Source organism: Mesocricetus auratus, unplaced genomic scaffold (genome assembly GCF_017639785.1).
Source record: "Mesocricetus auratus isolate SY011 unplaced genomic scaffold, BCM_Maur_2.0 Super-Scaffold_100022, whole genome shotgun sequence".
Taxonomy (NCBI): Eukaryota; Metazoa; Chordata; class Mammalia; order Rodentia; family Cricetidae; genus Mesocricetus; species Mesocricetus auratus.
The window spans coordinates 36,661,162-36,732,361 of record NW_024429203.1 but is presented as its reverse complement, the minus strand read 5'-3'; the positions used below and the strand labels follow the sequence as shown (position 1 = coordinate 36,732,361).

Genomic DNA, 71,200 nt, shown 5'->3' with positions numbered 1-71,200 from the left:
ATCTGAGGGGACACCAACATAAATGATGATATTAATTGGGAGCTGTCTGCTGTCTAAGTTTCAACTGTTTGGATGAAAGAGACACAAGTACTGTTCCTATGGCACTTAGAATTGAGTGGGGATCAGGTATCTTTACAATGATTCTTGGGGCTCCTTCTGGTTTACCTCAGGATCTGCTACCCTCTCTTACTGTTCAGTAATTAAGGACTCACAAGTGGGCTTAGATGCTGAAGAGTCTAGTCTGTTAGGTAAAGGTGTTCAGGAGATTTCATCTATCTCCTTTTTTCCTTCTGTAAGCCAGTTATTATTTCCTTAGTAAATTTGGGGGAAGACCCCTCATAGTCATACCCATTCTATCAAGTTCAGGCTCTCTGAACATTCATTCTTCAGGATGGGAGGGGAGGAATCTGGTGGATGTTGGGAGCTTGCTAGGCTGGGTCTCTGCGGTTCCTAAGAAGTCAGTCTGCAGGAATGAGCAGAAGTCTTGAGGGGGCTGAAAGTGCATGCATGGAATCTGAAGCAGCAAATCCTGGGGCCCAGGAATAGGTGGGTATGCATGGCTAGGTGGAGAGATGGGGAAGCAGCATCCAGGGTCTGTTAGCAGAGGATAGCAGGAACTTCAGCATGGCACACTGGCAGGCCCTGGAGCTTCCCTACCCCTCCACCTATATGGCACTCCCCAGGATCATTCTAGAAATAAGCATCCCAAGGTTTTTCTGAACTACCACATAAAAGAATCTCTTGGAGGTGGGGAATTAATAAGCACACAAGTCTTAAAGACCTGACCCTCACCTGCAGTGATATGCAAATGGTAACCAAACACCCACAGTGCAGTATTCAGAGGCTGGGAGCAAATAGATGCAAATGCATGCAACAATTATGCAAACAAGGGCAGCCCCAGATTAATGGCCCCTATCCTTCAACCAGGCAGCAGCTGTCTCTTTAGGGATAAGCACAGCTGACAGGGCTGAATGAACTCCTGTTAGAAGCATCCTGTGGAAGGGTCAGCTTTCAGGTCAAGAGGGGAGATTGTTTAGACACCTGGCTTGCTGATCCTCGGCTCTGAAAAGTCTGGGTGTGTCTATCATCCTGGCAGGATGTTTTCTGATGGGTCCTGGTCCAAGTTTTAGTTTAAATGCTAGACACTGTTGTATGATACTATTCCTAGAGAGCAATGAACAAACCTACTCACCCAAGGTAGGGAACTGATGACTGCAAAATTCCAATTGGTGCTCCTAGGGAGACAGGAGCAAAAGTCTGCTCACCCAGACAGAAACTAATGCCAGACCCAAGTAAGGATACCACCAAAGTTCATTTGGTGGACCAATGAGTTTATTGGGGGTATTTACAGAAATATGGTTGAGGGCTTACTTACAGGAGCAGAAATGACTCCAAGAAAGTTGCATCACCAAAGTCTACCCCAGCATGGGTGAAGAACTCATGAAAACTGGAAACAATTTGCAGGTAGTTCAACAGATTGGAGAGTGTTTCTTCCAGGTAGATTAAGTTGGTCTGAGCCCCCCTTCTAGGAAGCCCAGTGGTCTTTGCCTCTTCAGACAGGCCGGCTTGTTGGAGGGTGTCTTTTAGCAGTCTTTACTGTTTATATAGACTTGGGGAGGAGGGCAGGGATCTAGTACTTTTGGTCAGTTTCAGGAACTTCCTGAATCTACTGAGTTGTTTACTTCAAGTTTTCCTGCTGAATAGAATATTTCATGGACATCATTATAATGAACTTCCCTCCAAGAGGGAATGTTTTATCCGGGAGGAAACTGCTACACAACAGGCACTGAACTTTGGAGGGATGGTGGTGATGAAAGGGATGGTGAAGGCAATGGAGATAATGAAGAGACAATGGTAGAAATAACAGTTGGAAATACAGATGGTTGTTGACCATAGCCATTTTGTGAAACTCTTTCATTTTGGTCAAACAATGACAATTCCTAAAACCAAAATAATTTTGTTCCTAGAACTAAATGTGTTAATCTAGATTCTTTCTGTTGCCATCCTACTGACTACCACCACCCACCCCCACAGAAGATGTCTGTTGATTACCTGACATTCTTTTTTTTTTCAAATCCCACACTCTTTAACCCACCTTGTTTCCCTAGGTAGCCCTAGCATCAGTCAATGTGGGTCCTACAGTAAAGACTTTCGGTTCCTTTCTCTTTTTCCCTCTTCTGCTCTTCAACTATCCCAGTCTCTAAGCAGAAAGCAGCTCTGGTTTTCTTAGAGTAGAAACCCCTCTGCAGGTCTTCTCCCTGATAAAACCTATGCTGTCACTGAGTTACTCACTCCCTTGTCTGTCTTTCCTTCTCCCCAACCTTACAAGGTCCTTGACTTAAGATGGTTCAATACAGAACTCTCATGGTTACAGTGGTTCAAGTGTGATATACATACTGTTGAAGCCATAGTTCCTGAATTTTGTTTTATTTTTACTTTTGTTCTGTTTTTCAAATCACTAAAGATTGAACATAGGGCTTCATTCATGCTAGGCAATTATTTTATCACTAAGTTATGTGTTCAGCTTCTTTCTTTTTTTCTTTTTCTTTTCTTTTTTTTTTTTTTTTTGAGTCAGGGTCTAGCTAAGTCACCCAGGCTATCTTCTTGCCTCAGTCGCCTAAGTAGGTGACATTACAGGCCTTCACCAACAGACTGGTTGGATTTTACATTTTCATTTCTACTCAGGCTAACCATAGGTAGCACCATATCCTCTTCCACTGTGCCCCTAAACTATGATGGTCCACGCGTTAAATGTAGATTCTTTTTCACCTTAGGTTATTTTCTGTTGGCAGTGCTTGTCCAGGCAGGGTCCCATCGTGAGCTGAAGAATGTGTAGCTAGGGAGATGGTGAGGGTGGAGGTGGAGGTGAGGTTTCTGGTGATGGTGATGATGTGAGCAATGGCAGTGATGGTGACAGCAGAGGCAAGAATGGGTTTGGGCACGGTAACTGGAACACGAACAGTGGCAGTACTGGAGTTAGTAATAGTAACAGGATGGCAGGTAGAGGGCAAGATGCTGTGGATTAATGTGTCAGGGTGAGACAGTGGAGAAGTTCCTACATCTTGTATTATTGCTGAGGCCATTTTTTGGGTTTACTTGAATTTGATCTATGAAATGTTATCCAACTCTGTTTTAGTAACTTGAGGTCAAGATGCCCCAGCTAACTTAGCTTCTGTTAAACTGCTTGCTTGCACAAAAATCTCCCCCTGTATTTGCCAAGCAGGATACCAGGATGTGGTTTTTGTCTTTAAAATCCCCTTACCCTAAACACCTGGCACTAGACTTGGGTTGCAAACACCCAAGTCAAGTGTAGTTCCAGCCAACTGGAATAAAGATTTTCAATTGACTGTAAAGTGTGTCTGAGTGGTACTCTCTAGTGGGCTTCCTGAAACACAAGAAGAGATGACAAGGGTCAGGTTACTTGCTGTCATCATGGGAAGGATGCCAGTGAAGACGGAAGTGTGGGGAAAGTCAGAGGTCTCAAGAGAAGCAGAACTAATAGGGAGACTAACTTCTACAATTGTGGCAGCTGAGAAGTCTCATGATGGGGACATTTGTAGGCTAAAGACCCTAGGATGCTGACTGTGACTTAGTCCAAGCTCAAAGGCCTGAACCATGGAAGCCAATGATGTAATTTATTCTGAGACTCTAATCCTGACAACCAGAGATAATGATGTACGTCCTAGAGTCCAAAGGCTAGGAAGCCTGCAGTTCTGATGTCCAGACAGCATGAAGAGTCTAGTTTCAGCAGTCTAGTTACTACCCAAAGCTAGTTATCACAGTCAGATGACACTGCAGAGGTCAGATGCATCCCAAATGCAATAGCAGAGGACCTCTTCAGGACTGATAGCAGAGGACCTCTTCAGGACTGATAGCAAAGGACCTCTTAAGGATTGATAGCTTCCCATGGTACAGGGGTACTTACTGCCTTTCAGTAAGCCACCTCCTTTCTGAGGAACCTGCATTTCTATGTGACATCCTGCAAAGGGTGCTTCTCCCATAAGTGCTAGATTCCGCCAGAAAAGAGGGCCTGTCTCCCCTCAGCCCTGCCAGGAGTATCTGAGAAGTCACTAGGTCATCCTTGCACTCTACACAGCCTAGAAGAGGGGAAGGGGAGAAACCTAATTGCCTGGGTGACAACTTCACGGTGTGTGTGTGTGTGTGTGTGTGTGTGTGTGTGTGTGTGTGTGTGTAGGAATCTATTGGTATCTGGATCTCAGGGATATTAACTACTTTGGCTGCAGATTTGCTGGGGAAAACGCTTAGGGCAAGTGTATCAGGGATCCTTGTTCACTGCTCCAGAGCCCATGAGCAGGTATGGGGAGAACCATGTCTGCCCCCATACCTTCTTTATTGACACGAATCTCTCCCCTAATACTCTCCCATCCCCACCATCCTCTGTCTTCTTTCTCTGCTGTGACTGTAATCTTAATGACCCAGATGGTGGCTCAATTACTGGGGGTGGTTTGAAGAGAGCAAGATCCTAGGGAAGGGCTATTCTCCCAGGAAAGTGAGCCACTGCCAACAGCCTTGTCCCTGACCACAGGGGCAGCTGCAAGGAGATGCTAGCCACTGACCACAGTCAGGGATCAGTGTGGGTCTGGAGATAAATCCAACACATAACCTGTTTCCCACTATGAGAAACCATCCAAAGGCCTCTCTAATGTCTTTCAAACCTAAGGCCAGCAATGTCCCACAGAAACAAATATGCATACATGCATTTATAAATATTTTAGTTACCATATTTAAAAAGCAAAAAGAGCCAGAAATTGTGGAACAGGCCTATAATCTAAGCCCTTGGAGGACTGAGGCAGACAGAATAGGCCAGCCTGGATCACATTGAAAGACCCTGTCAAAACAAAACTAAAAAGAAACAATTTTATTTAATCAGCATATACGTAACATTATTTCAACAGGTGATCAATAGAAAGTCACCCATGAAATATTGTGTCTTCACAGCCCACACCTGCCATCTTCTGTTTTCTGGCACTTACCCTGATGATACTGCCTGCCCTACAGGCCGGTCTCTCCCAGGAATCCCATAGTAGTTGTGGCCAAAGAGTCTGAGGAGCTTGAGGTTTGTGACCTGAGAGTTTAGTCCTTAGTTCATCCGGTTAGGTTGTTCTAGGACCTCCTGAGGAACCAATGTGCTGGCTCTAGGCCCCTAGCTCACAATGGGATACAGTCCTACAGACGCCTCATCCTACATTCTGTTTAAGCACAGTCCCAAATGTTATCTAAGATGCTCCTTGTCATGGACCATACCCCTCCTGGTTGGCAGGGAAGAGTCCCAGGCCCTATAAGAAGCTAAAAAGGGGAAGTTAGGTGGTAGCAAGAAGAGGGTAAGAAAGAGATCTGAGAGTGGGACCATATGGCAAAGGTATAGATTGGGATGTGGGGGACAGGAAATGACAGAGGACCAGAGGGGAGTCTATGGAGAGGAAAGAGGGAATTGTTAGCCCTGTGAGCAGGCAGGAGCACACACACACACACACACACACACACACACACACACACACACACACACACACAGGAGACAGATGAGGTATGTTTATCTGAGCACATACAGGCAGGACAGAGAAGGGAGAGCTGGGGAGAACATGAGCTGGGAAGTGCCTACTCTGGGTGGCTAGAGATGTGAACTGCAACCTTCTGGAGTTGGCCGAGGGAGCTCAGCCTAAGGTGAGGCCTTTGTGCCAGAGGTCTATGAAGAGAAGAGAGCCAAGGATTTTGAGGTGGAGCCATAGGACTCTTTCTGTGTGCCTCAGGGAGGGCCCAGGTAGCTTCCCTGGAAAGGTCTGCTCAGTCAATGGCTTCTAGATGGAAGTGAGTCAGATGTGGTCCTGCCTGTGGTGCCCACACACTCTGTGCTTGGCATGCTGGGGTCTGAGGGCTGAGCTGAAGCCAGCTTAAAATTCACAGACCCTAAGACCCAATACAAACCTCATGTGAGAACATGGCTGTCCCGCTCTGTGCACGCGGAGCCCTTAACAGACAATGCCCTTGGGCCAAGCAAAAAGCGGCCAGTGCGGACTAGACATCGATCCTCACTTGCTCTCAGTGGCACCGTCCTCCATTCAGTTTCCCAGGACTGAGGGAGTCTGAACACTGGGCACAAGTCAAACTCGAAAGCCACAAGCCGTCAGCTTTGCTCCGTTTCTCCCTCTTCTCCGGGACTAGAGGCCCAGAGCTGCAGAGCTCAGCAAGATGAGGCGCAGGTGGGTCAGCACGCAAGCTGGGCCAAGGGGTCCAGAGCATGAAGGGCCCAGACCCAGCTACAGATCTGCCGTCACTATTAGCTTTTTACGTGGGTGGTGGGGTGTGAACTCAGGTCCTCATGCTTGCACAGCAACGTCTCCCCAGAGCTTGTCTTTGCCTTTTCCAGCTTCTCGATGCAACCTGCTGTCTGTGGCCCAGAGCCATTTTCTTCTACCACCCCAACCTCTTACTGCCATCCTCACACCTCCCCCTTCCTCCCTCCACCGTTTGGTGAGAATTCTTGTGATTACATTCAGGGTTCACTTAAATTACCCAGGACAACCCACCACCCCATTCTAAGATCCTTGACAATTGCGCCTGGGAAGTCTTCTGGGGATAAGGGAACAGTTGGCCTCCTGCTGTGCCTTCTCTCTTCTCCTGCCCACCATCCTGTTAATACCGCCCCACCCAGGTGATCTCATTCTATCTGAGGACAGATGGAGGGGTTTGGTCATGAGGACCTGCCTTTGTACCTGTACCCGATAACCCCTTCCTTCTGATGGCGGTGACACCCCGCTACTAGGAGGGCTTAAGCAGCCTGTCTCCTTTTTTCTACACCTCCAAATAAAGTGGCTTTTCAAGACCTTGCTGCTCCATGAAGCCTTCCCCAGCACAGACAGAGCAGCTGCCTCCCCTCAGGGATTGCTCACTGGTACCTCTGCTGGGCACACCCCAGAGCCTGCTGCATTCTTGTATCTATCAGCCACTGCATGCCGCCGTCTCCATGCTACTTGGTTAGGTCTTTCTCATCCTCCATTCTCCCCACCTCTGCAGCTGTGATTCCTAGTACAGGGTCTGCTCCCCTGGAGAGCAGGGGCCTTGTCTGTGTCCAATCAATCAAATAAATGTTTACAGAACTAGGTCATGCTGAGCCATTCCAGGATTCCCAAGGAAAGGGACAAAAGTGCAAGGTGGCAGCTGAATGTTCTGGCTGCTCGGTCTGAATCAGTGTGGTTGGGGTGCCCTGAGGGCCACAAAGCCATGCTGGCAGCAGGTGGAGTGGCACGACGCTGCTCCTGCAGGGCCACCAAGTGACTTGCTCCCCCTGGTTCAGGCCAACATCATGCCTAGCTCCTCTCTCCCAGCTCATCTTTTCCAATACCAGGCTGAGATGCTTTCTTGTTCTCTACTGTCTTCAGTGTCTGTGGGGCCTCCTCTCCTATTCTCTCGGTATCACGTTGCTCTCTGCTTTCGTCCCTTTTCCTCCGCTCCAGAGCCACCAAACAACAACCCCATGCTGCTCAGTCCAAGCGACTCCACCGGGCCCTGATTGTAACAAGCTCTCTGCCGTTTCTGCGTGGCACCCTTGCCCTCCAGACTCTCAGCTTCATGAGGGCATTCTCTGGTCTTGGCCTGAACCTGACCCACATTTAAGTTTGACTGGAAAGCCGAGGGGGAGCTCAACACCCAGGAGCAGCCCTGGATGGGAGAGATAGGAGCTAGGGATAAATACCCTCAGTTGTTCATTCCTGTGGAGTTCTGGGGCCTGTTCTGCAGTTAGAAACCCATCAGGACCGATTCCCAGCTACCCTCAGTGGTGGCCTGCTCATTAACACACTCTCATCCACCATCCTCCCCTGTCTCACTTCCTTGCTCCTTCATGATTCCTGGGACCATCTCCCAAGTCTATCTGGTCACCCAAATCCTCTGAGTTCTGGGATTACAGGCATGAGCTATGATACCCATCTTCTTCCATAAGCCAAGCTAGGAAAAGAGCACAGGGATTTACTGTTCCTACTTGGTAGTTCTGTCTCCGACTTCAGCAAATCCTTGAGGTTGGGGTTCTGCAATTCAGGCCCTTCCCCATTGTGTACGGTGTGTGGACACCAGTTTGTCCTGGCTTGAAAAAAATCAAATGTGCCCATCTTTTCCTAAGTACACATTTAGTTGTGTCACGAGAGCCTCACGTTCACTATGGTGGGACTATCACACCATAGGAATTGGCAGTGGTTACAACTCTTCCTGTCATGCCACTGAGGCCTTCATTTACCTCCCACCTGCTACCAAGTTTTGGTCTCCAAGCCTCCTTGTGGCCTTCTAACATTTGTTTCAGGTCGCACCTGTGAGGATGTTTCAAGGGCCAGAGCAGAATCATGGGCCTGGGGGAGAGATGGATGTTCTGATGGATTTCCAAGAAATCCTTGTACCTCCCCTCCCCCAATCCAGGTAGTATGACTGGAAAGCAGCACACCTGCTCAAATGCTGGGAAAGAGACAGACTCCTGGACTCAGGGATGAAGTGACTTGTTCCTAGGCTCTAGCACCGTGAATTGGTGGCCCAGTGAGCCTCCTGGCCTCCGACACTGTGGATTGGTGGTCTAGGTAGCCTTGTGGTCTCTGACACTGTGGATTGGTGGTCTAGGCAGCCTTGTGGTCTCTGACACTGTGGATTGGTGGTCTAGGCAGTCTCCTAGGCTCTAGCACCGTGAATTGGTGGCCCAGTGAGCCTCCTGGCCTCCGACACAGTGGATTGGTGGTCTAGGTAGCCTTGTGGTCTCTGACACTGTGGATTGGTGGTCTAGGTAGCCTTGTGGCCTCCGACACTGTGGATTGGTGGTCTAGGTAGCCTTGTGGTCTCTGACACTGTGGATTGGTGGTCTAGGCAGCCTCCTAGGCTCTGGCACTGTGGATAAGTAGCCAAGATTTTTTTCCTCAGGCTCCCGCTGAGCTCCTGAAAGTCTAAGCCACTCAGATGCAGAGAGCCAGGGAGCTTGCAATGCAGCTTCTATAGATAGGAAAATTTTATTGTAAATTTATAATTCTTCACCACTTTCTCTGGGAAGCTGAGTCCCAGCGGCCCTCAGCTCTCTCACTTTGAAGAATGACAAAGCAAAGAGAGGGTGCAGCTGGAGAATAGGGAATTAGGTGGAGGAGATTTCAGATTAACATTTGACAGGCGGCAACATCAACATCAAAAGACTGGAAGCTCCTAGCCCACCTGAGCGTCATTCAACCAAGGGAGCATACTCAAAAACTCCCAGGTAGTTCATATAAACTTGGGAGAGGCAAGTACCATGTAAATGACACGTAAAAGGTTATGCTGCATCACCCCCTACCTCTTCTCTCTCCCTCTCTTGGAGCAGGGCCACAGGCTGGGTCTGGTGTGCTTCCAAGTTTGTCTATATTTCTCCTTTAATAAACTATGGCCTTTCCTGTAAGCATCCATGTGTCTCCAAAGAACTCATTGTAAGAAGGCACGAGAACCTGGCATCTGGGATGGAGAAGGAGGAAGAAAGGAACTGGGAGAGGACAGGGGTGGACAAATGAATACCGCAGCCCAGGGAATCCTAGGGTGCATGATCCCACGGAACTCGCGATGGCACTGGGGAAGTTGTAGGAGCCAGACACTAATCCACACCTGTGATGTCTTAGAAAGCTGGCCATGACAGAATGGCAAGATGTACTGGGACTTTCTGTCAACAAGGCCATCAGCCTATTTCCCCTTCCACCGAGTGCTTGGAAATGAGAGACATTTCTAAGGGTGGATTAATCAAGGCCTGTGGAAATCAGATTCAATTTCTCTACATCTCTTTTTCTCTCTCCAGATTATGGTGCTCCATGGATGGGGCCCAAGAGAGTCCCTAGACCCTCTGAGAAACGTATGACAGCAGCTGCTGGGCCCAGACTTAAGAGTAGGAGGCAGCTGCCAGATGACTGTCCATATTTAATCTGTGAAATGCTTGGAGTCATTCCACAGGCACTCCCTCCCTGATGGTAGATGGCTCATGTTATCATGGGGCTGACCCCATCATGGGCTTCAGGAAGTAACCATGTGCATTTGTCTCAATCTTGGCTAGTGACAACATAACAGACAAAGTTATGTTTTAAATTTTATTACTATGTCTAACAAACCCATAAAATAAAAATGTCTCTAATCTGTAAGCCTCTTGCCCAAGGACAGATAGTTCCTGAAATGCCAGAGGCTCTTGTTTATGGGCGATAACAAGCCACGTGGTTTAACTCCCTAAACAAGTTTGTTTGACTCAACTGCACAGGATGTGCTTAATCACCTGCAAGTGGGAGGAACGTGGGCAGGAAGTGTGTCAGGATATATACCTGTCCCGATTGGATGTAGGTGGGAGTTATGCAGGCAGGAAGTATGTCAGGATATATGCTTGCCCCTGATTGGACCTGATGGGAAACAGTGGCCTCATGGGTATGCCTCTGCAAAAATGTAACTCATTGCCATTTTCTGGGAACCTAGGAATAGACCTGACCAGAGTCCATCATCCTGGCCAGTGTTTATTTAATTAAAGCTTGCTTAAAATTTGGCTCAAAATTGTGGTCTTATTCTCACCCAGTGGGATTAACAATATCACTAGGAGGGTAATCGTCAGGTAAACTAAGATTGCAAACATCACATGACTAGACAAAATGGTAGTGCTCACACAACTGCTAATGCTTCCCAATGATGGATTCTCATGGGATCACCACGCCCTAGGATTCCCTGTGCTGCTGGCATTCACCTATACTTTCCCCATCTTCTAGCTTCTTTCTTCCTTTTACCTTCCCGGATACCTACCAGGATCGCAGAAACAGGTGACCCAGAAAGGATTCCAACTGGGCACTAAGACAACTCTTTCCTGCTTCCTCCTTATACCTGAGGCAACCTCCCCAGAGACCCCTGCATGCTTGGAGGTTCCAGGAATGGGGAAGAAGTGATGTTTGTAAAGTTAATATTGACTCCATTTCCTGCAGGAGCTTACTGCCCAGGCTTTGAATGCCAACACCCTTTGGTGCCCCAGGCTTCCATTTCTCTTCTCCATAATGATAATCCCTAGTGGGACAAGAATTTGACATCTGAGGTCCCATCCCAATGGACATAAAAGTTAAAGAGTGAGACACTATAGCAGGACAGTCAAGAATCCAGACTGAGTGCTGTCCTGTTCCTCTGGCTGAAGGCTAAACTCCCCTCTCTAAGAGCTGTGGCAGTCTCAGCTCTACTAGTTAAGAAAAACTTCTGAGCTATCTTTAGTGGTAACCATTAGAAGCCTTCATACTCCATTAAGTAAAGGCCATACTAGAATTAAAGGGACAAGTATAGTTAATGGAGGTAGACTAGCAAACTGTCAGGCCATTCTTCTAGATAACACAAAGGTAACTATAACTAAATTTGTGACACTAAATCCTGCCTCACTTGGGACCATGGAAACTTTGGGTCTGGCACACTTTTATACTGAGAGCCTCTTCACCCATGCCAGGACCTGAAGTAAATAATTCACACACCCCACCCCACACACACCCCTGGCTAATCCAGAGAGCATCTGACTTACTGATGGGAGCAGTTGTGTTCTAAAAGGACAACATAAGTTAGGATATTCAGTGGTCAGGAAGAAAACAGTACTCGAGGCTTTCCCAACCCCCTTCTCGTTAGTAATCAGGCATCTGTACTGGCCTGTCCTTGGGGTCTGACAGGATATGCCCTCAGCTGCAGTCACTAAGAGCACCACCTGTGCACATTCACTATGTTCCCCTTTAAAAGGGCCCTGCCCACCTCCCATCCTTCTTTTCTTGCCCTCTATCTGTTTCCCTCTCTTCCTCTCCCCTCCCTCTTTCCTTTCTCCTCTCTCCTGCTTCTCCTGTCTCCAGAAGCTGGTCTCCCCCTTCCCTTTCACCTTTTCATGATCCCTTTCCCTACTTAAAAAAAAACCCTCTGCCTGGACCCTGTTGCATGGTATCATTCTCTTGCACGCCACTCTTTTTAAATTACAACACTTCTAACCTAGCACAAAAGGCCAAACTAATGTCTCTAACAAGGATGCTCATTCTGGCGAAAAGAAAAAGAGTCACATTGATTTCAAGTGTTCCTTCATGGTCTTGCATGTTCACGTAGCATCTATAAAGAATGAGGGGTGATTTTTAAGTTACATTTACTTATCTATTTTGTGTATGTGCACACACCACGGCCTGTGTTCAGAATCATGAGGACAACTGATGGAGGTCAGTTCTCTTTCTTCTGTGTTGGTTCCTGAAATTGAACTCAGATTGTAAGGCTTGGCAGCAGATGCCTTTAACCGCTGAGCCATCTTCCCAGCTACAAGAGTGAGGACTGTTAACAGCCAACAGCTCACCCATAAAACCTGAACTAGAGATTCTAGATCTATTAGAAGCTAGCTATTCAGCTCTCCAGACAAGTGGCAGTATTCATTGCAAGGGCTACCAGAGGGACACGGTCCAAGAAAATAGACTCCAGACAAAGAGACAAAAAGACAGTCTTACAGATCCCTAAGAGTTATCACTGTCCCTCCAAAGAAGAGTTACATAAATCCAAACTATACTCCTTGGAGAGTCTCTGGGCTCTAAAACAAGGGACAACCAAAGGGGCTCATGGATCAGTGTAGAGAATTGAACACTACCCCGGTGCCCCAGCTCTCCAGTGGAAAATAATTAAGGGACCACTTGGAGAGAAATGCCATTCTAGAAATGGTAACTCAACTGTTCCTAGAGCAGGGACTGACCCCCCTGGTAAGAGTGTGTCCGGCCTGCACTCTGCATAAATTACAATTCTGGCCATTCTCATCCTCCTCTACATCTTAAAGAACCCAGAGGAGGCACTTCACCAGGCTTTACTTATATGCCTCCTCTTGCCAACGTCGGGTGTCTGTTAGTGTATGTAGACGCCTCAATTCAAAGGCTTTCTCCACTAGGACTCAAAAGTCCATTGAAGTGCCAACCCCCTCCCCCAATATCAGAGGAAATAATCCCATGGTTTTGTCTCTTCTCATTACAGAGCAATAATGAACCATCATTTAAATTACAAGTGACCTAGTCTATACCTAGAACTCTGGGGCTAAAAAAAATTTACTGACAAATTGCTTAGAGGCCACAATTATTAGGCAAACTTTAAAGAACTAACTGAACTATAAAACAGATCCTAGCAAAACTTCCAGGAAACCTCTGGAAAAAAATGCCTTAAACTATTAGCAGTCACCTTCAGGAACATTAGAAATCTCCAAAATCAGACACCAAGTTCAGTTCCTGTGAGTTATTATATGTAAGACCTTCCCTCACACTAGATCTGGTCTTAGATTCTGAGGTCAACCAGATGACTCAATACATAATGAGCCTAGGGCAAGTCTAACAAGCTTTTCATGAACATAGGAACAAGGCTATGCCCAGTCCAGTGGATGGGACCATAAAGATCTAGAAACTCAGTCCTCCTTAAAACTGGGAAAGAAAGACCCATAAAACAGTAGGGTCCTCAGTGGGAGGGACCTGACCAGGTAGTCCTGAGCACGTGATGGCTGTGGAGCTGTGGGGAGCCACAGCTGTGGTCATATCTCCGAGACAAAACCAGTGACTTCAAAATATAAGATCCTACTGAAATGTGTCTGCTCCTGTGAGCCAGTGGGAGATCTCAAATGCTCTCTTCAAAATTGCAAGTTAAGCAACACCTTGAGGTCATTGACTCGGATGTTTTGAAACACTCCTTCTCAGACTCCTCCCACTCCTCGGCATGAGAGCTTGCCTGCCCTGAACAACGTAAACTCATTGAGCCTGCTTTTAATTTTTCTTCCTCATTCTACAAAAACAAGACATCCAGTGGTTTCTATTTTAAACAAGATGGCTGAGTTTACTGATTCCTCTGGTTATTGGCTTTGCCCTAAGATGTAACTGTTCTAAGAATAACTACCTCTCAGAGACCTCCCACTCAGTATGGAGGAAATAGCCCATGCCAGGCCTGGTACTCAGGTTTTAAATACACCTTACAGAATGAAACCATAAATCATGGAGTAGAAGACAGTCCAAGTCCCAAGTATCATATGGGAAGGCTGCTCCCTTAGGATACATCTTTGAGCCAGAGAGCTACATAAATAATCTCAAAAGGGAGAAAATTCTGTTTTTCTCATTTTGATGGAGCAGTCCTGTTCACAGGGATGCTATATGTCTCCCTGTTCAATTTCAGTGTATGCAAAGGCAAAGGAGGACCACACAGGAAACTATAGAGAGTGAGGAGGAGGATTTGAACTGTGATCTAATCTTCTCTGTGTCCTGGGGCAACAGGATGTGTAACTAATCTCTTAGTAACCATGCTGAATCTGTCATGGTAATAATGGTACTGGGAACATTTTGGATGCCTCTGTCAGAACAATGATTTTTTTGTTTTGTTTTGTTTTTGTTTTTGTTTTTTGTTACCATACAGTCATAGCAAGGGCCACTCAAGCTATTCTCTGCAATTCAGTCTTCTGACCTTTGTCACCTGGCTGTGGCTGGACTCCCCATGGTAGCTCGTCTTCTCCTCCAGTGTGCTCAGGCGGTTTCTTTGGAAACCATCCCCTTTTGTTGGCCTTGGGAAGCATGAGACTGCTCTAATCTCTTATCTCACCAGGGTCAGACTACTGCTGTAAGTTTACAGGACACTGAATATGCCTTATGTGGAACAAGACTATTTTCTGCCCTGTCTCAGAGACCACAAGGTTGATGTACCATTGTATCCACCTTCCCAGAATGAATAAAGTACACTAAAGAGTATTTCCCGTCTTCCATGTATATTACTAACTCGGGGTCTTTTCTCAAGACTTTCCTGTTATACCTTCTTTATAGAAAAGGGAGAGTATAGCTCCATGGGTACCAAGCATTTCTGAGCTTAGTCACTACTTCCAGTATTGGGATGATCAGGACTGGTTGAAGTATGTATACCGAGGAGCTTATTCTCACCTATGGGAGCTTTACATGTCAAGAGGTTAGTCCAAAACCTGTCATTTACACTATAAAAGACATGGGAGGCCACTGTTAGTTGCTACTGAGGTACAAGAAAGCCATGGTTCTCTCACAAATGGTCTTGGACAGATGTTTTGGCAGCAGGAGTTTGGGAGAAGCTTAAAAAGCATGTGATTTTGGATTAATAAACAGTTGGGGGAAACCCCTACGAAATTGAAGGAGATGATTTAGGTACACGAAAACCTAAACTGTACTATCTATCAAGAATCAAATCTAGGCTTTGTCGTTGGACCCATGAGGAGCCAAGCATGGATAATAAGAGCCCCATAACTTTGCACTTTTTTTGAGACAGGTTTCTCTGTGTAACCCTGGCTTTCTTGTAACTCCCAGAGATCCCTCACAGAGATCCTGCTGCCTCTTGAGTGCTGGGATCAAGGGTGGACACCACCACTGTCTGGCTCATAGTTTCATTTATTTATTTATTTATTAGTTTTTGATTGTTTGAGACAGGGTTTCTCTGTATTGCTTTGGAGCCTGTCCTGAAACTTGCTCTATAGACCAGGTTGGCCTGGAACTCACAGAGATCTGCCTGCCTCTGCCTCCTGAATGCTGGGATTAAGTTTTTAGGCTTTTAGTCCTTGTATCCTAAACCCAATAACTTGACTTGTGTTTTCTTGAATCCCACAATGACTATGAGCAAAAGTGCTGACATTTTGTAGATACAACCAGTTGCTAACCCAAAAAGACCAGAACTTGAAATGGAGCCTACCTTCCAACCAAGAATATAAAAAGGGATACCCATGAAATTATGTAAGTGTCTATAGAGGATTGATCATCACTCTTCTGCACCCAACAAGTCTCTGGGAGTATAACTCTCATGTAAATTGGGTCAGAAGACTAGGGAATAGAGCAGAGAAGTATGTCAATGCAATACTATGAAAATACCTCTTATACTCTAACAGACTGGAAATTTTGCGGTACCTCACACCTTGTGGTCACTTGCAACAGCTTTCCCACCGTGTACTCGGCCTGTTTGTTTAACCTGCCTTTGAGAAAAGAATGTAACAACCAACCTTACTTGCCTTAGATTTCCCATGTAATCAACTGTTACAAACCTAAACTAATGTGTACCTTTAATCTTAAGTTATGTATTCTTCCATGCCCTGACCCAAGAGTAAAGATGTGTGTTGTGATAATCATTTGATGGAAACAGCACATAGACTGAGAAATGAATAGCCAGCACTGTGGTGGTTTGAAAGAAAATGACCTCCAAAGGGACTGGCAGTGTTAGGTGTGGCCTTGCTGTGTCACTGTGAGGGCAGGCTTTGAGGTCTCTTTTGCCCCAGCTTCACTCAGTATGACAGTTAATACACTTCCTATTGTCTCTGATCAACATATAACCAGCATCATATCTGTCTGCATGCCACCCTGCTCCTGCTATAATGATAATGGACTGAACCTCTGAAACTGTATGTGAGCCAACCCAATTAAATGCTTTCCTTACAAGAGTTGCCATAATCATGGTGCCTCTTCACAACAACAGAAACTTTAACTAAGACAACCATAAATGTTAGAAGTAGCATTTGATATTATTTGATAGTGTTCATTTATTTCTTATCTAGGTCATTTGAGGTCAGTTGGAGCCAGTAATTTAATCCCTTGTAAAACTCTGTTAGCGATTTCTGTAAACTGTCCCTCATTCCTTCCCCCATGTGATGGTTTCTCTGCTGTTCAATAAAAGAATAAGCCTTTTTAATATCAACTCTTTGTGAGGGACAGGCACAGGACAGGGACAGATTCACAAGATGGCCTTCAGACAGGCACAGAGTCAGACTCAGAGACAACAGAGAAGAGAAGACAGAGGGAGTGTGACGCAGCGAATTCAATATGGGCTTACTCTTGGTCAAATGACACCAGGGGAAAGTGTTCTAATTTCTTTCCTTGATTCAACACCATCTTAGCCTGTGAAGAGACACCACGACCAAGGCAACTCTCATGAAAGAAAGAATTTAATTGGAGATTTGCTTACAGTTTGAGAGGGTTAGTCCATGATCACAGTGATGGAGAGTGTGGCAGCCGGCAGCATGATGCCGGAGAAGTAGCTGAGAACTTTACATCCTGATCCACATGCAGAAGAAGGAAAGAGGGAGGGGAGAGGGATGGAGGGAAGGAGAGAGAGAAGACTTGGCAAGCCCATGCCCTGTGACACATTTCCAACAAGATCGCATCTACTCCAATAATGCCATACCTCTAATCCTTCCCAAACAGCTCCATTAAATGGAGACCAAACTCATTCAAGACATCATATACACATTGATGCATTAGTGGTGACTCTGAGCTTATTATTTATGCTTTCCAATAGAAGAGGAGAGTCTAGAAACAATGTAGGAGAAGAGAAACAGCGGACAAATGAAAGCCCTCAGCCTACTTGGGCTTGATTCAGCCAACGGAGCACATTCAAAAGGCCATCATGAACTTACTGGGTGGGTTCTATGTAAATGACCCTCAAAAAGTTATACGGGCTCTGTCTAGGAGCCAGGCACAGGCCAGGTCTCGCATACCTCCAAGTTGCTCTGTATTTCTCCGTTAGACACACCTATCCATTTGTCTCTGCACACTTCAGAAACTGCCCTCTGGACTGAAGTCCCCTGCAACAAGAGGAGGAGCCAGGGAGACCCAGGTGAGGCTGGAGGGGAATACTGGAGAGAAACATCTGAAAAGGATTTCAGGTCCTCCAGAACCTTGTCCCAGGCTGTTGGCTTCTTTTTCAAGTCTTCAAGTGGATGGAATGTAGAGGGAAGGAATGTGATAGCTTGAGAAGAAGGGTGAGGGGCTACTCTGCAAGTTACAGAGGAGAGACAAAGCTTGGTGAGGAGAAAAGCAAGTGAGAGTTTGGGGACCAGAAAGCTCAGTGGGGGAGAAGGTATCCCTTGACTCTGTGCCCCAGGTAAGTGCTTGATTGGGTCAGCATGCCCCAGCTCATGCAGAGCAAGGGTCTTGCTCTCCACTTGTGAGGTAGGAGAAGGATATCCTGGCCTACAAGGAGGGGAAACTGAGATAAGGTAATCAGAGGGACAAATCCAACCCTGATCCCCCTTGAGGATAAACTTGTAGTGCTGAGAAATTGTTCCTTGTGTCCTAGCTGTGCTAAGTGTTGGCCTACAAGGCCACAGGGCCCCCATACTCAGAATGAATCATAGACCAATGTCAGACATATGACGATGAGACCCTCAGACCCAGAACAGTCTCACCTGCCTCACTAGCCTGTGACATGGCCAGGTGTGCCCCTCATCAACGGTCCCTGTCCATTATTGTTCCATGCAGCAGAGACAGAAGTCTGAGAACTAGGGCCTTAACCACTCAGCCAGGCAGAAGACAAGTGGGTCTCATTCCCTCTCTCATCTATCATCTATCTATCTATCTATCTATCTATCTATCTATCTATCTATCTATCCATCCATCTCTCCTCTCCCTCACTCCCTTCATCTCTCTCTCTCTTTCTCTCCCCCTCTCCCTCCTTCCCTCCTAGCTAACTAGCCCACAGCAAACAGCTAAATATAGTCCCTTATTCTTTCACTCCTAAGAACTGTCCATCAACATTAATTTCTCAGCTCAGTCATTCTCCCCATGAGCAGCTGCTGCTCCTGGAATGCTCCAAGCTGAACTCTGGCCCATCTTTGCTGGGGTGGAGAAAACACAGCTTGAAGTGGCAGCCTTTGGGAGTGTGAAACCAGCATAGATAGACTTTGCAACCAGAGACTAGAGTTAAGTTTTGACTTTGTCATTTCCTAGGTGTTCATCTTTAGGCAAGCTGCCAGATCTCTCTGAGCCCTGCTGTCTTGTCTATATGGTGGGGCTAACATTGCATGGCTCACAAGACTGTTAGGATGGTCAGTCATGATTACAGGCATAGAGCTTCTAGCCGAGGCCTGGCACAGGGGCAGAGATAGACAGCTGTTTGTTCCCTTGCCTTTATGGAAAGCCATTCCTGCCTGTTCCACAATAGAACAGAATCTAGAATTAGTGGCTTCATTGAAATCTGAGATCATTTATAACATAGTTTCTGTCCCAGACTATCCTCTTTGACACTATGTAGCTGTCATGTGAGCTTCCTGGGGAGCCAGATACTCCAGCCCCAGCCCCCCATCCACACACATATGAAACCAAGCAAGCTCAGAGATAGTTGATACATGCAGCATACAATGTCAATTCACATACAAGCATACCAGCACACAGGCCAGATACATCCAGCTATTCAAAACCACATGCGCAGACTCATACCTGAAGCACACAAGAATGGATACAAATGAGGCCACTGATACACAAGCTGTGTGGACTCACAAAGACACAAACAGGTGCACAAACACACAGGTAACCTTGTACATACAAGAATACATGGATATTGACTGGTTCTGTGAAGGTACACTGTCCCATCGATCAGTAAAAGTCTGAGGCATGGAGTCATAGATCCGTGGAACACAGAGCCTGAATGCCTGAAGCATACATAGACTCTTAGCTTGGGTCCTGCTCTCTCATCCTGGGCCAGGCTTGGACTCTGGTGTGAGAAGGGGCTTTGGCGCCCTCTGCTGACTACAGTGCTGACTGCAGCCTACATCAGCCTTGGGGAGAAAGAAAGCCTGCAAGCAAATCAAGATGCCCAGGATAGAAAGAGAGAAAACAGAAAGGGAGTGAGGAATGAAGAGAAATGAGAAGAGAATCTGGGAACACTTTGCTCCTAAGGTCACCATGGTTAAGATATATGTACACCTACCAACCCCTCAGGAACTCAAAATGACCTTCTGGAGACTTCCGGGTGGCACATTGGACAGTGTGACAGACACAGGCCTCAGGCTGCAATCCAAACAACAGAGCTATCCCTGGGCCAGGCACCTTTCCACTTCTTCCAGAAAGGCCAAACCCTGGCCAGACTGTGAGTCTCGATGAAACATATGGCAAGGAGCCAGGTAGACCTGGGGATGGCGCCCTCACTGCCCACACTATCTGTGTGGCTGGGTTCCTCACCTGTGTCCTCATCTGTAAACATCAGGAAGCACACGGTTGCCATGACAGTGAAATAACTGTTACATAGTAGTTGGACCACAACTTATTATGGTCATGTTGCCTTGGCCATGGGCTTCACACAAAGTGAAGGGTGGAGTTTTGTCCCAGGCCCTGCAGGTGGCATGACATCCCTGGAGGTGGGTGGTGGGTAGACAGTGTCCGGTGTCTGCAGAAGGCCACAGTGCCACACTGCCAGAGTTCTGCTGGGAGTACCAGTCATGTCTGGCTACCATGCTCCTCTGCAGGGCTGCGCTCTCACCCTCGGTTGAGGTTGCTGCCTGGGCTGCTCTGCTTACCTAAGGCTGCGCATCTGACCCAGACTCCACCAGGGGGTAGCCTCAGATGCACTTCTTCCCCTTGACAGGACCCACAGATTACGTGGAAACGGCCAGTGGTCTGTCCTGAGGACTAATCCAGTCTGTGAAGAAAAGCAGCAAGAAGCAAGATGGAGAAGCCAGCAGGATGTGCTCCCTTAGTCTTTCTTGCTGGGTGATGGGGATCCAGATGATGTCTGACAATGAGGATGCATCCATCCCACAACCCTGTTGTCACTTGCAACAGTCTCCTCTCAATCCCCAAAGCTCCCTTCAGCTTCTCCCACCAGTGTCACCAGTACTGTCTCAGTCACTGTTCTGTTGCTGTGAAGAGACACCATAACCGCGGAACTCTTATAAAAGAAAACATTTAATTGAGGGCTCGCTTACACTTTCAGTGGTTTAGTCCATTATCATCAGAGTGGGGGTCATGGCAGTGTGTATGGTGCTGGAGCAATAGCTGAGAGCTACATCCTGGTCCTGAGAGAGAGAGAGAGAGAGAGAGAGAGAGAGAGAGAGAGAGAGAGAGAGAGAGAGAGAGAGAGAGAGAGAGTAGCCTGGTGTAGGCTTTTGAAAACTCAAAGCCCACCCCCAGTGACACATTTCCTCCAACAAGGCCACACCTCCTAATCCTTCTAATCCTCCTCAAATGGTTCTACCCCCTGATTACTAAGTAATCAGATATATGAGCCTGTGGGGGCCACTCTAGTTCAAACTGCCACCTGTACCTTTGTTCTCACTGGAGCTGGTTAACCCTCACCACTAGCTACACAGCCCAAAGCCATGGCACCCTGATCTAGACTATCCTTCCTCTCCTTCTAGACCTCTCTGAGACTGGGGAGGAAACAGGAGCCACAGGCTGTCTTGTTTTTGGTAGAGGGTCCCTCCATGTTCTCTGTGACTTGCAGCCTTCACATAGGGCCCATGAGCGAGGCTCCATAGTGAGAACATCGCTGTCAGCTCCAGTCAACAATTTCACAAAGCACTCTCTTTCCACCAGTCATCTGTCCCCTATTTCCTCTTCCCTGGTCAGCAAGCTCAGAGGTATAGCACCAAGTACCCAATTTAGCAGTCCTATCCAGGGAATGAGAAACATGTGACTGCGGGAAGCTAGTTCTACTCACACAGGAAGGGGAGCAAGAGGACACTGCCCAAGCCCTGTTCTGCACTCTGCAGACTGTTAACTAAATGTTAAATACTGTTGCGTACTGTAAATACTGTTAGGCTGCTTCCCATGCCTGCTCCCTTCCTTGTCCTTTCAGAAGTGATGCCAGGGACCCTCTAGGAGCCTATAGGCAAGTCTGAATGCCCAGGACATGGCACCTTGGTTTTTTGCAGCTTCGATACTCGGTTTTGGGTTCCAGCTGCAGTTCTAGAACAGGTGGAAAAGTCCCACACAGCACAGAGACACTTCTAATGCCACAGTCCAATCCCACAAAAGCACTCTCCTGTTTTACAGAAAACTCCTTCTCCAGATCCCAGTGGTGCTGGTGAGAAGCTCGCACCAGCAGGGGGAGCCAATGGGCTTGGAAGCCAGGGGTGATCATTCCCATGCCAGGACTGCCAAGATTTTCTGTAAGATGTTCATGGTCTGGATGGAGGATGGTATCCATTGTCCTCTAGGATGGAGTCGTGGTGCCAGTTTCTGAGACAGAGAACTGTGTCATGAGTCATAGGTGAGATCCTGGTAGAATTTACTGTCTCTGAGGTAGGAGACCAGGTGGTAGAATACTGGGCTTGCTGAGAACACATCATCTGGCAATATCTCTTGGGACAGGACACAGTGTTTTAAAGGAGCTGACTGGGAAGTCTGAGACTGGGGACTCACATGGCTGATAAATCACTGTAACCATGACTGAAGACATGCTCCAGTCATGACCACTTCAGAACAATCCAGAGACTGGTTCTTTCCAGATACCATGTTCCTCCTTCCCTGAAAGGGAGGGCACAATTCTAGAGGGACTGTACCCAGAGGAACAACCTGGCAACTTTGGACACTGGGCACATGGAACTGGCCCTGCTAACAGGATAGGTGCCTTGCTGAGCAGACCCCTGGCACCTTCTATCCTTAATTCCAAGCTTCAGCCCTTGGCTGGTGATGGCACTTGGAGGTCCTTACATGAAGTGAAGAAAATCAGGAGATATGTTCACACACACACACACCTACAAATGCTGGGAGCCTTTGAAAAGATTCTGCATCACAAAAGTAGATAGATGTGTCTTTCAAAGTGAAATAGACCAAAGGGACCCACCTCCCTGGCCAGGGAGTTAGTTGAATACTGCTAAGTACTGTGCAATGCTATTAGAATTGTTAGTTCTGTTTTGGATTTCCATTAAGTCTTTATTGTAACACACACTTTTAATGCTTTCCATGAATGACTAAAACTGTCAAGAGCAGGCATTTGACAGGGCCTTCCATTATGCCTGGTAGCCTTGAGTGGGGAGCTGTCAGTCAAGCAGCTTTCCTGGCAACCAGCCAGACTACCATAAAGGCAGCTTAGCAGCTCGGGGCCTCACAATCACTGTGGAGTTGCTCTAACAGCTTCAAGGACCATGGAAGACATGCTTCAGTCATGACCATTCCAGACAGTCTATATAAGATTTAAAAGTCATCAATTTAAGATAAGTGTCTGTGAACTCTAAATGACCCTGCAACCATATTCAGCTAAGCTAGAGTGTATGTGTGTGGGGATTGTACACCTTCCCTGATGGCCTGGTAAGAAGGCGTGTGATTGGTGCACACCACAATTCTGTACTTCCGTGAAGAGCTGAGCCATGATTGGTACATTGTTCAGGTCACATTAAATTTTTTTAGTGTGTGTGTGTGTGTGTGTGTGTGTGTGTGTGTGTATCTGTCTGCCTGTCTGTGTGTGTGAATGTCCATGTGTGCATATGCACACGTGTGCAGGTGCTAGCTGAGGCCAGACGAGGGCGTCAGGTCCCATGAAGCTAGACTTAGAGGCGGATGTGAGCCTCCTGATGTGAGTGCTGGGAACCAAGCTTGGGTCTTCTGTAAGAGCAGCAAGTCTTGTTAATCAAGAACCATTTCTCCAGCCCTTCAGCTTAGCTTTCAAGTAAGCTGGAGACATCTTCCCATGCTGCCCCAAAGTTGCAACAGTATGCCCATTAAAAGGCTTCTCTCGAGTGTTTGTTTTCCCCTTGATTATTTTTACCTTTATCGTTAGTAGAGCAGGCTGAGCAGAACACAAAGAAGAGACTCTGCAGTGGCAGCTGCAGGGGAGGGGAGGGACAGCAGCCGTGGAGGTGGCAGCGGCTGCCCTGGCAACAGCAGCAGTGCTGAAAAGGTAGCTCCAGAGAGTGACTGCGGGCGGGGGGGGATGGTGGGGCCAGGAAGGCAAAGGATCACAGAAGCACAGAGAAGGGATGAGAGGGCTCAGCGGGTAAAGGTGCTTGCTGCCAAGTCTGCCAACCCGAATTCAACCCTTGGGCCCACGTGGTAGAAAGAGACCACTGACTCCCACAATTCGTCCTGACCTCCGCACTCTGTGAGTGCCGCTGCTCAGGCCCATATACAATAAATATTTTTAAATTATGAAAGATAGCATGAGAGGCAAAGAGCCCAGAGAAGGCTGCGAAGGGTCAGAGATAAGATGACATATACTCCAGGCACTGGAAGAGTTCCCAGGAACTGCCCAAGCCTTAGGAGTCAAGGATCCCAGGGCTGTAGGCCTGAAGACTCTATTGGAGTCTATGGGAGCCAAGGGCCCCAATACCCAAGGCCCACTGGGAGCTGTAGCACTAGCAGGGTCTACCTAGATACTGCAGCCAACATTACAATAGTCTCCAGTAGCTAAAGCCTGGAGCAATCAGCCTCCAACCAGAGTACCCAGAAAGGGCTCTGATGTCCAGAGCCTGGAGCTGCTGCCCTGGAGCTCTCTGGACTCTCCCAAGTCACTCAGCTGCTTCCCAACTCACAGACCCTGTACTTGCAGGCCAGAGATGGACAAGGGGAGAAGATTCTCTTTGCCTGTCCACAATCTCTACCTGGGTGGAGCAGAAGCCCCTGACAACTAGTTGGGGGCCAACAGGCAAAGGAAAGCAATTTCCAACAGTTTATCATGGAAGTATGAAGCCTTTCAGACTGCATCTGCTTTGTGCTCAGGTCGTTCTATGAAGCCCTGAGCCCCAAGGACTGAGTGTTGAATTCGAGATGAGAAGGCTGCTGGCTGAGGGGCCTGCGGAGGGACAGACAGGCAGCCTGTGATGAAGCTGGAAAGGCAGCAGTGGGATTTAAAATTCTGTCACGATGGCAAAGAGCAGAACGGAAAGGACAGAAAATTGAATCTGAGAATGTGGAGCACCGATATGAGAAATTCGCTGAGAAAACAAAAGAGAAGCCCAAAGGGATAAAAAGCAAAGAGAAAAATCTGATAAACAAAGCGAGAACCAGGAAGAACAGAGAAAAAATAACATTCCTGAGCTGATGGAATAAACTAGAGCCTGAGCATAGGAAAGTTCCTTGACTTCCAAACCACACTGATCAAAGGGCCTGAACAATAAACGGCGAGGTGCAGCGACCCTTGCTTATCATCCCAGCACTCAGGAAGAAGAGACAGGAGGATTGCTGCAAGTTGGAGGCCAGTGTAGTCTACACAGTGAGTGTGTAGCCAGTCAGGACATTATAGTGGGACCCTACAAAAAGGAGGAGGGAGAGGGAGGGGGAGAACTTACCGGAAGAATCTCTTACTTTTAATGGCAAAGAAATCATTCTGTCAGCACCATGTATCGGGTAGCATGGGGAAAACATCTACAGCATTTCTTTTCTTTTTTTCTGGGGTGTGTATGGCAGGGGGTGGCAGGCTCTTTTATTCTGTAGCCCTGGTTGACCTGAAATTCAATAAGTAACCCAGGTTGGCCTCAAACTCACAGAAATGCACCTACCTCTTCACGTGCTGGGATTAAAGGCATGTCCCACCACTTCTTCCTTCCTTCCTTCCTTCCTTTTTTTTTTTTTTTTTCAAAAACCAAAACAGCCCTAGCTGTCCTGGAACTTGCTCTATAGACCAGGCTGGCCTCAAACTCACAGAGATCCTCCTGCCTCTGCCTCCCAAGTACTGGGATTAAAAGCATGTGCCTAGCTTCTACAACATTTCTTAAAATGTATAGCTGGGAGAGAGCTTCCACAGATGAATTTAGGTAATACTAAATTAAGCAAAACAAGGCCAAATTCTACACTGAGACTTTCTCGGTGGGGTTTTTAAACCCCAGTCCACATGTTACTAAATTGCCTGTGTAAAGAACAGTCCTCCAGTCTAAGTTGCCTATAAAATCTGATTTTACAGTTCAGGAAGGAGGACCATGGCTGAGGGCAGCACACTCTAATGACCAGTCTGCCACAGGATTTACCGCTGGGATGTAAAACACTCACAATTTTCCAGATGTATTGATGAATGAAAACAAAAAAGCAGGGCTTTCCTACATGCCAGAATGTAACATATATGTCATGGGTAGTTCTGTCTTTAATGGAGAGAAAATACAGCTTTGCTCTTAGTACACAAACAGGAATCCAAATAAGTAAAACCATAGTAACAAAAATGATCAGGTTGGAAATTACTATGTAAAAGATCTGGAAACAAATATTATAAGCCTGCTAAAGATGTGAGTTTGTCAGGGGCTCAGAATCACATCTGAGCTGCATCCTTCACTGTCAGCCCTGGGCCACAGGAGGCTGACACATGTGAATTACATCTGTCCCCTGGGGCCCTGGTTCCTTAGCATCTGGATGAGTTTGACACGGGAGGAGAGAAGGATTGGTGTGTTCTGCCTGCCTCTTTGGTTGTCCTGTCTCTTGGGTACTCAATGGCTTTGTTCTGTCACAGCACCAGCCCTTCCTTGAACACTAAGGTGTCAGTACTTCCTAGACTCTAGTCACATTGGCTCCTCCTCTGGTCCCTGAAGCCTTAGGCACTGTAACAGATCCCATTGTTGCTGGTGGCCAGGTGCCTTGCCATCTCTTCTTTGCCCCCTTAGCCTGAAAACACACTAGTATAGCCTCCCTCTTCATTAAGGTCTCAACAGTTAAACCATTGTTGGTAGGTGTTTCTTGACAGTACCCTGCCTCAGTACCCTGGTCCTTTTCTATAGTGTCTAAATAAGCCTGATGCTAAAACCTAATGAATGGCACAAATCACAGAGTGAATGAATGAGTCATACAGCAATCTCATTCACCAGGATGCCAAGTTCTAGTAAGAACACAATCAGATTAAGTTCAACCTATATCCAACAATATGTGGGGAAAAACACACTCAGCAAGCATTGCTGTGAAGCATAATGTTTCCACAGGGGACTGCAGCAAACTGATTTATCGCTGCCATAGGTCAAAAGAGAAAAGACAACCTCTCATGTTGAACAGAGGTTTGGTAAACTTAACTATTCCTTCTCATTAAGCCAAACGATACTTATCTCACAAAAGAAGAACTATAATAAATCTCTGACTGGGAAGACGTTTCGGTCAGTAAAGAGCTTACTTTGCAAGTGTGAGTTTGATCCACTAGAACTCATACAAAAAAAGCCTGCCACGGCAGTGTGAGCCTATAATCCCAAAACGGAGGACACAGAGAGAGAGGAGGAGCCCCAGGACTTGCTGACTGGACAACCTAGCCAAATTTGTGAGCTCCAAGTTCAGTGAGAAATCTTGTCTTAAAAAATAAGATAGAAAGCTGGGAGTGGTGGTGCATGCCTTTAATTCAGTGGATCTCTGTGAGTTCAAGGCCAGCCAGGTCTAGTGAGAGCTATATAATGAGGCCCTATCCGGGAAAACAAAAAAGAGGTGGAGCAGGCAGTTAAGAGCACTGGCTGCTCTTGAAGAGGACCTGGGTTCAATTCCCAGCACCCATCTGGTGGCTTACAACTAACTGTCTGTAACTCCAGTTCTGGCCCCCACGGGAATTGCATGTACACAATGCACATACATACATGGAAGCAAAACACTTATACATATAAAATGAATATGCATAAATATCAACAAAAAACAAGCTGGAGAGTGATCGAGGAAGGTACTAGACATAGACCTTTGCCTCCAAATACATGTACATACATGTGCCTGCACACCCAGCGCGCACACACATATACACACAGGAATACAATCAATCTCAAACTGATAACTAACACCAACAGAATGAAGAGCAGAAAGGGTTCCAATTAAATATGAGTTGCTTGCAGCCATCTTTTATGTAATACTGTTCTAAAGGTCCCACTTAATGCTATTAGGACATAAACGAAAAGATTGGGAACAATTATCTGCAAATGGGGCTGCTGTGATATTGTGAAATACCTGCTTGGTCACCTGCCATGTTTCCTGCCTCGGAAACCCCTAAGACCCTCAGTATCTCCCAAGTGATATGTTTTTGGTGTGATAAGGAGTTTCTGATGGTTGGGCCTTTAGGTAGCTTTAGGATGATCACTGTAAAGACCTAGCATGATGACTGATGACTTTGGGTCCCACCTGCAAATGTACTGGAGGAGCTGAAGGTTGAGTTGATCACCAATGATCATGTCTACATAGTTAAACTTCCATGACCCCCCGAATGCTGGTTTTGGAGGCTTCCATTTAGCTGAACATGTTGAAGTTCTGAGAGGGTGGTCTGAGAATGGGTTGTGGGAAACCCATGTAGAGCCTGGTCAGGAAGAAGTTCCAGAACTCTGGTCTTCCTGTTGGTGTTCGAAGAAGGAGACAATCTTGTGCAACTGAGACCCCCACTTGTGGGAACTAACACTACCTCCAGGTAGAGAACACCAGAACGGATGGAACCTAGAGGACCGCTGGCCTCACTGAAGGACAACTCTCTCTCCTGGTGTTCACATTTCTGTGTTGTGACACTACACATGGAGAAACTGGTTTTGTCTTTCTTCTATATACTAAATTTGCCTTCCTAGAAAAACAAGGACAATTAATGCAAACTAATAAAAGGAGCAGAGTTGGTAAAGCGGTCTGTACGACATGGCTGTGGGATGGCTGTTTCATTTTCTACAACTTGTCAGAAAACATATTGAATAAAAAAGGCTGTGAGTTGTTCATTGCTGTATAACTAGTTACCTCAAAACTGAGCAGTTTAAAATCCCATTACCAATGATCTCATGGACTCTGAGTTTGGGAACCACAGCTAGGCCTCTGACTCAGCTATATCCAAGGTGTCAGTCAAGGCCCAGCTGTCATCTAGAAACCCAGCTGGAGGAGGACTGCCTCCCATGTGCACTGCCATGGATTTAGTGCCCAGTGCCTCACTAGCCACCGGCTGGAGGCCATTTCAGTTCCTAGCCACATGGGTTTTCTGTAAGGCAGCCCACACAACATGGCAGTGGTTTCATCAGATCAGTCAAATGTGTGGGCTGGTTGGAGGGCCTGAAAGTCTTTAGAATCTAACCTCAGAAGCAAAAAACCTCAACATTTCTGCCATATTCTGTGAAACTAGTCACCAGGTGCAGCCCCCACAGAAGAGATGGCACAAGGTGGTGGCTCCCATCAGGCAGGGTTCCTTTGGAGCCATAAAGAAAGTGGCGCACTTCACGAGGGGAAGACCAAGCACAAACATTCATCTACGAAACTCCTCATCAAAAAAAGAAAGCCTCAGTACTGGGACATTATTGTGTTCTGTACTGTTTCAAAGAAGCCAATTAGCACTAAATTAATCTACAAATTAACCCAATTGCAATTCCCAGCGATACTTGTGTCTGCTCATGTGCATAGAGAAAAACTCTAAGGCAGGTATTATGGCATGCATCTATAATTCCAGTACCTCAGAGGCTGAGGGAATAAGGTTGCATGTTAAAACACTCCATTTCAAAAACAAAAATTAAAAACCCAACCAAACAAAACACCTCATCTAGTGGCTGGAGAGATGGTTCAACAGTTAAGGGCACTGGTTGCTCTTCCGGAGGACCAGGATTTGGTTCCCAGCACCCACATGATGGCTCACAAACAGCTGTAATTCCAGTTCCAGGAGACCCAATGCTCTCCTCTGGCCTCCCCCAGCACAATGCATACAGTAGGCTTGCATACTGGCAGGCAAAAACACCCATACATATAAAACAATAAAAAATTAAGAGTAGCAATAAATGAGTATTATCTTTAAAAACAAAAACTCATCTAAGAAAACTAGTTTGAGATGTATCCAGGTACCAAGAACAACTTGGACCATCTCCTTAGAAGTTGTTGAGGGCCAGGGAAATAACCCGAAAGTCTGAGGACCTACCTAAACTCAACAGTAAAGCGCTTACCTTGCAAGTGTGTGCATCCAAGTTTGATCCTCCAGAACTGACATCAAAAAGCCAACCATGGCAGCGTGTGCCTGTATCAGCATTGGGCATGCAGACAGGAGAGGATCCCAGGTCTGCTGACCAGCCAGTTAAGACAAACTGCTAACTCTGAATTCAGTGAGGAATCCTGTCATATATACATATGGCATGAACATAAAGGGAGACTCGAACAGGGAGGAAGAGGTCTAAGGGGAAGAGTACGGGCAGAACAAGAGTGGTTAATGGGGAAGGCAAAGAAAGGTCCCCTCTCAGATTCGGGGAGGGGCATGGAAGCAGGAGGGAGCCTATTTGAATGGAGAAAGGCAATGGATGTGGGGGGGGAGGGCTGAGGTGGAGGAGCAGTAACTATGAGCAGAGTTCAATGACATATTACGGAAATGACATAATGAAACTCATTATTTTTCATGCCAACAGGAAAAAGCGATGAAGAGCCTGCCGCAGCGGCCCTCAGAGACACTTGGCATCAGCCTGCAGGCTCAGGATCAGGTTCTGATGGCTGAACTAAGGGCGATCTGAGCCAGTCCCCTGACCCTAACAGAGGGTATCTGGGGGAACAAAGGCTCAGACTCCCCTTTACCGAGGTGACCTGATCCCCAGTGATGTCCCGATGGAGGCACGGAGAGACGGAGAGACGTTCCTTGGCAGGTACTGCAACAGGCTGTGGCCTGACCTTATGGCCTTGATGACTGCTCAAGTGAGTGGGAGGAAGGGCCTAGAACAGCGCTTTCTATCGCGTACAGAGGAGGCTTCAGGGTATTTTGTTTTCCTTACTTCTTACTGGGAATTATAAATTTCCTATAATTAATGGGTTTCTTTTGTGATCAGAAATAAACATTTCATTTAAAAAGCGAAGGGGAGGGGGCTGGGGAGGAGGCTCAGTGAAGGTACTTGCTGCCCAAGTAAGAGGAGCTACACTCAGCTCCCCAGCACCCGTGTAGAAAGCTGGGGCTCGCTGGCCAGTTAGTCCAACCAATCCATGGGCTCCAGGCTCGGTGAGAGACTCTGCCTTTAAAAGTGAAGTGGGCCAGTGAGCTGGCTCAGTGGGTAAAGCCACTACTGCCAAGCCTGGCAACCTGAGACCCACATAGTGGAAGGAGGGAGCTGATTTCCAGCAAGCTGTCCTCTGACCCCTACACACATACCATGGTACACATATATGTAAGTAAAACAATAAGATGGGGAGTGACTGATGAAGACATCCACTGTCAACTGCTGGTCTCTACATGTGAGCAGGCGGGACACATGCCCACACACAAATTCATATCTATTCATACATGCATCCAAAGGCCACAGAGAGCCAGTGCAATGCCCATCTTCACCTCTCCCCAGGACTGTCATTCTCACTCGATGGGGGCTCTTTTGGGGACCTGGTGGTTCTGCCCTGTCTCTTTAATTCCTATGGCCAGCACAAAGGCCCGGCACTGGGCAGCCACCCAGGGAACACACTGAATGCGCAGACTGAGGAGGGAAGACGCAGGAGAATCATGGGCACACAGGAGCAGTGAGCGTGAGGTGATGGGAACAAATGGAAATGGATGGAGATCGCAAGACAGAGAGACACGGAGAGACCATTCACAAGTGAATGGATGGATGAGTCTGGAGATGAGCAGAGAAACCCAGAGAGATGGCGGGGAGTTAAAGACACAGAGACAAAAATCAAAGGGGGGAGGAAGGGAGGGAGGGAGAGAGAGAGAGAGAGAGAGAGACAGAGAGAGAGAGAGAGAGAGAGAGAGAGAGAGAGAGAGAGAGAGAGAGAGAGCCTTAGTTTCTCTGCTTCCCCAAGAGTTCTGAAAGTTCAGCCTAAGGGCCTGGCATCGTGTTTGATTTTTGCCAGCTCTCCTTTGGACAGGGCACTTTCTTGCCTCTTTTGTTCTACCCTTGCTGGCCCATGTCCATCCCTAGAATTTTGACAGATGGGGCTCTCCCACCCAGGCTCCAGCAATCACTTGAAGTACCTCCACCACTATAGGCTTCCTGGAAGTAACCCCCCACCCCCTCCTCACCAGCCTCCTTTTGGCAATTCTGGGTGGGGTGAGAGGTAAGGAATGCTACCACTGTCCGCCAGGGAGGGTGTCCAAGGGAGAAGTATGGGGACAACCAAGGGGGCTTCCTGCCTTCATGGAGTCTGACCTCACTATCTTGTTCCAAGAACCCTCAGGAGGGGTCCAAGAAGAGCTGGGATGGAAAACTGAGTGGGAGTGGTCAGAATTACGGAATTCTCTTGGTTCCTAGAGGAGGATGGGTTCCCCCAACACTCCATCAGCCCTTGAAAAGGGTTCACCCCCCCCCACTTCTGTTCCAAAGTTCCAGCCCTAAAGAGACATTTCCAAACCAAAGGGCCTCAGCCCCCTCCTTGGGCCCCCTCCATGACTGCCTTGGCTCTGGGGACCAACCAAAGCTCCCCCCACTTCCCCCACGATTGCGCCAGATGTGGCTGCGGGGGATGGGTGGGCACAGGGCCCAGCTGGCAGTGGTCACTTGGTGGTCCTCTCCCTGCAGAGTCAGCGTTTCCTGTGCCAGCTCCCTGGCCTCCTCGCTCAGCACATCCTCCAGCCCACTTTCCAAAGGCAGCAGATGGGGCAACACAGTCCCCAGCCACCGGCTTTGAGTCCCAATGCGGTCTTCCCTGAGCTGACTAAACTGGGCAGTTAGTGGCAGGGAGGACAGGAGACACAGCAGGCCAGTGTGCGTGACACAGAACAGTAGACTCTCAGGGCTTGCCCTTATCCCTTCAACCACAGAAAATTCTGATTCCCAGTTGGTTCCCTGTCCCCTCTTCTACAAAGCTCCTATCCCTTCTCTGTCCCCTAAACCCTCGCTGAGCAAGCCTGCTGCTGCTTTCTTGTTTACCAGCATCTAGAGCTTCTTTCGTGGGCGTGCACACATGTGTGCATGTATTCGATGACCAGAGATGTTGTCTGCCTTTTTAAGGGACAGGCTGTCTTCTTGGTCTGAATTTGCCAGTTAGGCTAAGCTGGTAAGTCACAAAGCCCCAGAGATCCTCCCATCTCCTCTTCCTATCCCCAGGACTATAAACATGCCCCACTGTGCCCAGCTCTTTTCTAATGGGTTCTGGGAATTGAACTCAGGTCCTCATGACTGCAAGGCAGACACTCTACTGAGTCATGTCCTCAGCCCCAAATCCTGGAATTTCATCTCAGGGTCACAGGATAATGGTGCTCCATGGGAACATTGGCATGTAACTGACTGAGGACACAGTAGATAAACCTTGTTTAGCCTTGCACGGAGTCCTCCAAAGGTCCCTTGAGACTAGTTCCTAGTGCCAGGAACTGGCAGTAGGCCCTGTCACTTGGTCACATGCCTATGTTTAAAATTGTGGATGGAGACTGCAGCAGGGTCCAGGCTGGGCAAGGAGCTGCCTCCCTTTAAGAAAGCTTATGTCTCAGCCTAGCCTGGTGGGTTCAAGCCCTCATCTGACCTGTGGTCTGCATTCTTCATGCCCGACCTAGGTCTCCTTCAGATCCCCACGCTGCAGGTTTCAGCCTAGGAATGCAGACACTCTGCCAGGTTCTGAGGCACGTGGAGAGGTAGAGAGAAACTGTTCTCCTAGGTTCCAGGAAAGGGAGGCCCTGCTCTGCACAAAATGAAATGAGAAGGTTCCCGAGGCTCCATGATTAACCTGCTAGCCAGGGAGAGAGCCTGTCCTTAAGAAATGTGGACAAAAACCTTCCCTGGGCAAGGAAAGATGAAGATGGATGAAAACAAGAAAGGGACAGAGAAAATGAGATAAACTCCTCCCTTCTCTGAGTAGTCAAGAGGAAGAAAACAGTGGCCATATGTCTGGCGCTGTGCTGGATATTGTTCATAATCCCCTCATTTCTTCTTCCCAAATCTGCTGCAAGAAAGGTTTTATCCGCCCTCCTCCCCAGGTCTGAGGCAAGACTGTGAGGCAGGAGAGCTTACAGCTTCCCTGGGGAGTGACCAGCTAGGCCCAGGCCCTGGCTGAAGCCCATCCTGGGGATCCCAGGGCTCTGGCCTCAGCTGAGATGGTTGGCAGACCCACAGTCCTGGCCCAGGGATCCTGAGCAGAGGCCCAAGCTCTGTTCGGAGGAGAGTTTATTCAAACAGAGCCTAACAGGAAACTTGGCTCTCTGACTCACTCTGATTCGACCTTATTAAGAAAAAAGAAAAAAGAACCAGAGCCAACTCCAGCTAGAGTTTCACGCCAAGTGCTGGCTCCCAGCAGAGTGTTGAGCATCAGGGCCTGTGCCCTGATCTACCCACCCCAAAACCCTGAGGCAGCGCCTGTTCCCTGCTCCCCCACTCCACCCTGCCAGCAAAAAAGGTCCCGTTATTACCCTTCCCACCTCAAAACTGTCCCATATCCTCCCTCAAACCTTCCTCCCTCCAAGCCAAAGGTACCCTAAGGCCTATTTCCACTTCTCCTCTGCTGCCCATCTGGCTGGCTGCAAGGTCTTACAGGACCCCAGGGATTTTCAGCAGCTGAGGCCAACACTGCTGGGGGCAAGCAGGAAGGAGGGAAGGCTTAACCCTCCAGGTCCCAGACTTCAATTGAGCTAAAACATGCTTGTCATCAGGCTAACCAGTCACTGTTTTGAGAATCCAGACTTTATGCCGAGAGCCAGAATGACACCAGCAGAGTTGCAAGCCCCATTTATCAGCTAGATTATAGATATCTAATGTTCCAAACACATAAATGGAGGGTCAGTCCTGAAAAGCAGTTCAGTGGGTCAATAAATGTGTCATGGTAAGGATGGAGGGCAGAGGGATCCTTGTTCCCAAGGAGTGCCATTCTGGCTGTTTTCTCCTTAGATGGGTTCCAGGAGTTTTCCAGAGTCCCAGGCTTGGGAGACAGATTCTTCCTCCCTTGTTTATAAGTCTCAGGGGTAACTTTTGCACTCCAGCTCCCAAGGTCACACCTGCAGAACATAGCCTCAGGGAGGCCTGTAGAGCAACATTTTGAGTGTAACTTCTTGGGTACCAAGTAAAGAAGTTGAACTGTCTGTGATCTATTTTATTATCCCTGCCCTCTGCAGAGGGAGCAGAGAATCTGCCAGAACAAATGGAGTTATGTGGAATAATCTTCCATTGATTAAATGTGGCCACTAGATCAGAGTTGGTAAGGAACTTACTTAAGATACGCAAGCCATGGCTCTCCCAAGGCCTCCCTCTCTGCTGGTTTATGCTAAAGGTTTCTCTGCCTTGCAGCGACCCTATTCCATACCCAAGGCTGCCAGCTGCCGTGCTCATCTTATCCATGTGTATATTCAGATTATTTATGGCTATGACAGACTCATGAAACACAGGACAGAAACCACTTGGGATGCATGAAGTCAGTATCTGCCATGAGCTCCCAAGACCTGTTTAGCTCCCAAGACGCGCGTGCGCGCGGACACACACACACACACACACACACACACACACACACCGTGGTCTGCATGCCTATAGACTGAAACCTAGTGGAAGAGCTGAAGGTCCAGTGTCTTTGTACTTAGGACTAGTGTCAAGTGTCCTCAGAGTGCAGAATTACAGGGTGACCCCAACCAGAGGTAGGCATTTCCTCAGGGAGGATCACCAACAAAGATGTCTCTTAGCAATAGGTTTGGAGAAGACAGAAGGCATCCCAAGAGGCTTGGGAAGAGGTGAAGCCAGTGAGGGAAGTGGAGTTCAGAAAAACTGTTCAGAGCAGAGTGGAACCCGCAGGGTAGCGCCCACATCCTAACACTGCTGGGCTTGCCAGAAACCCCACTTAACAGGGCTGAGTCCCCAGGGGCCCCCTCCTACTCCCTGCCTCATTCCCTTCCTAAGAGGCAGGTCTGTGGCTTGGCTGGAAGCTTCAAGGACTGAGGGAGTATGGCTCTGTGGGACAGGCCACATAGCTAAAACCCGGCGGGCCATAGGGCCCCGCGGAGGAGGCCCCAGCAGGCAGACCAGGTTCCTGAAACCTCCAGACACTTCCAGCCTGTTGCTTATTCATTCAGAGTAGGAAAGCGCCAGCCTAGCGAGCGGCCAGCCAGTGTGGGGCTGGCCATGTAAGGGCCCTAGGAGGTCCTGCCCGTCGTGCCCTGCAGAAGCCTTGTGCGGCCCTGGGCACCGCCCCTGCCCTGCCCTGACCCCTTGGCCTCGAAATGCTGTCATCGGAGGAGCCGTCCCGCTCGGGACAAGGCCAGGATGGACAAAGCTAAAGCTTGGGCAGGCAAGGAGCCGTCCTGTCCTCGAGGTCGTGGGAAGAGAAAGAAGCACGAACCCGGGCCCACTCCTGAGAGCCTCTCTACCCACCCGGCCTTTAAAGAAGGGCCACTATGACTCTGGCCGGAGCCGGCAGCCAACTGGGGACCCTGGTGTGGGGCGCCTGCCTGTGCGTCCTGGTGCACGGGCAGCAGACGCAGCCAGAACAGGGCTCAGACCCGGGACGCTGGCGACAACTGATCCAGTGGGAGAACAACGGGCAGGTGTACAGCCTGCTCAACTCGGGCTCTGAGTACGTGCCCGCGGGGCCCCAAAGAGGCGAGAGTAGCTCCAGAGTGCTGCTGGCAGGCGCGCCCCAAACGTCTCAGCGGCGCAGCCATGGGGGACCCCGGCGTCGGCAAGCGCCATCCCTGCCCATCCCTGGGCGTGTGGGTTCGGACACTGTGCGTGGTCAAACGCGGCACCCATTCGGCTTCGGCCAGGTGCCAGACAACTGGCGAGAGGTGGCCGTCGGGGACAGCACAGGCATGGCTCGGGCCCGCACCTCTGTCTCCCAGCAACGGCACGGGGGCTCCACCTCCACTTCGGTCTCGGCCTCGGCCTTCGCCACCACCTACCGCCAGCCATCCTCGTACCAGCAGCAGTTCCCCTACCCTCAGGCGCCTTTTGTGAGCCAATATGAGAACTACGACCCCGCATCGCGGACCTACGACCAGGGCTACGTGTACTACCGCGGTGCGGGCGGAGGCATGGGTGCGGGGGCGGCGGCTGTAGCCTCGGCTGGGGTCATCTATCCTTTCCAACCCCGGGCACGCTACGAGGAGTATGGAGGTGGCGGCGAGGAGCAGCCAGAGTACCCGGCCCAGGGCTTCTACCCAGCTCCGGAAAGGCCCTATGCACCGCAGCCCCAGCCCCAGCCGCAGCCTCAGCCTCAGCCTCAGCCTCAGCCTCAACCCTCCGACGGCCTTGACCGTCGCTACTCGCACAGCCTGTACAATGAAGGCACCCAGGGCTTCGAACAGGCCTACCCTGATCCCAGCACCGACGGGGCGCAGGGCCCCGCCGGGGCAGGTGGCACCTATACTGGTGATCCCCGCCTTGGCTGGTACCCTCCCTATGCAGCCAATGTACAGCCCGAAGCCTATGTCCCTCCACGTGCGGTGGAGCCACAACCCCCATTCCGCGTGCTGGAGCCGCCCTACCTGCCTGTGCGCAGTTCTGATGCGCCCTCGCCGGGTGGGGAGCGGAACGGCGCCCAGCAGGGCCGTCTCAGCGTGGGTAGTGTGTACAGACCCAACCAGAATGGTCGCGGTGAGTACTGTCCTTGGCTCAACATTCTGGTCACAGGTGAATGCTGCCTCAGGGGTTTAGACCCTCTATCTCTTACCAAAGGTCTCCCTCCCGGTAGGGTAGTGGTTGAGCAAGAACTCTGTAGCCAACAACAGTGAGCCTCTCCTCCCAGCCTACCCTGAATCCACCCATTATCCATCAGGGTCACTGCATTCTGACTCTGGCTTTGGGGTAATTGAGGAAGGACTAGCAAGGCTTTAAGAAGGACTTTACAGATCTGGCTGGGGTCATCTAGGAACAAGTAGGGAAAGCCGTTCTCCCTGCTTCTCCCTCTTCCAGTCAGGGAATCTCCTAAGACTCTTAGAAATTATGTTATGCTGGATGCAAAGACTGAGGCAAAGACCATGGGAACCATGGACCTTCAGGGTCAAGAGGCCTTAAGAATGCTTCTGGAGGTACAGCTGTATCTCCATTCCTGGACCTCTGTGAGCTGGTTGGTCATTGGTGAATTATGTAGGAGGTCAAAGAGCAGCACTTGAACAAACATAACTTGCAGACCCCCTTAGGGGTGTCCACAAGGCTGGGATGCCAGAGCCCACTGGCCTGGGCATACAGTTGAACTGAGCACTAAAAACTCTAGGTAATGAAGCTAAGTAATATTTTGTTGCATTAAAAATCTGTTATGAACAAATACATCCAAATTTTAAATAGATTCAGTAACTGAAAAGTCAGTATGAGTCTTGTCTTTATTTGAAACAGGATATTTGTTCATTGCAGATTTTTTGTACTGATTTTGCTTTTTAAAAATATCATATTAAATATTACTTATCTTGGGTCCTGTGCTTTTTGATGTTCCCTAAGACATAACCCAGGCCAATGTGCCACTGCTTCTCTTTCATTTTGGCTCTGACAAAGAGTCTGGAGACAGGCCACCCTCTGGCTTTCCCCAGGGATGAAGATGTGACCTATTCTTGGGAAGGCCAGGTCATCTGCACACAAGGGTCAGGGTGGAGCAGTCTTCCTCTGCCAGATGGGCAGCTTCCACATGTGCTATTACTGTGACAGGGGCCAACTGTTGTGTCTGGCCAGTGCTGGATGGCCATCAGCCCATCCTCTGCTGTCCTAGAATCCCCTTGCTGATGCTCTCCATACAGGGTTGTCAAGGTTTCCACTGAGTTCTCAATGCACACACAGTACACCGTCAGGGCAGTGCCTTCTGCCCACAACTCTCTGCTCCATACCAGGGTTGCTATACCAGGGCTGTCAAGTGAAGATGAATCTTTTTGACCCAGCTCAGCCTTGGCTCCTCAACCTCTGTCAACATCGGATAAATGTTCAGTCTACCCAAGATGGCCTAACTGAAGAGCTGCTGCTTGGGGGCTCCTAGGGCTGAAGGCCAGAGGAAAGAGATTCTGGAAGGCAGGGTGGCACCTACTGTGCCATACCCACTGCACAGCCCTGAGTCTAATTCTGAATCCCACTTTGAAAACCACAGGAGCCAGGGGTGAATCAAAACTGGGGTGGGGGCCTCCTATAATGCAATGCCAAACATCGCTGGTGACAATGCATTGAGTCTTTGTCAACAGCTTGACTAGGCCTGCAGCAGGCTAGTAAAGCTTTATGCTGACTTGCTCCAGGGCCCCTTGGAGGGGATGGTGTTTTACCTATCAACTGCTTGACTTTTGTGGCTGCTTTTCTTAGAATGCAAGACCTCAGCTGAGCCAGGAGGGCCCCACCTCTGGACTGAGGAGAAAACCAAGGCCTCAAATGCCACAAGGCTGGCAGAGGCAGGCCAGGGACTGCACATCTGGGCCTGCAGCCAATGGTGTTTCTAGGGCCCCTATGGGGGGCCTGTGACTTTTCAAGGAAATCATTTGGTTCAGAGGAGGATAAAATAGGGCAAGGCCCATGTCTGGAGTGGGGTGCTTGGTGCTCAACAGGCCCCAGCTACTGCCCCAGAGTTCCATAGTTCATTCTGGATCAAATATGCTTCTCCCCTGAAGGCAGTATTCTTGGTACCCAGGCTCGCATGCATTAAATTCAGGCTCTGCCTTGAGAGAAGCCCAGCAGAAAGGACACACTGGTGTGTGAATAGGCCCATTTATTGGGAACCAACACTGTGGGAGGTACAGAGGAGGGTCACTCTCAGCCTGGGGGAACACCCACTCTGGCATGGCCATAATTCAGCTCTGCATGGGATTCTGCATTCCATTTAAAAATCAAAGAAGCTGGGCCAGATGATGGTGGCGCACGCCTTTAATCCCAGCACTCGGGAGGCAGAGGCAGGCAGACCTCTGAGTTCCAGGACAGCTAGGGCTACACAGAGAAACCCTGTCTTGAAAAAACAAAAACAAGCAGAATCACAGAAGCTGGGAGTGAATCAGACTGGGGAGGGGGACATCTGTAGTGGATGCTGAGAGCCTCTACTCCAGAGGCTCAGGGAGGATGTCTCAGAGGAGGTGGCCAAGCATAGTGCAGGGATGGTGATCTTTAAGTTCCTCCTCCCTCAATCATGGAGAAAATAGGATATGGGGATGGGGTTAGGGTACATGCTAATGTGGGGTTCCCAAAGAAGTCAGAAAAGGGACATTAGACTCCCCTGATTTTGGTTCTTCCCTCCCACCCTGCTAGTTTAGGACCATGGAAAATCCCAGCCCAGTGAAGTCCAAGCGTTGTACTTGAGATCAGCCCCCCAGGCCTGGTGTGGGAGCCTAGGGCGGATTCTCCGAGGCTGACTTCATCCCTCCTGGCCACACACCCAGGGGTCTGAGGCCCAGCACTGGCAGCCTGTGCTTGTGTGTGGGTGTGGATCTGTCCTTACAACACCAAACACATGTGAGCACCGCCCACGTCCCCCCTTGTGTGTGTGGCTTCCAAGTGTCTATCCTGAACTCAGTTTCTGCCTCAGCAGCCTTCTCCTCTTGCTCTAACGCTAAGTACTGGGCTGCCCAGGGTTTCCGCTGTACCATTGTTTCGGACACTGGAACAGGCCACAAAAGTAGCACAGATCACAGGGCCTAGGAAGACAAGAAAAGGGAGCCTAGAAAGATGGCACGGTGATACCTTACAAGATAAGAAGTAGAGGCAGGACAAGAGCCCCGCCTCTCTTCCAGTTGGGCATCTGGGGCACAGCCTCCCTCTGCATTCACTGGTGAGAGTTAGGGTCCACATGACTTCCCACTTTTTCTCAGGTCTCAGCCACTGAGACTGTTAATTGTCCCATTCCATAGATAGGATGAAGGACTCACTCGCTGACTTTTGATAGTGAACCCAGGACTTAAGTCCATGTGAACTCATCCTGTGTTCAAAGCTATGCATTGTTTTTAGTTTTTTTCTATGTGTTACTGCATATCATGCACACTTCATTCATTCATTCATTCATTTGTTCATGTATTCAATCATTCAATGGCTATTTAGGTACTGGTTGTCACAGAGAATGTTGTAGAGGGCCATCCAGGTAAGTGGCAGCAAAAGAGGGGTGTGGGTGTCTGAGGGAATAACCAGGGTTCTGGCAGCCTCCTTACTCCCCTCCCTCCCCCCCACCCCCGCCCCCACCCCCGACTTCCTGTCTCCTGGCCTCCACTCCCTGCCCTCAGCCTGGACGTCTCTGAGGAGCTGGCTCTTGTTTAAACAGACGTCTGATGGTAGCTGCCACTGCTTATAAATGAGTTACGCTCTGCCAAGCACTCTTCCCATTTCCTCATTTAAGCCCCCAACAACCTTAGGTATAGTTACAGTATAGGACAGTGTTATCACCCACTTTATTTATACAGGAGGGAACTGCGGCTCAGAGAAACCTAGGCCACAGTTACAGCAGCCAAGCTGGACCTAGGAAGGGTGTCTGTCCTCTCGCTGGCCCGCCCTCACTTTGCTATACCCTTTAAGTGTTTTACAGAGACACCGATGTTCAGTGACTCGTCTGGACTTCTGAACAACTGTTGTTGTTGCGGTGTGTTTTTGCCTTGAGGTTGCAGACATTGTCCCCTCTCCCCCCAGTTGCTGGGGTTGGTAGCGGAGCTAGAAGTAGAAGTAGGGAGAGTCCACAGTGCCTTTGCTGGCACCAGGCTACTGCTAGGTTTAGCTAGAGAGTTCTGTGCCTCCCCCCCCCCCACCTCTTTCCTTTCTCCTGATGACCTGTGGGGGGATCCTCACAGACCTCTGGACTCAGGAGGGGCACCTCTCCCCAGGAGCACCCTGTTGGAATCCACCCCCACTTCCTTTCCAAGCCAAGAACACTCGGAAAACTCCCCAGGCGGTGGCTAGAACAAGCAGGAGAGGAAGGGAACAGGAGGCCGCCAGAAGTCCAGCCAGGCAGCCCACACCTGCTTCCAATTCCTGTGCCCAGCATTCCTGTGGAGCAGCAGTGGGGGCGGGGCCTGGAAGGAGAGGCTGAGCCTTGTTCCCACCCATGGCCTGACCTAACCGCCTCCTCCCCACTGCAGCTGGACCCGGGGTGTTTTGTGTGGGTTCAGGATTACAGAGTAAGGGCTGGGCCTGGGTCCCTTGCCCCTCCCCCCCTGTGATAAGTCCTGGAAACCAGGAATCCAACTGTTTTGTAGGAAGTGAGGAGAGAGTCAGAGTGCTAGACAGAAAGGAGAGCACCTGAAGATCAGTGCTGTCAAAAATGTCAAACCTAGCTGGGCGGTGGCAGCGCATGCCTTTAATCCCAGTACTTGGGAGGCAGAGGCAGGCGGATCTCTATGAGTTCGAGGCCGGGCTGGACCGACAGCCTCCAAAACAATACAGAGAAACCCTGTCTCGTAAAACCAAAAAAAGAAAAAAAAATGTCAAACCTTAGACAGCCTACCCTTCTCTCGGCTCATAGGCCAACTGGAACCATGGGTTTCCCAATTCCCAAGTAAAAGGGTTTTGGGAACTATGCCAGCTTTGCTTAACAATGAAGAGAGGCTTCCATAGGCAGGGGATCCAAGAGTCTTTGTGGGTACAGGCATTCACACACCTGCTCACTGAGTGTCTGCAGGTGCTGGCTCCTGAGCACCTGGGCAGGTAGGTATCAGTACCCTAGACCCATCCCTACCCTCTCTAGCTCCCAGGCAACCAGTAAGAAAACAGACTTAAGTGTCCAGCTCTCAGCTTCCTACTGTACATATGAGATACCCAGGCTGGCAGCTCAGTGCAGGCAAAAGATGGCAATGCCCATGAACCCGACTCCCCTCAGGAGCTCCTGTCCAGTTGAGGATTGTAGATGACATCTCTTGAAGTATCGTCAGTCATCTGGCTGGTATATGTTAGCCTTACTGTGTGCTGAGCACTTACAGCTGGGTGTTAGTGAAAAGAAACATGAAATGTTTGCCTTTATGTCATTTACAGACATAATCCATACTGGTAGGTGCTGTGGCTAAAATAGAGGTAGCTAAGGAGATCAGGAATAGGGGACAAGGGAGCAGGTCACAGAGGTGACCACCACAGGCCTCAAGAAGGTAACATCTGAACCAAGACTAGAAGGAGGCGTATGAGTGGGCCATTCATTCATCTGCAGGAGCCTAGTGGCTGTGCTGGGAGTGTGTAGGTGGGAAGTCCGGGATGTGAGTGTTGTAAAAGGAAGCAGGATTCTGGGAGAGGACCTCACGCTTGACACGTGGGCTCGGGACCTAATGATGGCATTGCCCCTGCTTGAGCAGAATGAACTATGAGAACGGGAGACGCATGCATGCACAGAAGTGTGTAGTGAGCTCAGAGTTTAGAGGTCAAGCTGCCGTGTTAAGCAGCTGGTTGCTGATGCTTACAGTTTAGAGTTCTGGAGTGGCAGGCTAAAGACAGACCACAGAAGGCCTTTGCTGCCACCCTGACATGTCTGGGCTCCACCCTTTAGACAGTTGAGAGCCACTGAAGGTTCTAGACCTGGCTCTGTAGTCATCATAGCCCCCTTTACCAGCCTGGAATTGCCCCCTCATCATGAGGCAGCGCAACTTCTGGAGATGCCTTTGCCTACAAGCTAGCAAGAACAGGTGGGGCACCTCTGGGCGGGTGCTGACAACTTAATGTTCCAATTATTAGCTAATAATCTCCTGGGTTTGGGAGCTGCCAGCTCTGTCTCTGGATCATCCTTATTCGAGTCTGAGCCGGGCAGAGCTTTCCGATTTCCCCACCTAGGGGCTCCTCTGGAGTCTGGCTGTGTTCACTTGCCAAAGCATCCCACTCAGCACATATTTCACAACCGACTGATGGGTTTCTGCTGGACTGTGTTTATCCTCCAGTCCTGGGCTCAGGAGATTAGGGCTTTGTTGGATTCCACTTCCCATTCTCTGAGAACCCCAGCAGCAGGGGCCTAGGGAACATAGATTTCAGGAGAGGGTTATGGAACCCACAGAACCTGCAAAGCTAGAGGAAAACAGGTGGGATGTAGACTTGCCCAAGCACACAAATATACTGGCTAGGAGGGAGCGGATTCCTAATGAGGCAGGAAGGGGTCGGTCAGCCAGTGGGATAATTTCCTGACTGTTGAAGCATGGGCTGCTGAGGTCAGGAGAGGTCTCGGGCTCTTGCCCAAGGCTGGAAAATGGATTGAATAGCTCTGAAAAACGTATTTTTATCTCCAAGTGTTTATGGATCCATCCAACCTGTGCTCAAAAGCCAGTTGGTTCAGTTCTCCTGGCATCCTTCAGTTAGGTAAACTGGGCCAGTACACTGGGAAGATCAATACAGTGGTGAATTAACCTCTGGGGTCTTATGCACCAGAATACCCCTCTTGGATCCTACCCAGAAAGAGGCTCATAGTCATTGCCATCATGGGATTAGTCTAGAAGGATCAGACCTAGCCTAGGAATGGAGGACAGGTAGGCTTGTCCTGAGGCCATTGGCTGAAAGAATCACTGTGACTGGTCCTTGCATGGAACCCTGGCTGCCACAGAGGACTCTCTGAGGACAGAGCTGAAATGCAATGTTTAGATCTTCGTTGTGTTGGCTTAGGGGCTCACCATGGCAGGAAAGCTCTCTGCCTGCCTGCATAATGGCTTGGGACCTGGTTCATTCACACCCAGGCCCTCCCTAGCTGATCCCTGGGCTTTGGACATCCTAAGGGTCTTTACTGTCCTCTGACATAGTGTTCCCAGTACCCTGGCTCAGGCTGTGACAGCACATCCCTTCCTAGGGAAGAATGAATACAGAGGCCTGGCACAGGGATGTATGGAGGCGGAGAGACCTGGAGAAGATCACATACAAGCTCAGCCAGCACTGATAGGACCCAGCCCCTCAGAGGGGGCAACAGAAGAAGGCTGTCCACACAGCCTTTAGGCTGTGATCCACTCCCAACCTGTGACACTGAGACTAGGGAGGAAGCTGGGCAGGATTGAAAGTCCCCTGTGGGTTCAAAAGGGAGCTGGTGCTGTGTCAAGCCATCATGTGTGTGGAACAGAGCTCAAGGCCACTCCCTCCCAGGAGACCAGTCAGATGGGATCCTGGGGAGGCAGACTCCTCTTTCACAGTGTCAAGCTGTGCAAAAGTCCTGAAGGTTTACAGTGACTGAAAAAAATCACAACAGTACAGGCCCTGTAAGACTATCATGTATGTTTTATGTATATGAATGTTTTGTCATATACATTTGTTTTATGTATATGTATGTGCACCACATTCATGCCTGATTCCTGAAGATATCAGAAAAGGGTATCAAATTCCCTGGCACTGGAGTTACACATGGTTTTGAGCTGCCATTTAGATGCTGGGAACTGAACCTGGATCCATTCTTCTTCCTCTTCTTCTTCTTGTTCTTCTTCTTCTTGTTCTTCTTCTCTCCTCCTCCTCCTCCTTTTTCTCCTCTTCCTCCTCCTCCTCCTCCTCCTCCTCCCATTTTTAGAGACAGGATTTCTCTGTGTATCCCTGGCTGTCCTGGAACTCAGTTTATAGACCAGGCTGGCCTCAAACTCAGAAATCCTTCTGCCTCTGCCTCTCAAGTGCTAGGATTAAAGGCGTGAGTTGCCATGCCCAGATCTCATGTGTGTTTTCAGCACAGCCCCATCTGATATGAGCTAAGATCTACAAGTGCTCTAGGACATACCTAATGGGAATGGAAGTGAAGCCTAAGGGAAGATGAGAGAACACAGCACACAGACCATGGACCAGTTTTTTTTCCTGAACTAATAAAACATGAAATGTATACCATTCTCCATAGTTAGAAAAACATGAGAATCTCACAGAAAAGTATCAGAAACCAAGTGTTTAGTCTCCAGGTCCAGACCTGAGGCTTGGGTGACAGACTGTAAATTTGTTGGAAAATACATCCCACTCCCACCCCATAACTGATGGGACCCCTGAATTTGGCCCATCTTGGAAAGGGGATGGCCACACTCATTTTTCCACATTGACTAACTTGCCTGTGTCCTACAAGCCAATGACAGCAGACCAGACTCCCCTATCCCTGTACCTACCAAGCTCCATGTAGGGCTTCCTTTATCTACTTTAAGTCATCACCCAAACTTCCCCCATACCCAAGCCCCCAAAAGGGAATGAGAGCCTAAGCCTGGCTGCTGTCAGAATGTCCCCAGGGATCACAGCCTGGAGAAGGAAGCTTTATTCCATTCTGGAAAAGCATACCAGCTAAGGGAAGGGCCTGTACTCCCTGGGACCTGAGATGGGAGACCAGGCCTGAACTTCCAGGACCACCAGGGCATAATAGGGGTGGGGCACAGCTAGGGTGGTAGGGGTTAGGTAAGTCACAGGGACTCTGGTAGTGGTCAAAATCAAAGACAATGCTAAGCTCATGGCGGGAGTGAATTCATGTAACTGCTAAAAAAGACAACACCAATCTGCAGTGATTTAAAAACCCTATAGGTGTGTGCCAGGGTTGGAGACATTTTCCTACCTCTGTTGTGGTGGCAATTAATGGCAGCATACATTTGTCAGAACCTTGCCAAACTGCACCAAAAATCTGGGCCTTTGTGTGTAGATCATACTTCAAAAAGAAGTCTATTATTTGTATATATTTATTTGATTTGTGTTTGCATATGTGTATGTGTACCATGTGTGTGCAGTGCTCACAGCAGCCAGAAGGTGGTGTCAGATCCCCTAGAACTGGAGTTACAGATGGTTGTGAGCTGCCATCTGGGTGCTGGGATTGGAACCCAGGTCCTCTACAAGAACAAATGTTCTAAACTGCTGAGCCATCTCTGCAGCCCCAAAGTTTATTTTTATAAAAAGAAGAATGACATGAGGGAACCGAGATGTAGGCTTTCCTGACACTGTCCTCACTCATTGTGTGAATATAAGCACATCCATTGCTCTCTCTAGATGGGCTTCCAAAGGTATAGTATATCCTGGGGTCTTAAAGAGATAGGCACACATTCATGGAGGTGGGCAGTTGCATTTTAAGCCACTAACCAATAAAGAAGCAGAGGATGTGGTCTGCTAGCAATGACTGAACTTATACTTATCACACTCAGATCCCTGATCCTGGACACACTGAGCCCAGATCCTAGTTACACACCAAACTTAGACTCTTATCTCACACTGAACCCTGATCCTGGACACACTGAACTGGGTTCTATCAACATCTCTGAATCTTAGTATTGTTGTCCTCAGTTTCTTTTTCTAGATAGTAAACTAAAGTAATACAGTAAGAGAAAAGACCCTGCAAAAGGAATTGTTTTAACATCAGCTATCATTTCTGATTCCAATGGAACTTTGGTATAAGCCCAGGAGGTTCTGGGAGGAGTTATCAGTAGAGTACACTGGAGAGACTAGGGACAGGCTGCTGGTCAGTCTCAACATTGAACTCTGGCTCTGGTCTCAGGAAGCCGTCCCTGATTACTAGTGTGACGCCATGTGACATTGTGGGATGCACATACTGGGAATTTTTCTGCAGCTGGATTTCCTCATATTCTTCTGTAGGTTCCTTCTGTTCAGATGGGGCCTTAAGGCCAGGGTCTACATCCTCCTCATCAGGAGTCTATGTGTAACCAGGACAAGGGCTCAGTATGTGATCAGGTTCTGGGTTCTATGTGTAACCAGGATCTGGGCTCAGTGTGTGATGAGAGTTAAAGCTAGGTGAGGGACCACAGTCAAGTCAAAGGATCAGGGCTCAGTGTGTGGCCAGAATCCATACTCACTGTATAACCTGGGTCAGGGCTTCCTGTGTGGTCACTGGGCTTAATAAGCTCAATCAGAGAACAAGAGCACTGTAACTGGCCCCAAGTGCCTCTAGCCTCGGACTCTGGCTCTTCTGACTGTCCAGGATTGCACAGCCAGCTCATGAAACAGTCTAGAGAGGAAGGGTCGGGCCAGGAAAACTCCATGGAGCCATCTGTGTAGTATTTGTTGAAATAGGGCCTGGGATGGGAGCGGCAGACTGTCTGGTGCTGAATGCTGGACCCATGAGGCTTAAGCCCAGCTGCCACACCCACCTATTGCTGAGTTGCTAGAGGGTAGGGAGATGGGACCCCTCCTCTCTTCCTTACCCCTCTTCCAGAAGCTTCTGGGAACCAGTGGGTGAGAACCATCTCCCAGCTGGTTTGCGGTCCTGAGGGTCCCTTGGGAAATGACTGCAAACATTCCAGGGGGCTCATGTCATAGAGCCTAGGCTGGCCAAGAAGTCCCCCCTTTGCCAGGAGCCACCTCATCCTCACCCACCCTGTACTCTAAACTTCTCCATTCCAAGTAGGTGAGGTCACCCTGGCTACCCAGATCAGGCTGTCCTGAGGCTCAGGCTCCAGGGAGAACAGGTCCAGGGCAGGGGCCCAAGGGATGTGTATAAGTGTGAGTGAGTGTGTGTGTGTGTGTGTGTGTGTGTGTGTGTGTGTGCAGGCACACACATCTGTCAAAGACTATGAAACCAGACTTCCCTTTGTCTGCCTCATTGTCAGGACCTTTAAAATGGGAGGGAATGATAAACAGGGAGCCCCTTCCCATGACTCAAGTGCCCTACTTTGCCTGCCTTTACCCTTCCAAGGCCTTTACTCCCCAAGAGCAGAGGGCTAAGATGCTAAAAGGAGATTACAGTCTCCTTTTATCATTTACTGGAGGACAGAATCCTAAAGGCCTGATAGAATTTAGGAGCCCCAGGCACCCCACTGTAAGCTTGCTGTAGACCGATGATCAACTCCCACCACCCTTCCCCTGTGCCCTCGCTCTCAACATCAAGATCAATGTCCTTATTACATTATGAGATGGGTCTGATTCCTGCCTATGGTTTCCGCTTATTCCTGGTAACTTACTCAGACTCTTACTGGTGGACTACCTTGGTGTAGCCTAGAGAACAAAGAAAGGTTGAAACAGTCTTTAGACTTTCTCTGGGCCCTATAAGGAGGGAGCCAGGCCCTCCTTCGAGTTGGACACCACAGGTTTCCTACAGGGAATGGATGTGGGTTGGTTTAGATTCTGATGGCCAGAAGTGGCAGCAGGTGTCAAGAAGAGCATATCCTGAGCAGCTTAGCTGGCACCAGGCTGACTTTGCTGGCTCAGGGAACATGTTTTCTTCCTGTTCACCCCCTCCTACCAATTAATACCCACCTAGCTCTGCCCATGAACCTTCTGGGGCCTACCCTGGGCCATAAGCCCAGACTGTCCTGGTGGTCCTTGAAGAGGGTGGGCTATAGAGGTGAAAGGAGTGTCTTGGCTAGTATGCAAAGGTCTGAGGAGCAAGGACAGAGGGAACAGCTCTGCCAGGAATTCCTTCGTCTCCTTGGTCCCATCTAAGCCTTTGCTCATGGCATGCCGTTCCACCTTCCAGACACATTTTCTTCCAGTTCCTGGGTCTTGTTCACGTTCCAGATCTTCTAGGATGTCTCCATAACCCAGCACCACCAAGCTGTAGAGGCAGTTAGCTGCTGCTGAGGTCCTTGAGCCTAGGACCCACCGGCCAGGGAGAATGGCCACAGTTTGGTGGAGGAGGTCCTTAGAGCCAGCAGCAGACATCCTGACCCTCTTGTTCCTACTGTGCTCTTCCTCTCCTGCTCTCTCCAGGCCTCCCTGATTTGGTCCCGGACCCCAACTACGTGCAGGCATCCACATATGTGCAGAGAGCCCATCTGTATTCCCTGCGCTGTGCGGCGGAGGAGAAGTGCCTGGCCAGGTAAGGAGAGCTGGCCGGGGGAGGGGGGGGGGATGAAGCATACGGCCTTGCAGTAGTGTATGGGAGCCACCCAGAGCCTGGCAAAGTATCCGAGCCTCTCAGAGCCCTGACCGCCATCTTGCCTGGGTGTAGGTGTGAGGAAAAGGGAAGGAGTGTGTTCCTCTTACCTTAGACACATTGCCTACACGTCTGGTTTATCAGCAGTTCATTCTGCTCAGCTTCTGTGCTTTGGGGTCCTGTCCTTGTGCTAAAAGACCTGGTTAGAGGGGACATTACTCTGCTGCTCTTCTGGACAGGGGTGCCAAAAGCATAGTTTCCCTCCTTAGTTGCCCAGTTAAAACAGTATTTGTTATTTATTTATTTTTATATGTGAACTCTCATACCTTTTACTCTCTAGGAAACCCTTTGGAATGTCAACATTTATTCATTTTAGACCTTTAGCCCTGTGGTCCCCTCAGATTAGTTGACCACAAACTCTCTCTCTCATCTGTCTGTGGTAAGATAAAGAACTTTCATCAGCATATAACTCAATTTAATGCTTCTTTGATTAAGCCATCTGTCTTTAAAATTATGCTAGTCATAGTGAAGGGTGGAGCAATTGATTGTCACTCTGGTGAAAGTCCCTTACATTATCACAGATGGGGATCATCCACGGACAGCCACTTGGTTGACCTGACCATCAGGCCTTTCTGTGCCCCTTGTCCTTGGGAAGAGACCACACCATTTCTGCTGACATGCCTCCAGTGATAAGTGCTCAGTCTCCGTGGAGGCCTGCAAGAGTCTGAGTTGTTTTAGTTAAAGCCAAATTCTCAATACATCTTGGACATCTCAAGTGCCCAGCCCCAAGTTCCCAGTTGGATGAGAACACAGCCTGCCCTCTGTCCTGGGTGGCTTCTCCAACTAGCTGGAGTGAGTGACCCCTCACTCCAGGCTCTGATGACAAAGCTAAGCAGACAGCAGGAGTAGAGTGAGAGCCAGGATGCCCAGCTCTGGGGCTGGGGTTAGAACTGAGGCTGAGTAAGGTCACAGAGGGCGGGGCCTACATGGATTGTGGCCTCTAGGAAGGCTGGGTAGAGGATTACAGAGTTGGGGCCCTGCAGTGGGAGGACTCTCCAGTCAGTTCAAGTGTGGACTGGAGCCTGGGCCAGGTCCCACACTGCAGGCTGAACCCAGAGAAGGGAGGGGATTTGCTTCAAGTCTCGCCACAAGCCTCTGGCCAAGCTGGGCCTAGACGCTAGATCCTGCTGGTTTCCCACAATGTTCTGAGCCGAACAGCAGGGCAGGATTTCACCAAGGCAAGGAGGATGTTTTGTTTCAACCCAGACACAGACAGATTCCAAGCCTCCTCCAGACAGGGCCAAGGGCCTTACGTCCTGGCAGACAGGAGTCTGAGCTGCCTGCTGTCCAGACATATTCTCGGAGAGAGCTAATCCCCACAACAGGCCACCTCTCGCCTCTGGCCTTGTAACCAGGCCCCAAATGAGGCCAGCCAGGACAGCTGTCAGTGGTCAGCTGCAAAGAGAGGAGCTGGCAGCCAGGCTTCCTGGTGTGTGTGTGTGTGTGTGTGTGTGTGTGTGTGTGTGTGTGTGTCCTCTCACAAAAGAAATCCCTCCTGGGAATTTAAAATCCCACATGAATGGGAGAGCAGGATTCCAGAAGGGAAAGAACACATTGCTGGTTCTGAAGGCAGGTCGTCAGGGAGAGATGGTCTGATCACACTTGCACCAGCCCAGGGTGCATGTGACATCAGGGTGAGCCGTAAGTAGTGTTGCGGACTCACAGTCAAACTAGGATGCTTCTAAGTACAACTATGGCAGACTTCCTGGAGGAAGGGATTTGAATTGGAACCAGGAAGCTAAATGAGCTCTAGAGCTATGGCCATGCAAACAGCATGGGAAGAAGGGGAAAAGACAGAAGTCTTGTGGGAGAACAGCCCTTGAGCTGTCCCTCAATCTGTAGTAGACCAGGAACATGGAGATTTAGCCCAAGATGCCCAGGGCTGGCTTTCAGTCACACACAAAAGACCGGTTAGCATTGTCCAGAAGAGGGAAGAGTTTAGATGCTCCTGGGTATGGCTGCTAGGCTCTATTTTAAATATTTATTTATATTAATATGTGTGCAGGCAATGTGTGTTCATGTACAAGTGAAAACCAATGAAAACTTGGCATGTTGTCTTCCAGGTTGTTGACTGCCTATGAGACAGGGTCTTTCACTGGTATGGAGGTCACCAGTTAGGCTAGGCTGGCTGTCCAGCAAGCTCCAGGGATCCCCCTGTCTCTACCTCCCCAGTGCTAGCATTAGAAGCACACAACTCCACAGTTGGGTTTATTGTTGGGGTTCTTTAAGGATTGGACTCAGCTCTCAATGCTTTCAAGACAAGCACTGTAGCAGCTGGGCTGTCTTCATAGGCCAGAACTGTTTATTTTTAAATCCAAAGATTTTTATGTGACCCCAACCTCTCCCAGGGTGGTGGTGGGTGCTGTCTCTAGCTGAGTTGCCTGGAAGCTTGTGATCTGAGTCTGTTAACAGCTGCCAGTCACACGCAGAAGGCCAGAGAGGAAAGGAAGCCAGGTGTGGGTAGTGTCACCAGAGAAGAGGCCAGACCTCACTGTCGTGCAGGGTCAAGCGTCAGTAGCTTTGGAGCAGGAGGGGGTTGAGAGGACAGTGGCTAAGGGCTGGACACAGGGCCTGTTGTAGTCAGCATACGCTGACTTTTGGTGACACAGTACCATCCCAGTCTCCCTGCCTGTCCCCACAGCACAGCCTATGCCCCAGAGGCCACCGACTACGACCTCCGAGTGTTGCTGCGCTTCCCCCAGCGTGTGAAAAACCAGGGCACAGCGGACTTTCTCCCCAACCGGCCTCGCCACACCTGGGAGTGGCACAGCTGCCACCAGTAAGTGAGGCTGACTGGCCTTTGCTACTTCCTCTCCTGGGTCAGGGCCCTTGGTCCCTGAGTCCTCCCCATTAGCATTCTGGGTGATGTGGGCGCTTGCTCCTGCCCTAGAAAAGTATTGCTGGCCAAGGACCCTCAGCAAAACTGAGTTGATAGATGGGCCATAGAGTGGTCAGACTTGGTAAAGGATGGAAATGTCTAGAATGCAGGATTTTGCCCATGGGAGGCCAGAACAGGAAGGAGTCCAGAAAATAAGTAAGGAACCTGAGGAGGTGGAGTTCTGAGGTGACCTAGTACCAGAGATGCTACCCTGTGGGACTCAGAAAAGAGGACTCCGTAGCTAGGAAGCCACCATAGCCCATCACCTAGCTCATCTCGGCAGAGGCATGTGAAGGAAAGCCCCAGGGAAACTAGGCTTCTTCTCTTTCCTCCCACAGACATTACCACAGCATGGACGAGTTCAGCCACTATGACCTGCTTGATGCAGCCACGGGCAAGAAAGTGGCAGAGGGACACAAGGCTAGCTTCTGCCTGGAGGACAGCACCTGTGACTTTGGCAACCTCAAGCGCTATGCATGCACCTCCCACACACAGGTTGGGCTAGTGTGGCAGGGTGGATAAAGGAGTATAGGGCTGGGGAGTGAGCCAGCCAAGCGAAGAATGGGCAAGTGCCAAGGCTGTGCCCACTTAGTTCTGGTGGAGGGTCTTCTTGCCAGCCCTGAGACCATCACAGGCCCTGCACAAGTCTCTCCCTTCCTCATCCCACATAACATCATGTCTTATTTGCCTAAAGAGGGTCAAAGGTCTGTCCTAAACCATCTTTCCATGAGTTCATCCACAAAATATCCATGTTTCCATCTATCTTTTCATCTCTACCTTCAGCTTTGTCAAGCATCTTCAAGCATCTGTTCCTTCACTTCATGCCCCCTCTGCCTATGGCATCTCCATCTTCTGCTTGACTCATCCATCCAGTGGCTCAGCAAGGGCCCTAACCACTGTGAGCCCGGGCCAGGGAGGAAGCTCAGAGACAGAAGCCCTCAGACTGCTTTGGATGGACATGGGGTGGGTCTGAGATACAACCTCTCCTCTCCATCCCTCTCTCTAGGGTCTGAGTCCAGGCTGCTATGACACCTACAACGCAGACATTGACTGCCAATGGATTGACATAACTGATGTGCAGCCTGGGAACTACATCCTCAAGGTGGGCCTCACAGTCTGGAACATTCTCTCCAACTTGATGCCCATGCTCATCATCTCTCGCTTCTAAAAGATGCTCCCTTCTCTGACTATGTCCCCACCTCCCTAGTTGCTCAGCTGGGCTGCCATCTGCAATGTTATCTGAGATTATGTTCCTTCCTGATCATGTGTGTCTCAAGTAGACAGGCTTCTCTTCCACTAAAGACCCCAAGGGGCCAGGCGGTGGTGACACACGCCTTTATCCCAGCACTTAGGAGGCAGAGACAGGAGGATATCTGAATTTAAGGCCAGCCTGGTCTATAAAGTGACTTCCGGGACAGCCAGGGTTGTTACACAGAGAAACCCTATCTCAGAAAACAAACAAACGAAGGACCCCAAGGAATCTTCAGCCCCATCATAGCTAGAGGAGAGGTGATGATGACATCTTCATCTCTAAGTGACAAAGACCCAGAAAGCCAGTTAGCCCCTCCTCCCATATGTTGAATAGCAGGCTCTCATCTCCTTGTGGGACATGTACCAAGCCCCAGGGCATCTGTAACCAAGATTCCTTCCAGCAGGAGCCCTCTTCTACATGGAGTGGTGTGAGCTTACCCCATCAATCATTTCCTTTGGTGCTGGGACAAGTAGAAAAGTGTGTCACACACAGCCCAGCTTGGCACACCCACACACTCAGTGTAGGGCCATGTCCCCATGATCTGACCCCAGGAAGTTAAATCTTAGCTCCTCATGCAAGCACGTGGTGGGGGTGGGGGTGGTGAGAAAGGTAGGGATGATGTCAGCTTTCTTAGATCTGCTCCACACCAAAGTTCAGTGTGGGGAGAGCCGTGGGTGGTGGCTCTTCCCAGCAGAGAGGTGTCCCTCAAAACACAAAACAGAAGCAACTCATTGCTACTCCACCTGAGCTCTGCTCCACAGGGTGCGTGTGAGTGAGTCCTGCCTGATGAGCTACTCGTCAAAGACGAGTGAGTTCCAGACAGTGGGCAAATTGACCACACAAACAGTACGTACTTCAAGCCGTGAAGAGTACACTCAGTTCAAGTAACATCTGCTATTTTTAATTTTAAAAATTTTTTAAATTTCTTTTTTTTCTACATGGTGTTTTGCCTGTATGTATATCTGTGACCGTGTGTGGACAGTACCTCCAGAGACCAGCACATGGCCCTTGGATCCCCTGAGACTGGAGTACAAAAGGCTGTGAAGTGCCATGTGGGTGCTGGGAACCAAACTTGGGTCCTCTGGAAGCGCAGTCAAGTTCTTAAAAGCTGAGTTATCTCTCCAGCCGGGCTCCTTTTCAGATCAGTCAGTCAATCAATCAATCAATCAATCAATCAATTGTGTGTGAGAGAGCTTGTAGATGGAGCTCATTCATACTAGGCAGGTGCTCTATCATAGAGCTGCACCCCAGCTCAACTGCATTCCTTCTCAAGTGTCCTGCAGTGACTGATCCCTACCTCTGCTAATCCAACCTGTCACGATTTGCTTTCTTCTTAACAAATGTTGGCTTCAGGGTACGGTAAATACCTTGACATCAACCGGGTACCCCCTAGGTCACCCGGACAGGGATATGTGGTAAACAACTGTGAGTGCCCCCTGTTCCAGCCCTCCCTCACCCTGGGGCAGAAACTGGCAACAGCGCCATCTGTTGGACCCTCCTGGGATGGGCTCTGGCTCTGGGGAAGTTTCTGATGCCTGGCCAAGATCTCCTTGTCCAAGATCTCTGTCTGTCCCCCACATCTGTCTCCATCACTCTGCCTCTCTCTGCATCACCTCTGCGTCTGTCTGCCTCTCCACTGCCTTCCTTGGTGACCAGGTGGGGTGTATCTTCCTGACAGGCCTCCTTTTTCCATTCTCTTCTCCAGGTCCATGTGAACCCCAAGTACATTGTTTTGGAGTCTGACTTCACCAACAATGTAGTGAGGTGCAACATCCACTACACAGGTCGCTATGTTTCCACAACAAACTGCAAAATTGTCCAGTACGTGTTTCCCGCCGCCTGACTCCTACCCCAACCACATTCCTGCCTGGGGAGTAGGCAGACTCCCTGAAATACCTATGACTCCTGTGCTTTGGGTCACTGATGGCCACACACAGCTGTGGATGTGTCTAGGAGGAAGACCCTTTGTAGGGAGCTGAGTGTTCACGATGGGCCTAAGGCTATGGGGTACTGACATGGGCTTCAATCCTGTGTCCCCCTAGGGTTTCCAGATAGAAACTGGCAGAATGCAGAATGGTCCGGTCGAGTGCATGGGCTCTGCAATCCTAGTCTGCAGATCTGTGCTGATAACACCTTTGCTCTCAGAGCTACCTTCCTCCCACACTTCCCACGTAAGCTGGGGATGAGGACTTCAGGCCTGATGCCAGCATGTCCGGGTCCCCAGCACATGGAGGAACTCAGATCAGCAGGCATGCTCATTGGTGTCATTATCAAGTAGACTGGGTTTAAACCCCAGATTAGGAGTAGTTGGAATGAGCCAACCTCTGTCCCTGGAGCGCCATCATACAGAAAGTCAATAGAATCTGGGTCTGGACTTTTAGTATATGAATCAGGGTCCTTAGCACCTGATGTCCCAGGCCAGCGGAATTCAGGTTCCTGAATCACTCCTTTGCAGAGAGGCTGTCTGCCTACAAACTTACAACTCCTCTCTACCCCCTATAACTTTAAAATGTTTGCTTGGATCAAAATTATATTCTTCTCCTAAACATGTCCCAGTGCTTTAGGCTGAGTTCAGCAGTTGAGGTCAGACTGTAGAAACTCCAAGTCCCGAAGAGGCATTTTAACTCCAAAGTGTGTGCCTGTAAAAAGATGGGAAGTATGAGAGGTTAAGCCTTGGGGTCAGGGCTGAGTGTGTGACCAAAATCAGGGATCAGTGTGTGACCAGGGTCAGAGCTCAGTGTGTGACCAGGATCAGGGCTCAGTGTGTGACCAGGATCAGGGCTCAATGTGTGACCAGGGTCAGAGCTCAGTGTGTGACCAGGATCAGGGCTCAATGTGTGACCAGGGTCAGAGCTCAGTGTGTGACCAGGATCAGGGCTCAGTGTGTGACCAGGGTCAGGACTGAGTGTGTGACCAGGGTCAGGGCTCAGTGTGTGACCAGGATCAGGGCTCAGTGTGTGACCAGGATCAGGGCTGAGTGTGTGACCAGGATCAGGGCTCAGTGTGTGACCAGGGTCAGAGCTCAGTGTGTGAGAAGAATCAGGGCTCAGTGTGTGACCAGGATCAGGGCTCAATGTGTGACCAGGGTCAGAGCTCAGTGTGTGACCAGGATCAGGGCTGAGTGTGTGACCAGGGTCAGAGCTCAGTGTGTGAGAAGAATCAGGGCTCAGTGTGTGACCAGGGTCAGAGCTCAGTGTGTGACCAGGATCAGGGCTCAATGTGTGACCAGGGTCAGAGCTCAGTGTGTGACCAGGATCAGGGCTCAATGTGTGACCAGGGTCAGAGCTCAGTGTGTGACCAGGATCAGGGCTGAGTGTGTGACCAGGGTCAGAGCTCAGTGTGTGAGAAGAATCAGGGCTCAGTGTGTGACCAGGATCAGGGCTGAGTGTGTGACCAGGGTCAGGGCTCAGTGTGTGACCAGGGTCAGGGCTCAGTGTGTGACCAGGGTCAGGACTGAGTGTGTGACCAGGGCCATAGCATATCTAGAGACAGCTCTTGTATCCACAAAGCTAACTATTACTCCCACTCACATGCTCACATCTGGAAGAATGGGTGCTGCCAACTTTGCTTCAGTCCAGAGATCAGGTTACTCAGAGTAGAATCAGGCTACCATCAACCAGGTCCTGTTCTGTAAGACTGTTTGGCTTTCATTGGCCTCAGTTCCCAATGCCTTGTTGCTCTTCAAGGCCTGTGAGGATATGTCTCGGGCCACAGGGACCCCATAAGCACCATCATGGTCCTCAGAGGGTAGACAGAAGCAATTGGGCCATCCCTGTGCTTCCCTAAGCCTGTGGCTGTGGAGGCCAAGGCCCTTGCTTCCAAGACATCTTTACATAAGTGCTTGGAAAGCCCCAGGTCTTATTAGAGTGTCCTGGTGACCCTGACCACAAGCAGGCTGCTGGGTCAGCATGCACAGGAAGCTGCACAGAGTGTTCCCAGAAAGGCCACGGGACTGACACACGCGGGTTTCCATCGTGTTTCTGAAGAGGGAAAGGAGATTTTTTTTCTCCCTTTTAAGGGAAAAGGATTAGAACATAACATCCAGAGAAGCATTTCCTGACAATAGCACCTAGAACCTGGGACAGCTGGCTGGAGGCATGCTGACACTATGCCCTAAGAGGTGCTGGGCCCTGAAGGAAATTTTGCCCTGAGCCCACACTCCTGGGGAAGATGGAGACCTCTGCCTGCCCCAGCACGGGAACCTCATCTAGAGAAGGGAATCTGTCAGGGAAGCGGGACACCTCGCAGATGTCATGCCATTAATCAACTCTTTCTTTCCTTAGGTCCTGACCTCTGAGTGGACAGACCCCCCCCTTGTCTTTCCTTTAGAAGCAGGCCCTGCTCCCAGGCAGCCTCCCCCCAAGAAGCCCAGCCCCCTAGCCCAAGGGCAAGGGCAGCTGGCGGCTGGAGCATCCCTCCCTGCCGGCCTCAGGGAGTGAACGTGGACCAAAACCACAGGGATTCTGGATGCCAGGCTCCATTTTGTACCTAACTCTCCTCTACAACATCCTTTTGTCTATTTTTGGTTGTTAATGTTTATATTTTGGCCATTCCACACAGCAAGATTGCCCGGGTGCTGAATAAAACAAGGGTTTTCTAGTCTGGAGTTCTGCATCGGCTCAGTGGCTAGGTGGACCATAGCTGGGTCAGGCCCGAGAGGTTATTTTAGGTTTTCAGCCTTTGTGTAGGAGCATGTGGAAAGGGTGACTGTCAGTCTTCCAGGACTCCAGCAATCCTCCAGGATGTCAGGCTTATCCATTATAGAAATGCTATGGCTTTAGCCCAATGCCAAGCTGGGTAGATGGCTCCAACTCCCAGCTCCCCACCCCAGTCAGCCACCTTTTACTGGTCTTTCGTTCCTTCTCAGTCTGTAGCCTCACCACTGCCATCCGGCACTAGGACCTAACCACAGCTAAACACAGTGCTGGACACCCTCAGGACAACCCCAGCCTCTGCCCTGACCCATACAACCACAAGGTATACTCTGTACCCGGGGAGGGGCAGAGGAGCCTTAATGGGCCACCTCCCCAAAGCGAGAGGACACACGCATTCTTGGCAGAGGGGATGGCTTGCAGCACAGGTAGTGAGGTGGGCCTGGAGGCTGAAGGGCGTGGAGAGAGTGTGAGGAGAGTGTGAGGAGAGGGAGATTCCCTGTCCCTCCCTGGGTCGGGGATTCTAGAACTCCTGGACACCAGTCTGAGCCAGGAGGAAGTGGAAAGAAAATGTCAATGCCCTTCCTCCTCTCCCACCAGCCCCCAGGGTTTCCCAGGCCACCACCTGCCTCTGCCACCCTAGAGAAACACTGGCGGGAAAGGGAAGGATACTTGGCTCAAGGCGCTAGTTCTAGCTGTTTGACTCTGCGCCGAGCGTCCTATATCACACCTCAGATTCCATTATCAATAAAATGGAACTGCTCTCTGCCTGGCAAAGATACTGTCATGGAGAACCAACAGTCATTGCCACAGGGAGGTACCAGGTTCCCATCTGAACTCAGCTCCTTTGAGACCATCATGCCCCATCCTTGGGCTCTGTTGTTATCTTGCCATGGGGTCCCAGGAAGCCAGGAGGTCTTTTGGCAGGTTGGTAGGAAGACGTCGCATAAGGTTCCTGGATCCAGCCCACTGGAGTAGTTGGGCTCGGCATGAGGCCAGGCAGCAAGACCCAACTCCCCTGGCATGAGGCAGGTGTCCTGGCCAGTCATTCTGTATCCAGGCTGGACCAGGAGACTGAGCAGGAGCTCAGATGCAGCCTAGGCTTTGGATCACGTCCATTATACCACATGTGCCTCAAAGATGCTTCCCTGGGCCTACCCGTGTCATTCATCTCTAGGTGCCTCTGGGTAAGCCAGGACTCAAGTTCAGAAGGACTCTAGAAGATAGAGTCGGGACTGGAGAGGTGGCTCAGAGGTTAAGAGCACTGGCTGCTGTTCCAGAGGTCCTGAGTTCAATTCCCAGCAACCACATGGTGGTTCACAACCATCTGTAATGAGATCTGGTGCCCTCTTCTGGCCTGGAGGCAGACAGGCAGGAAGAATATTGTATACTTAATACATACATAAATGAAATCTTAAATAAAGAAAACCATATACCTTTAAAAAAAAAAGAAGATAGAGTCAACAGTCCTCAATTCCTAGATCAGGATGGGAGCCTATTCGAGAACACGGGCAAGCAGGACTGGAACCCAGATATCTGAATCCCAGCCAGGCTAGATGGCAAGTGTGTGCAGTTTTCTAGGGAGAAGATCCCTACCTTCAGTGATGCTAAAGGAGGCGTTGGCCAGAAAACTGGACTGGGTAAAAGGGGAGAGGTGGGGGCGGCTTTTCCCAGGAGGTGCATTTTAAACCATGGGGAAGGGAAGCAGACTCCAGACACAGTGTTCCTATGTTCATATGAACCCCCAAACTGGAGCTCAGGCCCCAGAGCTTGGTGGATGACTGCAGTCCCCACATGCTGGCAGGACCTTCTCAGATGAGCAGTGTGGAGTGGAGGCTAAAATAGAAGGAAACCTCCACCTAACAAGACAGCTAGGACACACAGGCCCCTGGGCAGCTGCTGTTCTTTCTGAAGAGCTGCCTTGGTCTGAGGGCTCGCTCTGTCAGAACTGCTCCTCCCTGTGGAGGAAGATGTCTGCTCACCCACCTCAGAGAAGTGGCTCGTAGGGCATTTATTTATCTGTGTACAGGATGGCAGGGTCTGTGGCCAAGTGAGGGGAAGAGCCATTAGGTGGCTGGGCAAGTGCGTTGTAGTCAGGAGGTGCAGGAGAAAGGGGTCCCCTGAGGTTTACCTGAGGTTTATCTGACTATGTCCTTCAGGGAAGAGTAGCTACCCACCATGGCTGTTGTCTTGCTGTCACCTGGCTCTGGCCCTTCCCCAGGGCCCACCTAGTGAGAGGTGGATGATATGGATCACTCCCCAAGCTTCACCCAGACAGAGCGATGCCAGACCTGTGGGACAGGCTACGAGGCTCAGGGGCTTGGCCCACCTATCAGTCTCTAACATGACCCTTCAAGAGCCAGCCTAAATCCCATTCCTTGGAGCCTGGGCTTTCCCTTCTTCCCTCTGAGTCTGGGAGCAGTGGATAGCCCCACCCAGGGCCTTCCCACCCCTTTGCTGCATGGACAGACATGGGGGGGGGTGGAGAGCAGGCTTCAGAACCTCCCTCAGACACAACCACTGAAGGCACACAGACATCACCTCTGCTCCAGCCTATCTGTGCTTCACTGACTGGCTAGGTCGTGGCCACTGGTTACAGAGGGCCTCACGGTCCCCTGCCCAGACACCTGCACTGCTCATCCCGACTCAGCATTAGTACTGAGTGTTCACCACCTCTCCCAAGGCTTACTGGAAGAGTTTGGCCTGCACTGGGTCCTGCAGCCTCCCTTTGGTCTGGCCTGAAGGATCTGTTATTTTGTGCAATGGACATAGACCTGGGTGCAATGGACATAGACCTGGAAGGAATTCAGGAAAAACAGAGAAGAGGCTTTAATTACTCTGTGGTGGACATTCATCTCTCCACCCGTGTCGGAGGGCCTGGCTTCTTGGGCCCCAGTGCTATTCCTTGTCTGGTAGAGAAGAGGGAACAGAGAAGAAAAGAGTAAAGGAGGGGATAGAGGGAATGAGAAAAGGGAGGACTTGAGAGCAAAGTCCAGCCCAGTGGGGAAGAGGCAGGTCACTTGTTGGACTCAGGCCAGAGTCCTCTGGGCCTATAAACTGCGTTGCCTGGCTTAGCAGATACTATAATAGAGCTGAGTGGTGGTGGCACACACCTTTAATCCCAGCACTTGGGAGGTAGAGGCAGGTGGATCTCTGGTTTGAAGCCAGCCTGCCCTGCAGAGTGAGTTCCAGAGAAACCCTGTCTCCAAAAACAAACAAACAAAGATACCATAGTAGAGGCTGTAATGGGGCATTAGACTCCAAACCAGGGCCTGGGCCTGGAATCTTCAGAAAGTCTCTCCACCTGAGACCAGGGTGTCCAGTTGCCTCCAGCAAGGTGGGTAAGCTACAAAAGCCAATGCAATGATGTCAGGCAGACCAGGGTGCCTCTGTGACCAGCTGTCCTGACCACACCCTGGCCTTACTCCTGCTCCATGCTCCAGGATGCCAATAGTTCCAGGCTGTGGCCCCCATCCAAGGGAGTAACAACCTTTCCAGAAGACCCCAGGCTACTTTGCCAAAGCATTTCCTTTCCCATTGTGGAAATCCCCATGAGGGACCCAGTGAGACCTGTAGTAGAAGGTGCCTGATACTGGGTGTGAATGGAAGATACGGATCCATTTCTTGTCTGTTACATGAAGGGTCATGCAAACAGAGTCTCTGAAGTTTAACTCTAAAGAAAGAGGAACCTAGGGCCCCCCTACTCTTCACCCTTTGCTTTGGAGAGCTGTTTCCAGAGCATTCTCCAAGATCCCACAGATGTGACTCAATCTTGACACCTGCTTCTTGGATCAGCCAGTGTTGGTGTGTCTCAGTGCCCCCTGGTAACACCTCCCCATCCAGAGTGAGGGCCCCTTTCCAGTCCCTGCCTTCATCTCTCCTCATCATGGACAAGGGAACAGAATGCCCCTTGTATGTCCACACATGGCTGAGCCTCTCCTGGTCCCTGGCAGGGATAGGTTCTCTTTCCCTACAGCCCTCTCTGTGACTACATCCTGGTGCACCCCACAGCCACAGTGCATGTTAGGAAGTACCCATACTTCCCTGCAACCCCCAGATGGAGTGATGCAGGTAGTGCTGATGGGCAGGCTGGTGAGGTTTGGCCCCAGCTGGCCAGAGAGACTGGGAAGGGCTGCACAACCTGCAACAGTAACTAGTGCGCGCGCGCGCGCGCACACACACACACACACACACACACACACACACACACTTCTAAAAAGTTAAGATCCATACATGCTTATAAGTTAGAGTGCTTCAACACTCAATACTTCCCTAGGAATATGCTTTTTAATTGCCAAAATCAATACCAAGGAGTACAAAGCACAAAAATGACCAATTACCCACTGAAGGATTTCAGAAGTTGTCATCTCTAAAAAGAATGCCAGACTTAAAGAGAATTCTAGAATGAGTTCTTTTGAAGTGGAGGAATGGGTGGGTAATGTCTAAGTTATTCAAATTCTTCCAGAGCACTATGCAAACATTGGGTTGATTTTATGTTCTTTAGCCAATTTTATAAAGTCAATATAATCCTGACACCAAACTCTGACAGAGACAGTCATCCTGCCCACCCACACTCACGTGACAGACACAGGCCAGGTTTACTCCTGGCAGCAGACAGCAGAGTCCTGGATAAAATGCTGGCACATGGAGATGGGAACCGTAGTGTGGTCTGACACACTATGGTATTTGGCTCGCTCCTCCGTACCTCAGATCTATGCAACAGCAATGTGCTGGGCCAAGGTCTGAATCCAAGCAATTTGGACACAACATCTACTTTGTGTGGTCCTAAATGCCCCTTCAGGAAGCAGAGAAAGCCAGCGAAGCCAGTGTGCACAGCTTGTAAAAATATGAGACAAAGGGCTGCCACTCAGATTCCTGCTGTTTTCTGGCAACTTGTGGTTAGCCCACTCTTTCTCTTCCTTTTGGAGAAGTTTTGTTTTTAGAGACATGGGCTGTCTGTGTAGCTGAGGCTGCCCTTGAACTCGCCGTGTAGTTCAGACTGCCCTCCATCTTTCCATCTTCCTGCTTCAGGCTCCTAAATACTGGCATTATAGGATTGTGGCTACCACACTAGACTGAAGAAACGCTTGGGTGTTTTTTGTGGTATTTGCGTTGGTCCTAGTATCTTGGGTATACTCTAACACTGAGCTATATTCCCAAGACTTTGTACTTGCTTTTTAAAATGAAAACAAGGTCTTATTAAGTTTCCCGGTCTAACCTTAAGCTCACTTGTAGCCTAGACAGGTCTGGAATTTGTCATCTTCCTGCCTCAGCCTCCCCAGTAGCCGGGATGACAGGCGTGCGGCACCAGGCCTGCCTTGCTTTGTGTCTTCGTCCTACAGCTGGTTCTAAGAGTCAGAGTCTTGTCAGAGGTTTGTTGTCCCTGTGTCAGTACGCATAGCCCCTGTCCTGGTTGATGTTTTTATCAACTTGGCACTAACTAGAGTCCTTTTCGAAGAAAGAACCTCAACTTGGAAAATTCCCCCACAAGACTGGCCTATGGGAAAGCTTGCGGAGGCATTTTATTGGTGATAATTGGTATTGGAGAGCCTAGCCACCGCCAACCCTGGGCGGGCGGTCCTGGATTATATACGAAAGCAGGCTGAGAAAGCCATGAGAAGGGAGCAAGCCAGGAAGCAGCATTCTTCCATGGTCTGTGCTGTTTCTGCCTCCAGGTCCCTGCTTGAGCTCCTGCCCTGCCCCTCAGTCGTTACTGTGACCTGAGAACTGAGCTGAGAGAACCCCTTTCCTCCCTAAGTTGCTTTTGGTCGTGGTGTTTTATCACAGGCATAGACAAATAATTAAGACAGGCCCAACACATTAGGGCTGTGCCTATGGTACATTGACAACCACTTCCTGGTCTCAAGGAGCTCCAGTCTCCGGCAGCACCCCAGAGCCAGGCAAGAGGGCTGGGGTCCCAGCAGCTTGTCAGGGAACAGACCAGCATTGCTCATGGAGGCCACCAGGGGGAGCAGGACTCTTTTTCCTCAGGGCTACTTCAGGGATGTGGGTTTTCTAGATATATGACATAATTTTAAGTTGCAACCATTGTCTCTTTTTTATTTTTTATTTTTATTTTTTCTCAGCATAACTAAGGAATATTGAGAAATAATTTGCAGACGGCTATATTTCTCCTTATTATGTGTAGAGTTTGATAAGTTTAAAAATAAATATATGAATACCCCCACAATAAAAATGTGGAAAAAGTTAGTTGCCCTCAAAGCTTTGTCTTGGGAATAGAGACATGGCTCAGCAATTTCTCCAGGTCATCTTGTTCCAGGTAGCAAGTGAAGCCATGTTTGGCAACAGGTGGTAAGGCAGTGTTTAAGTGAGTCACTAAATAAATCAGTGTCTAATAATTGTTTTCTTCTGTCTTAGTCTATCTCACTTCCTTGTAGTTAGTTTCACACTCACAGACCCCCAAGAACTGCTAAGTTGTTTTCTGTCCCTATAGCTTTGCTTTTCACAGGGTCTCACATCAATGGAGTCATCCAATATGTAGCCTTTTGTTTCTAGTTTTGTTCACAAAATATGTCTTGTGTTTTTTTTTAACTTTTGCAATGTAAGTTGAAAAATGTCAATGTATTTATCTATGGGGTACAAAGTGAGGTTATGATTTATGAGCATGAAAGAACAATTAAATCAAGCTCATTAACATAGCTATCATCTCAAATGCTAATCCCCTTATGATAAGAGCATCCAAAATGCACTTTCTTGTTGACTTTTGTTTGCTTTTTTAGTCAAGGCCTCTAGCCTAGGCTAGCCCTGAACTTGCTACACAGCCAAGGATGACACTGCACTTCTCTTCCTCCCGCCTCTGCCTCCCAAGTGCTGGGATTATAGGCGTGTGACACCACACCCTGCTTATGCAACGCTGGGGAGAACCCAGGTCTTCCTGCACGCCAGGTAAGTGCTCTGCCCACTGAATAACCAGTCTTCGTGATTTCGGAATGCACATTCTATTCACTGTATCTGCTGTGCTGTGAAATCAACACCAAGTAAAACTGTATTCCTTCTTGGCACAAAGCTTTTGAGACTCATTTGTATTGCTATGTGGATCAGTGCTTTGTTCTCTTTTCCCTGCAGTCCTGGGAATGGGACCCATGACTTTCCCCATGCTAGCTGAGTTATACGCCCAGCCCAATGTTCTCTGTCACTCATTTGTCTAGAAACATTCCACTTAGATGTACCATGATTTTCATGGACATACCGAAATATGTTATTCCGTTTACTAGTAGATTCAAATGTTGCTGTTGTTTTCCTCCCTAGATTTGGTCCATTATGGGAAAACTGCTCCAAATATTCTCACACAAACGTCTGTGGTGAACATACCTATTTTTCACTTTTTCCTGATTGAATAGTTAGCAATGAGGGTAGATTTCACTGTCTTAGAACTACTGAGCTTTCCCTGGAGACTATTATTCCATAGCTCTTTAGCACACCAGCTCATCACTTTAAAGTCATTCTACTAGGTATGAAGCAATATCTCACTGAGGTTTAAAATTTTTGTTCTCCCACTAATACTTACAGGTATCTATCTGTTCATGTTCTTCTGGGCCATCATTTCTTTCCTTCATTCAAATCTCTGTTCAAATCCTTCCCATTTTAACTGGTTTATTTGTACATTATTGAGTTTATCTGCTATGTATTGTGCTAGTATATTTCTCTGTGGCTTGCCTTTTCATTTCTTGACTATAATTCTTGAAGAGTAGTGGTTTTAATTTTAGTGAGAAGTGATGTATCAGGATTTTTTCTGGTACAGACTATGCTTTTTGTCCTATCAAAGAAATATTGATTTTTTAAAAAAATCACAGATAAATTTACTTTATGTGTATGAGTGTCTTGCCTGAATGTAACGTCCATGTACCATGTGTGTGCAGTGCCTGAGGAGGCCAGAGGAGGGTATCAGATCCTCTGGAACTAGAGTTGGAGATGGCTGTGATCTGCCATGTGAGTGCTGGGAGCCAAACCCAGGTCCTCTAGAAGAGGAACAAGTGCTCTTAAATGCTGAGCCGTCTCTCCAGGCCCCTCCTTTTTCTATTTTAAATAGTTTTCTTAAGCACTGCCTTAAATTGTGTTCTGCACATCTTCAAAAATTGTGTTATCATTTCACTTAATTAAAATATTTCTAATTATTCTCCTATTTTTTTTCCTTAGGATCATCGGTTGTTTTAGAAGCCTGTTGTTTGATTTCCAAATATTTGGAGATTTTTCCAGATATTTTTCTGTTGCTGATTTATAGCTTAAGTTATCATGCTGGACCATATTTTTGAATGATTTCAATTATTTTTATCAAGATTTGATTTATGGCTCAGAAAATGGTCTTAGTGAAGTTTCACAGTCTCTTGGAAAGAATGTGGATTTTGCTGTTGCTGAGTGGAACATCTCATAAATAAATGTCCATCAGATTAAACTGGTTATGTTCTTTCAGATTGCCCATAACCCCTCAAGTTTTGTGTGCTTATGCCGTGCTGGGTGAAGAGGGTCTCTCCATTCCTTCCTTTAGCCCCATTCATCTTAATTGTCTGTACCCTGAGACCCCGTTCTCCCGGGACTGTCATCTCCTCTTCATTAGCCTGCTCCTTTATGTTCCGCCCTTCTTCACTCCAAAGTCTGCTTCCTCTGACACTGAACTATTTTTGACTTGTTTACATAACTATATTTCAAGATAGGGTCTCCCCACAACCCAAACTGACCTCAGAGTTCCAATCCTCCTGTAAGTTTGAGGTCACTTTGGGTTAGAGGAGTCATTCTCTCTCTCTCTCTCTCTCTCTCTCTCTCTCTCTCTCTCTCTCTCTCTCTCTCTGTCTCTCTCTCTGTGTCTGTCTGTCTGTCTGTCTGTCTGTCTCTCGCCTCTTGCTCTCCCACTGGTGGTCAGTGTTGTTACTCTCACTCTCTGCAAGGGTTGAGAAACAGAGTGAGGATGAGGGGCAGGGTGTTTACAGCCTTTAGGGTGCTGCTGGCTTCTTCTGGCCCGGCCTCCTCAGAGCTTGTGTTCTTGGTCTCAGAAGGTGGGGGCCCACAGTGCTTCTGCCCCATTCATCTCCAGTGTGCCTGGGACAACAGCCTGCCTGGCCTACAGGACAAAGGTGTCAAAAGTTTTGTCTGGCCTCCAGAGCAGAGTCTTGGTTCCTGCCTCATCTGCAGCAGCCTTGGGACCAGGGAACACATTGTTTTGGCAACAGGGAACCAGTGGGGTGGGATGCAGTGCCTGTGCTGCAGCAGGCACAGCTGTGTGTGTGTGTGTGTGTGTGTGTGTGTGTGTGCACGTGTGTGTGCGCGCGCGCGCGTGCGCGTTACCACCAAGTGGTGCTCCCTGCTCCCAGCCTTCCTCCTGCACACCCAGGAAAGGCCCTCTGAAGAGCTCACAGGGAGGGCAGAGTCCTGCTCCACCCCCACACTTCCTGCTCAGCAGAACAGCTGGTCCTGTCTTTCTCAGGAAGAGCTTGTCATTGAAATTCCGTTCCTTACTTGCCTCTGACCTCGATGCTGACCGCTTTAGTAAATTATGCTTTCATAGGTTATCTGGCTCTTCCTGTTAGAATGTAACGGATAATTCCCCTGTGGTTTTCTACAGGCTAAGAACCATTTTTCACATATGCAAATAATCCAAAGGGTTTTTCACACACCACAAGTCCTTTGCGTGAATTCTAACATCTTCTGAGGCAATGTCCCCAGCTCAGAGTGTCTTGTGACTTTTTCATTTCTCAGCAGCCCTAGTCGTAGTTGCTTCCTGTGGTGTGCTCAGCTGTCACCACCTCCATGCGCTGCTCCAGCACCATCCAGGTGCACCCCTCATCCTCTCTCTCCCATCACGCCTTCACCCCAGATACCACATTTGACTAGGGTTCTAAAACGTAACCAGTTCTTTTTAAAACAAAAGTGGACTTGCCAGAAGGTCTAGAAATTCCAGTGTCTCTCATTTATCCCAGAGAAAAATGGCATTTATTTCCAAGTGGACCTGTACACAAATGTTCATAGCCTCCAACAAATAAAATACTTAGATATCTTCCCAAGAGTAAATAGATAAACACGGTGACTCATCCACACCCCAGGGTGCTACTTGGCAATGAAGAATGAACTATAGCTACATCCAGCAACTTGACTTGGGTGGCTGGACCTCCTGAGAGAATGCTAATTTCTGAAGGGTACAGTCGGCAGGAATCCTGCATACACCAGTGGGGTGAGATGGCAGGCTCACAGACACAGGTGAGTTGCTCTCAGGGCCCAGGAATGGGAGGAGCTGCGGTAACCCTACAGCTATGTGTTGGCAGCTCCTGGCTTCACATGTGACATGACTGCATGGGTCAAATGAGCACTGTCATTTCAACAAATGATCTTCTGGTTCTCAGACACCTTGTCCTATATCGCAGTTCCATTCGAATGCTAGCTACCTGGAGTTAGCTTCCAGCCTCAAGGTCTTATGGCTCATTCCCACCAGATAACCTGTTTCAAATGCCAGTCACAAGCACCAGCTCCTGCATTTCTGCCTAGACAAACCCAGTCCTGCTTCTCAGACATGGTGACTGGCAGAATGGCTCACAGAAAACAAAACATGTTTCTTACTGTTCACTGGTTTGTGTAAAAGATATGATTTAGAACAGCCGTACGGGAGACATGAGCAGAGGAAGGCTTCTTTGCTTGTTGTCTCAGTTGTCACAGGAGGGTTGCTGTTGTTGTGATAAACACTGTGACCAAAAGCAACTTGGGGAGGAAAGGGTTTATTTCACCTACATTTCCACATCACTGTCAACAAAAGAAGTCAGGGCCGGAACTCAAAACAAGGTAGGGACCTGGAGGTAGGGGCTGGCACATTGACCATGGAGGGGTGCTGCTTACTGACTTGCTCCTCCTGGCTTGCTCAGCCTGCTTTCTTTTAGCACCCAGAAACCATCAGCCCACCTGCAGTGGGCTGGGCCCTCCCCCATCAAAATCACTAATTAAGAAAATGCCCCACAGGCTTGCCTACAGCCTGATCTTATGGAGGGGATTTATCAATTAAGGTTTTCTCCTCTTAGATAACTCTAGCTTATGTCAAGTTGACATAAAACTAGCCAGCACTCCAGTTCAAGGTACAACCCCTCCCAACCTCAACCCCTCCAGACCTCAATATTTAGAGGGTGCTTTTTTTTGAAAGAGAGAGTTCTAAGCTATTTGCATAATCACATAAAACATTTGTCATTGGCAAGTGAACTAGTGACTTGTCCCTCTTCCTTCTCTAGAGGTCATAGTGAAAGTTCTAACTCTAAACACTTCCTCTTCCTGAAGAGCATCCTGGGAGCCTATCACTAAATTCCCTTAATTAAGTCACTTTATTAAGTTAAATTCTAGTGTAAAGAGATTTTTTATGAATAACCAAAGCCACTCATGGATTTGAAGAGCTCTGTTCCAGGATCTGGGAACAAAGGCTAAGTATAGAGACGCTTCTCTCCTTACAAAAGAATTGTGTGTGCACTCTTCCCTGCTGAGTCATCTCTCCAGCTTCCTGGATCAGCTCTTTGCTTCCAACCGTTAGCTGATGTGTCTAAACTCTGCGGTCTTTTCAACCCCTCTCAGCCATTCTGTGAATTGCACATCTGCATACTATTGTGTGAAGTGATAATGTGTGACCTAGGAGTGAGTAACTAAGAGGCTGGGAGATGGCTCAGTGGGAAAGGAACTTGCTGCCAAGAATGTATGGTGGGAGAGAATGGACTCCTACACGCTGTCTTCCAACCTCTACACGCACAGTGTAGCTTTTGCACGGGTGCACACACAGAGTAATTAAAAAGAAGCCCTGCTTGCCTGTGGCTAGCTATAGAGGGTAACTGGAATTATCTTGTTAATCATAACTAATAAAACCATGTAGCTTGTGAGTTTACTGGTTATTTGGTAACTTCTGAGACTGTGGAAAGACAAATATATCTGTTTCTGACATAGCATACTTACAACAGGGACATAATTGTCTTTCTCCCGCTGGTCATAACTTGGAGGCAAGGACACACATGAAAGACCCTGTCTGTCACTAATGCAGTCCTAGCCATGTGGTCGATCACTGCAGAAGTTGTCTTGCTTCTTGGGTAGTTGCTTGGGCTCACAATCTGGCTTCCTGAAGTCTGGCTAACAGCGAGATAGCTTCTTGGCTGTTGACGCTGATAAAGGGAGTGGTTTCCTGGGCAAGCGGCTCAGGCTGTGGTTCAGAGTCCTACTTTACATGTTGTTTCATTGTTTGTCCAGCCTCACCAGAGCATCTGCTCAGAAACTCCCAGTGTGCACTGAGTCCTGTGGTGGCCCTGGTGCTCCACCTGACCTGGTCCCATTGCCCCTCTGGCTTCATCTGCCGCTTTCTGCCTCTTCCCATTCTAGCCACATAGACTCCTTGCTGCTCTGAAATGTACCAGGCCCTCTTCCAAAACCCGTAAGCCCTTCTAACACACTCAGCTTTCAATATTATTGCTCATGTCTAGTCTTGCCAGCTAGAATGAAAATTCCACAGGATTTACACCTTAGTTGAGTTGGTTCCCTGTCTTAGCAGCATCACCTAGAACATTGCCTTACCCAGCGCAAAGTCAGTGCCCAGTAAAACGTTTAATTTTTAAAAAATATGTATCAATTATACATAATGGGTTTCACAATGGCACTTTTATACAGATAAAGAATATATTTCAATCCCAGTCACCCTCCATTATCCTCTTGTCCCCCTTCCACTCCAGCGAATATCCCTGGTCTTCTCAACTAACCCCCTTTATGTGTGTGTGTGTGTGTGTGTGTAAGAGAGAGAGAGAGAGAGAGAGCGTCCATGCACATGCGTGCATGTGTGCATGTGTGTCTGGGTTACATAGGAGTTATTTACAGGAATGTGAGTAAAAAGTAGGGCCTCAGGAGTCCCTTCCCCTTCCATGACAGGGTGTTAACAGGCCCAGTTTTGCCCAGGCTTTGTGCAGGTAATCACAGCTGCTGTGTGTTCAAGCATGCAGCAGCCATGTCACACCTAGAAGTGATCGTTCCACACCTCACTTTACCCTTCCTCGAGCACTTACATTCTTCCCACCCTTCTTCCACGATGTTCCTTGAGCTTTGAGGGGGTGATCCTAATGCTCCACTTGTGGCTGGACATTCAGCGGTCATTTGTTCTCTATACTGGACCAGTCATGGGTCTCTGCGGTCACTCCTGACCACTACAGAAGGAATCTTTTCTGACCGAGTAGACAACAGAACTATTCTGTGGGCATAAGCAGAGCTGTTTAGAGGGCAACAGACAGGCTTACCA

General features: G+C 49.0%; 1 protein-coding gene and 1 long non-coding RNA gene across 2 annotated transcripts; both read left to right on the top strand.

Moving 5' to 3' along the window:
• The first annotated feature begins 35,516 nt into the window (after positions 1 to 35,516).
• Positions 35,517 to 57,905, top strand: Loxl1 (lysyl oxidase like 1). The gene is made up of 7 exons (XM_005069620.4): positions 35,517 to 37,051; positions 48,944 to 49,052; positions 51,811 to 51,948; positions 52,386 to 52,542; positions 53,054 to 53,149; positions 55,005 to 55,120; positions 57,583 to 57,905. Exons 1-7 carry the CDS (start codon positions 35,854 to 35,856, stop codon positions 57,587 to 57,589), a joined length of 1,821 nt encoding a protein of 606 aa, XP_005069677.1. The 5' UTR covers positions 35,517 to 35,853; the 3' UTR covers positions 57,590 to 57,905.
• Positions 57,906 to 59,308: 1,403 nt separating this feature from the next.
• On the top strand, positions 59,309 to 66,364 carry LOC121133449. Its single transcript, XR_005870289.1, has 2 exons — positions 59,309 to 64,857; positions 66,109 to 66,364. It is a non-coding gene; the product is annotated as an uncharacterized LOC121133449 (long non-coding RNA).
• Positions 66,365 to 71,200: the final 4,836 nt, after the last annotated feature.

Bases quoted from the DNA above. Each gene is read 5' to 3' on its own strand.
- Loxl1 (XM_005069620.4), top strand. From the start codon at position 35,854: ATGACTCTGGCCGGAGCCGGCAGCCAACTGGGGACCCTGGTGTGGGGC. The intron at 51,949-52,385 runs GTAAGTGAGGCT...TTCCTCCCACAG, and splicing joins GAGTGGCACAGCTGCCACCA to ACATTACCACAGCATGGACG. The intron at 53,150-55,004 runs GTGGGCCTCACA...TCTCTTCTCCAG, and splicing joins CTGGGAACTACATCCTCAAG to GTCCATGTGAACCCCAAGTA.